The 72,089-nt window shown below is 46.4% G+C and overlaps 3 protein-coding genes and 1 pseudogene across 8 annotated transcripts; all 4 read left to right on the forward strand.

Moving 5' to 3' along the window:
* The first annotated feature begins 6,750 nt into the window (after positions 1-6,750).
* On the forward strand, positions 6,751-32,378 carry LOC144953005 (uncharacterized). 2 transcript variants are annotated; one of them, XR_013640728.1, is made up of 4 exons: positions 6,751-6,930; positions 7,668-7,752; positions 23,617-26,502; positions 30,520-32,378. XR_013640728.1 is itself a non-coding variant. In XM_078883499.1 (3 exons), the coding sequence occupies exon 3, from the start codon at positions 23,645-23,647 to the stop codon at positions 24,992-24,994; it is 1,350 nt and encodes a 449-aa protein (XP_078739625.1). In that variant the 5' UTR covers positions 6,751-6,930; positions 7,668-7,752; positions 23,617-23,644; the 3' UTR covers positions 24,995-27,776. The 2 variants fall into 2 exon arrangements, 1 of the variants encoding a protein (XP_078739625.1); XM_078883499.1 differs by lacking the exon at positions 30,520-32,378 and having other exon boundaries at positions 23,617-27,776.
* A 105-nt stretch (positions 32,379-32,483) lies between these two features.
* On the forward strand, positions 32,484-34,209 carry LOC144953024 (uncharacterized; annotated as a pseudogene).
* Positions 34,210-35,165: 956 nt separating this feature from the next.
* On the forward strand, positions 35,166-40,882 carry LOC144953015 (uncharacterized). The gene is made up of 3 exons (XM_078883525.1): positions 35,166-35,349; positions 35,785-35,865; positions 39,208-40,882. Exon 3 carries the CDS (start codon positions 39,218-39,220, stop codon positions 40,325-40,327), a length of 1,110 nt encoding a protein of 369 aa, XP_078739651.1. The 5' UTR covers positions 35,166-35,349; positions 35,785-35,865; positions 39,208-39,217; the 3' UTR covers positions 40,328-40,882.
* An 862-nt stretch (positions 40,883-41,744) lies between these two features.
* On the forward strand, positions 41,745-55,178 carry LOC144953014 (uncharacterized). 5 transcript variants are annotated; one of them, XM_078883519.1, is made up of 4 exons: positions 41,745-41,849; positions 42,604-42,688; positions 51,837-51,950; positions 53,303-55,178. In XM_078883519.1, the coding sequence occupies exon 4, from the start codon at positions 53,331-53,333 to the stop codon at positions 54,510-54,512; it is 1,182 nt and encodes a 393-aa protein (XP_078739645.1). In that variant the 5' UTR covers positions 41,745-41,849; positions 42,604-42,688; positions 51,837-51,950; positions 53,303-53,330; the 3' UTR covers positions 54,513-55,178. The 5 variants fall into 5 exon arrangements, with proteins under 5 accessions (XP_078739645.1, XP_078739650.1, XP_078739647.1 ...); XM_078883521.1 differs by lacking the exons at positions 41,745-41,849; positions 42,604-42,688 and adding an exon at positions 45,941-45,959; XM_078883522.1 differs by lacking the exons at positions 41,745-41,849; positions 42,604-42,688 and adding an exon at positions 46,194-46,551.
* The last annotated feature ends 16,911 nt before the right edge of the window (positions 55,179-72,089 follow it).

Below are 72,089 nucleotides of genomic sequence, written 5' to 3' on the forward strand. Positions count from 1 at the left end.
TGGAATCGATGTCCAGGTTGGAACATTTCAACGCGGGGCCTAGCCATGCGGGGCCTTGCCTCCTGCCCTCGCCTGATTGCATTTGCTTTAATTCTCTGCTTAAGTTTAATTTGTCTTCACCTGGCTCACTACTTTGAAACTTTTTATCTTTTAAATATTTTTACGTTTTTTTTTATTTTACCAGGCATAGCCCACTTGAGCTACACCGCTCTTTTTCAGAAGCGACCTGCCCACAACACATGGGGGCTTATCAACGTGTGGAAATGTTTATCGGTCAAATACTCTAAACGCGTGGTGATGTTGACTCTAAATGTGCAGGGAAAACCGCAGGATTCGGAGGAGAATCTAAGCGACCACGGAGAGAGAGGGACACGCAAACTCCAAATATACAGACATAATACAGGTTTGTTTGGGATTGATCGCGTGAATCGATGTCGTTAACCCCGCCACCACCCGACAGCCATTTAGTAAGTGGTTTGCCAATGCATCACTAGTACAGCACTAGTGTGTAGTGTAGTATGTAGTAATGTGTAGTGTATAGTGTAGTGTATAGTGGTGTATAGTGTAGTGTACTAGTACAGCATATCGGTGTGTTGGAGAGCCAAGCCACAACATTTACTATCTGAGTACAACGTTTTGACACTAATTCCAACCAGCTTCATCAGACGACAGCCAAATGTTGTGGCTTGGCTCTGTGGGAATAGAAATCGGCTCCCTGGGTTCATAGCGCAGCACGCTAACCGTTGCACTACCGCTTCCCACTCACAAACTTTGTCGGAAGTATAGTATTTATCCAGCAATAACTAAGTTACCCGGCTTAGCTCAGGTCTCAGTAATCAAACATTAAGAGTAATGTGTCTGCTTTTTTATGTAATTAAGGTCTATCGTACCATATCGAGGCTTGGGGCTTTGGGTTGTTCTCTGTTTTTTATGTCTCTGCCTCTGCTCACATTCATTGACGATTTTTATGATTTTGGGCAAGCCCGTCTAAAGCTGCGTGACCAGGAGTTGGAGCCATTTGCTGTTCAATTTGGCTTGTGACATAAATTCACTCTGCCCCCATGCATTACATTACATAGCATCTTCATTAATTATGTAGTTTGAGAAGCTCACAATAGCCATATAAATAATTGCATTCCTTACAGTTAAAATGATACGCGCATCGATGCCTGGTTATAGTTAAGGGATCGTTCCCTGGTCAACCATGTTATATCTGCTGATGATCTGGAAATGGCTACTTAATGAGATCGGGTTAGATAATCTCGTTCTGTGCCTGGATAATTCCATCATGAAAGGTGGCCTTGCGTATGTTCTACCAAAATAAATCACCTGCCTGGGAATTTCATGTCATACAACACTGTACCTGCTCAACTCTCCATGAGTAATCAGGCAGTTCTACAAGTAATGGAGGAGCTCCCATACCTGGTTAATGTGTTCACGACCAGCTCTGGTTTGGCAGCCAAAGTCTCACTTTAAATTTGTCTAGCAGCATTCTTTCATTAGACTGTAACACTGTGAAAGCTGCCTGGACTTTTGCTCCATACATAGCTGTGAGTGTCCATCGCCAAGGTCTAGTCTGTCTGAGATCATTCCCTCTCCCTGTCATATTGGCATCGCACCTGCCTCTCACCCTTCGTCCTGTGGATGGTGGGCGCACAGGACGGTGACACGCAGCCATTCCAGGTTGAGCCCAAATGGGTTACGTGGGTCTGCTAGCCACCAGGCATCGTTCTATGAGTGATATCAATATATAATATCTGTAAGGAGTCCCCCCAATAGACTGTCCCTGGAACTCTACCAGGCACGTCCCACTGGGGAACGTCCCAGGGGCCTGGCCCAGGACATTCTGGTGGGAATACGTCGCTTGGCTGGCTTTGGGAACGCCTGGGAATTCCCCAGGAAGAGCTCGTCTGTCGCCAGGGAAAGGGAGGTCTGGACTGCCCTACTGAATGTGCCGCCACCTCCAACCTCACCAAGACAAGATGATTTTAAAATGAATGAACGAATAAAGCTGCGAGTCTTCTTGGCCACATATATTACTCCTGTCTGTTCTGGCTTTTAATTAAGGCTGGCCTGCCTATGATCCCCTCTATTGAACCAAACAAGATTGTATTAAAACCTTACAGAGCCCTAAAATATCAGTACAGAATATAATCTGAGACTTTGGCAGGCGAGGCTGCATTGGTTGGGTCATTCCGCATAAACAGACAGCATGCTCAAGAATCTTTTGTTAGTCCAGATGTTACGGGCTTAACGGGCATGGCATTGGCTAGAGAAGAGATTGGAGGATGTGGAATTGATCAGACCTGCTGTCAAGATCGGCCTCTGGAAGAGGCCCGTGACGTATGCTGCAGGGCAGTTGGAGGTGTTTGCTCCGCAACAACAATGCGGTCGGAGTAGCAACGCTCACATGAATGGGTGGAACGCTGGGTGCCTGAAATGCAGCAAGACAGCAGGAAGCACAGCTGGTGCATCTGTTAATCATCTCAGTCATCCCTTGACACCTGGATAATTCCCATGACCTGCTGACAAGCGATCCACACTTACATGGCATTCATGTGAAATATGTTTATGTAAGAGTTTATCTGTGGGGAGCGGTGGTGCAGTTATTCCACTGTGTAACCAAAAAAACATTTGTTCCTGGGTAGTATGTGTTATTTCCTAATTGCTTTTGCCTCTAAAGTACAAAAAATGGATATTATTCCCCACAAACTTTGCTTTTGTGACCAGGACAGTGATATTTAGAAATGTATCTCTTTTCAATGAGAAAACAGGTGAATTCGTTTTTTTAGTTCTTGTATAATTCTGGTCACAAAAGCAATGTTTGTGGGGAATAAGCCATTTTCTAGACATTTTGGCATAAGCAATAAAAAAAATAACACTTAGTACCCAGGAACAAAATTTGTGTTGCATCGTGTTATCACAATTAAAGTTTGATTATCGCCGACAGCAAACGTGATTGATTGGTGAAAACTTCACTTATTGTGGGGAAGCATTATTACGGAGCATATGAAGGTGGCCAGGCATGGTTTTGAACACACCACCTTTTTACCATGCCAGTGTGTGTTACAGTGTCAAGTTTGTATTTGCTGTAAAGTATATTAACTCGATTGAACACAGAGGTTAAATCAAAACAATAGTTTATTTTAGTTTTCCTTTGGAACTTTTTACGAGAATGGAAACAGGAAATTAACACAGCACATATTCAGCTGAAATTAGATCTGTTCATCCCAGCATTCAAGGAAATCTGAGCCTGGCTTCACACCTTTAAGTTGTGATTGAACATTAATTTATGCATTTCTGCATAATACAAATAGTATTATTTTCAACACCCTTTATGACGTTAGCTGCATTTTGCTTTCATAAATATTCCTTTTGTAGCCAGACAACCGAAATTGTGTGCTTGGAGTTTTAGGTTAACATTCATTTTCAAGATACTAGGGCTTCCAGGCTGACCATTTGCCCTTTCATTGTGTGCCCATGTGATGAATTTGGGAATCTTTTTCACTCTATCATGAATATATGAATGAGTATAGACGTGCAAGTCATGTGTGACTGTGTATATATGCATTATTTTGTGCCTCGATACTGACGTAGATGGTCTGGATATAATTTTTTTCTGTCTGCAGCTGACGCTTCCTCTGACACTTCCTCTGCAGAATTGGTTTGATGGAGCAAAGGCACTCAGCGCAGCTCGGTAGAAAAAGGCAACAATGCAACCAGTGTGCATACAGCACCTGAGAACTCACACAGGAGAGAAACCCTTCAAGTGCAGTGTGTGTGGGAAGGCATTTTCACGTTCATCTGCTCTTAAAAAACACCGGAGAACTCACACAGGAGAAAACCCCTTCAAGTGCACTGTGTGTGACAAGGCATTTGCACAATCACCACATCTTCAAGCACACCAGAGAACACACACGGGAGAGAAACCCTTCAGTTGCACTCTGTGTGGGAAGGCGTTTGCACAGTCATCAATTCTTAAAAGACACGAGAGGACACACAATCATCATAAGATCCCCAAGAAATTGAGTCTGAAATCGGCTGGTGAAAGTCAAAGTGCTGCAATGAGCCCATCCCTCATGAAACCAGAAGTGAATCCCAGCCTGGACACTTTTAAAGGTATCAAGGTGAAATGTGAAGAGGCGAAGGTGAAATGTGAAGAAATGATGAAGAGCGAAGAAGTGAAGGTGAAATGTGGGAAAGTGATGGTGAAGAGAGAAAAAGTGACGGTAAACTGTGAAGATGAAGATTCAACTCCAAAATCGTACCTTCACATCGATGGAGGCAACGTGAAGCAGGAGGAGAATTCTGACTGCAAGGCAGAGCTAGGCAACTCCCAGCAGTTTGTGGAAGTGGAGGTGTGGGTGGACTTCTTAGACAATACAAAGTCAATTGGAGACCCGGTAGATGGGTAGGCTTGAGACAATGAAGCTCCAATAGATGCACCTTTGTCACAGGCCTTTAATGAAAAGAACGTGAATTTGAACACTGAATTCCTGGGTTCAACCTGCAGAGTAAGAGCGGCGAGTATTTGTTTACCTGTGGGTTGGGTAGATGAATAATCAGGAGCAAGAGCCAATAAGCTTCCAAGTATTCCACTGTTATATTTGCATTGATATGGTGCTTGCTTAATTGCCTCAGCAACTCAGTTTCATATCTCATCACAAACACTCGAAGAGCAGCTTAAAGTGGCAGCTGCCTCTGTGTCATAAGGTGACCCTGCTGTCGCCTGCATGTGGGCATGAGTCTGTCAGTAGGGGATGGTGATTGATGTGTAATCTCCGTTATGTAATTTCTGGATAATGTTTGGAATTGCCCAAATATTGACCATGACACCAACATGCAATGACCTATGCGTTTTGAATGACACGATAGTATGTTTTACATCCACTGTTAAGCAGACGGTCGCCAGACGTGCCGGTCGGATTTGAACCTTGAACCTCTGCAATAAATAGAGAATGTGCTACTACTTGGCTTCCCTCAATCTGAGTGTAGGCATGACAGCCTGAATGTTTCTAACTGGCGCAGATGTTCCATTTAGAGGGGTCCACGTTTCACATGCCTACAGAAGGGAGGGCAAAACTGGCCGAGAAGAACCGAAGCTTCTTGCGGAGCGACAGACCAGGTAGCTTCCACACAGCATAGCGCAGCCGATGAAAAGATAATGCCGCCCGACTGATTCGGACCACCCACACACTGTACACACGCAGTGTTTCCACAAGGTCTACACACACCATGTACACAGCGTACACACAGTTTACCCACAGTATACAGTCTGTACACGCACAGTGTATACACACAGTAACAACAACCGCCATTCGCCACTAAGTGGCGGTGACGTCACCACGGCGCTTTTGCCAGGCTATGTGCATGGGGCAGATCCAGGTGTCATGGGTCGACTGACAGATGACTGGCCAATGCACCACCTGTGCCCCCGACTGCGCCAACAAACAGTGTACACACACAATGTTCACGCACACAGTAATTCTAGATTTGAAGCTTTCGTGACTGCAAGGAATCATCTTCTTAGGTTCTTTCGGTAAAGCCACGCATAAAGTAAAATAAAATAAAAACAAAAATCACGACGTTTCGGAGGCAACACAAGTCTCCGTCATCAGGTGGGACCGTCACAGCCAGATTAGCTGTATCACTTGATACAGCTAAAATGCTTATTTGGGACGAGGTCAGCAGCCAAGCACCATCACCTGACATGGGCCCCTCTCATTAACATAATATATTCAGTTACCCTGCTGCTCGTTGGAGGAGGGGATTGTGTGAACCCCGCAAGTGACGTCATGTCACCTCATGCTGCAGCATGACGTCATGAGCTACCAGGTTGCTTCTGCTGCGCGCATTGCGATCCGAGGTGAGAAGTTTACATCGCGGTTGTTGTTGTTGTGGTGATTGTTGTTGTAAACCCAGGTAGAGCCTCGCTCCTTCTCCCTCGTAGGGATATCAATTGAGTAGCAACGAGTATGGAATCGATGTCCAGGTTGGAACATTACAACGCGGGGCCTAGCCATGCGGGGCCTTGCCTCCTGCCCTCGCCTGATTGCATTTGCTTTATTTCTCTGCTTAAGTTTAATTTGTCTTCACCTGGCTCACTACTTTGAAACTTTGTTTTACTTTAAATATTTCTACTTTTTATTTTATTTTACCAGGCATAGCCCACTTGAGCTACACCGCTCTTTTTCAGACGCGACCTGCCCACAACACAGTGGGCTTATCAACGTGTGAAAATCGTATAGGTTATTTCGGTAAAGTCACGTAGAAGGGAAGTAATAAAATAATAAAAATGAATCAATAAAATAATTCTCACGACGTATCACTTGATACAGCTAATCTGGCTGTGACGGTCCCACCTGATGACGGAGACTTGTGTTGCCTCCGAAACGTCGTGATTTTTGTTTTTATTTTATTTTACTTTCTGCGTGGCTTTACCGAAAGAACCTAAGAAGATGAGCACACAGTAATGTTCACGTTGTTGTTGAGCTCACGCACCCAAGGGTCTCTGTTCAAGAGAGGGAGCCATAGAAATGGAATCTAAATAAATTTAAACTCTAATCCTGATCTCGCTCTCTGACGTCACCACTCATTAATTTGGCGTGATGCGCGAGGGGGAGGTGGCCCCCACTAGTGACGTCATGTCACGGAGGTATTTACCCCCCCACCGGGATTTTGAGCGTGACGTCACGTCTACCGATTTCCGTTCCAGTAAAATGCTTATTTGAGACGAGGTCAGCAGCCAAGCACCATCACCTGACATGGGCCCCTCTCATTAACATAATATATTCAGTTACCCTGCTGCTCGTTGGAGGAGGGGATTGTGTGAACCCCGCAAGTGACGTCATGTCACCTCATGCTGCAGCATGACGTCATAATCTACCAGGTTGCTTCTGCTGCGCGCACGCTCGCTCACTGCGATCCGAGGTGAGAAGTTTACATCGTGGTTGTTGTTGTTGTGGTGATTGTTGTTGTAAACCCAGGTAGAGCCTCGCTCCTTCTCCCTCGTAGGGATATCAATTGAGTAGCAACGAGTATGGAATCGATGTCCAGGTTGGAACATTACAACGCGGGGCCTAGCCATGCGGGGCCTTGCCTCCTGCCCTCGCCTGATTGCATTTGCTTTATTTCTCTGCTTAAGTTTAATTTGTCTTCACCTGGCTCACTACTTTGAAACTTTGTTTTACTTTAAATATTTCTACTTTTTATTTTACCAGGCATAGCCCACTTGAGCTACACCGCTCTTTTTCAGACGCGACCTGCCCACAACACAGTGGGCTTATCAACGTGTGAAAATCGTATAGGTTCTTTCGGTAAAGTCACGTAGAAGGGAAGTAATAAAATAATAAAAATAAATCAATAAAATAATTCTCACGACGTTTCGGCCACAACGCAAGCAGCCGTCCGCAGATGAAATTCCAGGTCTGTCGCACCTGGTTTTCACCTGAGGACGGCTGCTTGCGTTGTGTCCGAAACGTCGTGAGAATGATTTTATTATGTTTTATTTGTATTATTTTATTACTTCCCTTCTACGTGACTTTACCGAAAGAACCAAGAAGATTAATCCCTGCAGTCACGAAAGCTTTAAATCGAAATTTTACGTGTGGAAATGTTTATCGGTCAAATACTCTAAACGCGTGGTGATGTTGACTCTAAATGTGCAGGGAAAACCGCAGGATCCGGAGGAGAATCCACGCGACCACGGAGAGAGAGGGACACGCGAACTCCAAATATACAGCCATAATACAGGTTTGTTTGTGTGAGATCGCGTAAATAAATAAATGCGTCGTTCACCCCGCCACCACCCGACAGCCAATTAGTAAGGGGTTTGTCACGTAAACAGAACGTGGCCAATGCGTCACTAGTACAGCACTAGTGTGTAGTTTATAGTGTAGTGTATAGTAGTGTATAGTGTAGTGTACTAGTACAGCACATCGGTGTGTTGAAGAGCCAAGCCACAACATTTACAATCTGAGTACAACGTTTTGACACTAATTCCAACCAGCTTCATCAGACGACAGCCAAATGTTGTGGCTTGGCTCTGTGGGAATATAAATCGGCTCGTTGGGTTAATAGCGCAGCACGCTAACCATTGCACTACCACTCCCCACTCACGCACAAACTTTATCGGAAGTATAGTATCCAGTAATAACTAAGTTTCCCGGCTAAGCTCAGGTCTCGGTAATCAAACATTAAAAGTAATGTCTTGCCATGCTGGCTTTATTAGAATAATTTAATTCTGCCAAAGAAAGCTGTAAATGTGTATATTGTCACGGTTTTGTGGTTGTGTTATAAAATAGCGGGGCTTGTTTGTTTCATGAGGACAGCTTTTAAATACGTTGCCCTTGGAGAGCTTCAGGATAGACAATGTTGGATTTTTGCCATCTGGTGGTGTTGGCACAATTTGGTTCCCAAAAAAACGTTCATGTGCACAAAGTTTGCTTTATTTATATAGATTTTTCCCATATTTTGTCTTGTGTATGGTTTCTCAATGTTCATTTTAATTGTTTAGTTTTTTTATTTTCCTTTTACCTCATGCCATTATTTAGGTAAGGCTTAAGTATTGAATATCGCACTTTTGGCTTTGCGAGGCACTTTCCCAGATCGTAACCTCTATATTCAAGGGGCTGAGGAGTGCCGATTTTCAGCAGAAACTATATCTCTGCTTTATTGATGCAATTAAGGCATATAGTACCATATAGAGGCTTGGGGCTTTGGGTTCTTTGTTTTTTACGTCTCTGCCTCTGCTCACATTCTTTGATGATTTTTATGATTTTGGGAAAGCCCGTCTAAAGCTGCGTGACCAGGAGTCGGAGTCATTTCCTGTTCAACTTGGCTTGTGACAAAAATTCACTCTGGCCCCATGCATTACATTAAATAATTGTCGTTTGAGAAGCTCTCAATGGCCATAGAAATAAATAGCATTTGTTACGGTTAAAATGATACGCGCATCGATGCCTGGTTATAGTTAAGGGATCGTTCCTTGGTCAACCATGTTATATCTGCTGATGATCTGGAAATGGCTACTTAATGAGATGGGGTTAGATAATCTTGTTCTGTGCCTGGATAATTCCATCATGAAAGGTGGCCTTGCGTATGTTCCACCAAAATAAATCACCTGCCTGGGAATTTCATGTCATACAACACTGTACCTGCTCAACTCTCCATGAGTAATCAGGCATTTCTACAAGTGGTGGAGGAGTTCCCATGCTTGGTTAATGTGTTCACGACCAGCTCTGGTTTGGCAGCCAAAGTCTCACTTTAAATTTGTCTAGCAGCATTCTTTCATTAGACTGTGTAAAACTGTGTGGAAGCTGCCTGGACTTTTGCGCCATACAAAGCTGTGAGTTTCGATTTAAAGCTTTCGTGACTGCAGGGATTCATCTTCTTGGTTCTTTCGGTAAAGTCACGTAGAAGGGAAGTAATAAAATAATAAAAATAAAACATAATAAAACAATTCTCATGACGTTTCGGCCACAACGCAAGCAGCCGTCCTCAGGCGAAGAATGAAACACCACCAAGCTTGGAGCGTATATTTAAGCTGGGTTAGAGGGGGGAGGTGGGAAGAAGAGCGCCTAAACAAAATAATTTGCATATCAAGAGGAATTCAGCATATGGAAAATGCGTAGGAGGTGGGCGGGGGGGGTTCCAAATCAATACTATGCCCGTGCATTATGCAGGATTAGCAGCATCAAAAGGGGGGGGGGAGGGGGGTAGCATTAACAAAGGAAAGGAATGTTAATAGTATGTAGCTGCAGTTACTAAACAACCACGTAAAAAACTGTTAAAGTATAAACTGCATAACAAACTAAAGTATATACTTTAGTCTGCATAACAAACTAAAGTATATACTTTAGTTTGTTATGCAGTTTATACTTTAGTTTTTTACGTGGTTGTTTAGTAACTGCAGCTACATACTATTAACATTCCTTTCCTTTGTTAATGCTACCCCCCTCCCCCCCCCCCCTTTTGATGCTGCTAATCCTGCATAATGCATGGGCATAGTATTGATTTGGAACCCCCCCCGCCCACCTCCTACGCATTTTCCATATGCTGAATTCCTCTTGATATGCAAATTATTTTGTTTAGGCGCTCTTCTTCCCACCTCCCCCCCTCTAACCCAGCTTAAATATACGCTCCAAGCTTGGTGGTGTTTCATTCTTCGCCTGAGGACGGCTGCTTGCGTTGTGGCCGAAACGTCGTGAGAATTGTTTTATTATGTTTTATTTTTATTATTTTATTACTTCCCTTCTACGTGACTTTACCGAAAGAACCAAGAAAAAGCTGTGAGTGTCCATCACCAAGGTCTAGTCTGTCTGAGACCATCCCTCTCCCTGCCATACTGGCATCGCACCCGCCTCTCACTTGTCGTACTGTGGATGGTGGGCGCACAGGACGGTGCCACGCAGCCATTCCAGGCTGGGTCCAAATGGGTTATGTGGGTCACCGAGCCACCAGGCCTCATTCCACGAGTGATATCAATATACAATATCTGTAACGAGGCCCCCCAATAGACTGCCCCTGGAACTCTATCGGGCACGTCCCACTGAGGGAAGTCCTCAGGGCCCAGGCAAGTACATGCTGGTGGGAATATGTCGCTAGGCTGATTTGGGAATGCCTGGGAATTCCCCAGGAAGATCCAGAGTCTGTCGCCAGGGAAAGGGAAGTCTGGACTGCCCTACTAAATGTGCTGCCGCTACAACCCTCACCAAGACAATAGGATTTAGAAATGAACGAACAAACAAAGCTGTGAGTCTTCTTGGCCACAGATATTACTCCTTTCTCTGTGGATGCAAAATATTAACTTACTTAAAGGACCGTCTGTTCTGGCTTATAATTAAGACTGGCCAGCCTATGATTCCCTCTATTGAACCAAACAAGATTGTATTAGAACCTTACAGATCCCTAAAATATCAGTACAGAACATAATCAGCGAGTTTCTTTGGGAGGCCAAGCTGCATTGGTTGGGTCATGAATCCCGCATAAACAGACAGCATGCTCAAGCATCTTCTGTTAGTCCAGGTGTTACGAGCTAAACAGGAATGGCATTGGCTTGAGAAGAGATTGGAGGATGTGAAGTTGATCACACCTGCTGATGACTGGTACCAGGAGTGTCATGATCAGCCTCTGTGGAGGAGGCCCGTGATATATGCTGCGGGGCAGTTGGAGATATTTGCTCTGCAACAACAGTGAGATCGGAGGAGCAACGCTCACATGAATGGGTGGAACGCCGGGTGCCTAAAATGCAGCAAGACAGTGTGAAGCACAGCTGGTGCATCTGTCAAACATCTCAGTCATTCATCCCTTGACACCTGGATCATTCCAATGACCTGCTGACAAGTGATCCACACTTACATGGCATTCATGTGAAATGTATGTGTAGTGAGTTCAACTGAGTCGCAGACGTACACTTGGAGGCAACAAATTTATTTAACACCAACACACGGGGTAACTGCCCCTTAACAGAATAACAACCTGTGGTGGTGACCACCAGGCTAACTGCACTAATTACAACGTAACGAGCTTCTACGGACCGGGACCACAGCTCGGGTCCAGTTCCACATGTTGTAGACTTGATGGAACGTAGACGAACGTTTCTTCAGGTTGAACAACAACGCCGGTTCCTCTGGGGGACCCGGCTTATATTTTTTGTGGTGTGGCTGGCTCCGCCCTTGGCCACGACCACCTTTCAGAATCCTCGAGCAGGATCTGGAACCCGACCACGTGACCACCCCTAGCCCCCACTTTGGGCCCCTTTGTAGACTTAACTGGTCACGTGCCCTCTCGGGTCAACCAGAGTGCCATGGCCTTTAGTAACCTCATTCCTACGGCTGGCACTCCCACACCCTATCCTGTAGGGCCGGCACTACACGCCAAGCGTGGTGCCATCTGGCGATATCAATCAGCGCTCACCGAGCCCCTCTAGGGCCAGTACTACACTCACCATAATGGTATTCGCGATGTCGTTACACCGCACGCCGTGCCTCTCTAGAGCCGGCACTACACAGTGACATCCCGCAATGTCACTACATCTGTAAGAGTTTATTTATGTGGGGAGCGGTAGCGTAGTTATTACACTGTGTAACAAAAAAACATTTTTGTTCCTGGGTAGTGTTATTTCCTAATTGCATATACCTCAAAAGTACAGGAAATGCTATTATTCCCCACAAACTTTGCTTTTGTGACTAGGACAGTGATATTTTGAAATTTACCTATTTTCAATGATAAATTTGTGTCTTTTCGTTCACATAAAGTCCTGGTCACAAAAGCAAAGTTTGTGGGGAATAATAGCGATTTTCTATACTTTTTAGGCATAAGCAATAAAAAAAATAACACTTTGTACGCAGGAACAAAAATTGTGTTACATAGTATTATCATTGTACTAGCGGTTAGTACCCGGCATTGCCCGGGCAAAAAAGGCAGACACATGTAGTTACACACGCAAATCGACTCACACACACAGAGTTACAGGCACAAATCGACTCGCACATACATACATAGACTGAACAAAAACCGCCATTCACCACTAAGTGGCGGTGACGTCACGACAATGCTTGTGCCAGGCTATGTGCACCTTGAGGCCACATGAAGTGTCGAACGCCCGCTGGCAGGAGGTCAGGGGGCAAACCCAGATGGCACAGATCGACTGACTGAGACGACTGGCTGATGCATCACCTGTGGCCCCTACTGTGGCAACTTTCTGTGCTTTAGCCACCCGGCGCTCCGCTCGTTGTTGTGAGCGTTACTCCTCCGCCCTCCGTTGTTGTTGGAGGGTGACTGATTCCAACTGCCCAGTAGCGTCCTTCAGGAGCCTGCTCCAGAGGCCGATCTTGACACCGTTGGTACCAGTCATCCGCAAGTGGACTCAGCTCCAAGTCATCCTGTACCAGATCACTCCATGTCTTCTCCAGCCCGTGCCGCGCCCGTTTAGCCCCCTCGATCCGGTCGAACAAAAGCTGTTTAGGCATGCGGTGGCTGGCCATGCGGGCTACATGACTCGGGCAACGCAGCCTTGCCTGCTGGAGGTCACCGATGGGACTTTGTCCACATCTTTCAAGGATTTGTGAGCTCCTCACACAATGCAGCCTGGTTAAACCCAGGATGGATCGTAGGCAGGCCATCCTAAATGTTTATAATCGGCAAAGATGTTCCATTAGGGGGTCCAAGTTTCGCAAGCATCGAGAAGGGAAGGAATAACCGTGGCCGAGAAGACCTGAAGCTTCGTACGGAGTGATAGACCAGGTAGCTTCCACACAGTGTTACGCAGCCAATGAAAAGATAATGCAGCTCGACTGATTCGGAGTGAGACCTTTGCTGTTAAACCGGAGCCGGTCATTAGCACACTGGCAAGGTATGGGAAATTCTCCACTGTCTCCACAACTGCCCCATCACCAATTGGGAGTTGTGGGGGTGGAGTGTCCAATGGTACAAAATAGCCAGGCAGGTGCTTCGTTTTGGTGGGGCTGATGGTAAGGCCCCCACCTCTTGGTGGCAAGCTCCAGGTTCAGCAGCAGCACCTCGAACTCCTCCTCCGAGTGAGTTGCAATTAGCAGATCATCGGCATACATAACGTGGTTGAACAATAGAGTGCCATCCTTTGACCGCACCCGGGTATCGATCAGCCTCCCATTGTTTCTGTAGCAGATGGGAATTCTTCCGGTACAGGCATTGAAGGCTTGACGAACTACGTGGTCCAAATATATGTAAAATAATGTGGTAGCCAGAGGACATCCCTGTTGCACCCCAAGGTGGAAAGGGAATGGCTCTGACTCACGGCCACGTATTTAGACGTGGGGCGGCTCGCCATCATGAAGGTCCTTAAGGATGGTGATTAGTGGGTCAGGGACTCGGAAAGCACAAAGAGCAACCCAGAGGCCAGGCCTACTGATGGTATCATAGTCCTTGAGCAGGTCAATAAAGCACACGCATGGACTAAGATGCACACATGGACCTACAGACACGCAAAGAAATGGAGTTACACCGACTAACACGCACATATCGACTCACACAAACACATCGACTTACAGACACACACATATGGACTCACACACACATAGACATGCACTTAAGATACACACACATATATGGATGTACACACATACAGCGACTCACACACACACCGACTCACACAGCAATACGTGGACTCACACACACATTGACGTAAACACACATGTACTTACACACACACATATGGACTAAGACGCACACACATGGACTTACACACACACACAGCGACTGATACGCACACAAATGGACTGACACGCACCCTTGGACTGACACACACACATAACCACTTTGACATACACACACACATGGGGCGTTGTCCGTTAGAAAAAGACAGACACACACATGGAGTTAAAGACACGCATGGCTCTACACGCACACACATATGGACTCAAAGACACACACATCGACGGGCACAGCAATCCCCGATGATGGCACATCTATCAGTATGGCAGTACTACGTATGAGGAAATAGCGTGACGTGAGCGATGGAAACAATATAAATTTATTGAAGAAATAATCAAATCACAGACTGGCAGTAGACCGTGGCAGCGTCATAAAAGACAGCAAAAAAGGGAAAAATGAGCAACCTAAAAATCCAAAAAGAGTTTGTGTACACAAACATAATTATTGTAACATGTCAACTTGTTTCATAATGGTAAACAATGAACCTGAGTTCTTATCTGCACACAAACATTATTATAGTAATGTTTGTCAACTAATGTGTTTAACAATAGTAAACAATGGACTTGAGTTGTTAGCGTAAGAAGCAATGGACTTTGTACTTACCATAGCCATGTTGAGGCCTTGTGCCATGCGTAGCCCCCGTCCTGGCCTACATTGGCGAGGCAGCAGAGTTGGCACATTGCCAGGCTAGGGGCTGGGCCACTACCCCTCCCCCCAGCATCCCCCGGGCGTGCAAGAATAATGGTATGCAAGCACTGAAATATGATCTACGGGGTCTGCAGTATAAACTGGACGCATCGTGTTGGGGGGGGCAAGAGGACATGACACTGTGAATAAATATCTGCAGCGTTATGTGTGTATGTATTGCCTGTAAAACACGTAAAAGGAAATGTCCCCCGTGAGCTGGAGCGAACGCGCAGCACTTGGTAGGGTCCGCCCCCCCACGCAATTGGCGTCAGTTGGTATGGTCGATGTCGTGCAATAAGTAAATAATGAATAATAGAAACGGCACAAATGTGTTAATTAAACTACTTTAACGTTTACCGATGGGAAAACGGAATAGCCTATTCCCACCGCGGGGCTTAGTGTGTGTCGCTCGGCAAATTTTTTTCTACGTGAAGCCCACCGTCCGAGAGCCAAATCCCCCGCAAGCGCGAGCGCGCGGAGACTTTTTATATATAAGACTAGCTTCACTACCCAGCTTCGCCCGGGACTTGGATTCTTGTCTTGGATTAATTTCATATTCCCTTATTTCACTGAAAAACCCTGAAGAAAAATTATGCTTGCAAGAAAGAAAAAAGTCGAAACAAATCAATTTACCTAAATCGGATGTTTTCACTCCAGGAAATTCAACCTCATCCCACTTCTACGCAAGGTCGATTTTGGCCACTCAGGAAGGGAATGACGTGGCGAGCCTAAAATAGTCGCATTCACTTACAAATTCCAGACAGCATAAGTTGTGACGCCAGAGCTCAGCATTGTAGAGTTTTTGCTGCTTCACACAAACAAACAGATGTATTTACTGCTTTATATTTAAGAAGATAGCTGTTGTACCCGTTCTTCGCACAAGTATGTATTGAAACTCCGAGAAGCCAATGGCTTCATTGGCTAGGAGCGAAGCGCCACCTAAACTCTCCCGGCACGCTGTTAACAGCTCTACGTATTGCAGAGCGCTTAAATCAGGTGTGTTGCGGGTTGACGCCACACACTTCATGGTCATTCCCCCTCCCCCGCCAAAATACAAAAGTCTATTTTATATCTAGATTTGAAGTTTTAGTGACTAGACAGACACATGTATCCACACATTTCCCTTTTATATAGATAAATCGACATTTTGCGACCCCCGCTGTTGTATGTGTTGGAGTTATGAAATTTTGATGAAAATAATAAAATTAATAATTTCCGAAAAATGCGCAAATCGCAATAATTATGTTAATGTGTGTATTAATATGCATAAATTATGATAATGCGTGTAATGATATGCATAAATTATGATGGTGTGAGTAATCGTATGCATAAATTATGATAATCGCGGAGATAATCGTAGTAATTTATGCGGATGCTTGCGATGATGTTAATGTGAGCAGTTGTGGTAATTAGGCTCAGCTTCGTTTATCCAGAGTTATGTCAATCAGGATAACACGATGATCAACGATTAAACGTTTACCGATTATCCTAGTGTGTGTTATGATATTTAGGTATCCATTTTCATATCTCATCACAGGATACAGTTATCAAGAATAAGATGGTTTTGCATGGACTTGGAAAGAAGCACTCGAACAGTTGGTGTTAAGCAATTTATTCTAACAAGCATGTGACATTCTATCATGCAGGTCGAACATGCGTCAATAATTCATGAATAACCAAACCCCTATGCATTTGCGATATCATGCGTTCGATTAATATGAATAACTAAAATTCTTATGCAATTACGAGATTAAGCATTGACTAAAATGAATGAATAAACACTTATGCATTTACTAAATTGAATAACTCAAAACTCTTATGCATTTTCGATATTGTGCATTCGACTAATATGGATAACTAAAATTCTTATGCAATTACGAGATTAAGCATTGACTAAAATGAATGAATAAACACTTATGCATTTACTAAATTGAATAACTCAAAACTCTTATGCATTTTCGATATTGTGCATTCGACTAATATGGATAACTAAAATTCTGATGCAATTACGAGATTAAGCATTGACTAAAATGAATGAATAAACACTTATGGATTTACTAAATTGAATAACTCAAAAACTCTTATGCATTTAACGAACTGAATGACTAAAGAAAAAAAAAACCTCCTAACAACCAGGCATCTCATTAGTTCGTTTTGGTATCGATCACAATCGGCGACTGGCCGAGTTTGAAACCAAGCATGACACACTTCATTTTGCGGTAAGAAAAAGCACTTATTGTATCCCAGAGGCGAAAGTATATGTCAATAGATTCGTCGGCAAGTGTGAAATCCTTTTAACGGAAGGTTGGAGTCAATGGTGGGTGCGGCGTGTTGCGGGAGAGCGAAATCGGCTCGGTTTAATTAATTCTTCCGCGAGACTCTAAGACAAAGAAAACTGGTTTGACAAGATTTCCTCTCTTTGTGCACGGTCGATTCGCAATGAGGATTTCGAGGGTTTTAGTTAGCATCGACGAATCTATTGGTCGTTTATGCGATAAGAGAAACAAAAAAAAAGGCAAGAAAAAAAAACTTCACCCTCTTATAACCGACGGATTCTTAATTACTCAGAGGGCCACGATTCCTTACGGCCAGCTGGTGTTCAAACTTTATAATTAGTCTTCTGATGATTGTCTAGGGTTGGTCCCATTGTGAGAGAGGTGGATTGTCTCTTGGATAAATTCTTGCATGCCCGCGGGAAGTAGGTGTGTGCGTGTGTGTGTATGTGCTTCCTGGAGGTTGTGAGTGGGGGAGGTGATACGACCCTGGTTCGCAGATTCCTTTTGCCCGTGTGGGTTGCAGCCGCGACTTTCTCCGCAGGGAGGTGAGCGGCGGCGCTTGGCGGCGCTTGGCGGCCCTCGGTAGCTGACGGCGCGGTGGCGCGCTCTTGTAGCTGACGGCGCGGTGGCGCGCTCTCGTAGCTGACGGCGCGGTGGCGCGCTATCGGTAGCTGACGGCGCGGTGGCACGCTCTTGTAGCTGACGGCGCGGTGGCGCGATCTCGGTAGCTGACGGCGCGGTGGCGCGCTCTCGTAGCTGACGGCGCGGTGGCGCGCTCTCGTAGCTGACGGCGCGGTGGCGCGCTATCGGTAGCTGACGGCGCGGTGGCACGCTCTTGTAGCTGACGGCGCGGTGGCGCGATCTCGGTAGCTGACGGCGCGGTGGCGCGCTCTCGTAGCTGACGGCGCGGTGGCTCGCTCTTTCTCTCCACTGCTGGATGACGAGTCGGTTCTCGTTGGTTGTCGCTCTGGCGATGAACGATGCTTTCGTTCGTTGCTGGTATTGACGTTGGGTTGAAGTTGTTGGCTCGAGAGTGATAGCTGGAATCTCCGTCCGTTTCACTCGCAGCTCGGCGGCTCAGTGTAGTAATTCTTCTTAGGTGGTGCAGACCTCAGCTTGTCAATGCACGTCGCTACCCCGCGAACATCGTCATTCTGGATGACGGGAGAGCTCCTTCGTTGTTGGCGACGAGATGAGATGGGGGGCCTGAGCTCCGGTGAGAGAGATGGAGGCCGGAGCCCCGGTGAGGATCTGTTTGGTGGGGCCCGTGGCCCGGACGAAGTGTGATGGGGCCAGAGGCCCTGACGATCTCTGGTGGTGGGGCCCGTGGCCCAGACGATCTTAGTTGAATGGATTTTTTTCCGGCTTATATTGAGAAAAATCCCCTCCGTTTCCCGAGTTGTTCAAAGTCTGTCATAAAACCTTCCTGTGTGTGACCATCTGCATCCGTGTGTGTGTCCGTCCGTGTGTTTCGCGTGCGTGTTTGTCCGTGTGTTTATTAGCTTTGAAGACACAGCTGTTGTCGTTCTGGAAGGGGGGGGGGGGGCTCGTGACGGCGCCAACGAAGTTATACATTAGCCAGACCGATGATTTGCGTCGAGTTATATATATATAGAGATATTCGAATCCATGTTTTTGTTACTGAATAATATTTGTCGCGAAAACCTACGCGTTAAGCGAGCTTAATTATTTCCTCCCTCGCTCGGGGATCATATCTTTTGTCTCACATAGCTTAAGTTGTTTTGGTTTGGAAGTTGAAATGCGACTTATTCCATTATGCCCCAGTTATGCCGAAAGCGTGTTCCCGATGTTTCATCGTGACCCGATCTCTCATGGAGATGTTATTCCTTGCGTGTGCAATTTTTGCTGTCCGTGTTGTGGGAAGACAAAGACGGTTGTTTCCAGTGTGGAAGCACCCGGCGCATGCTTTTATTTATTTATTTTCTGAGAACGTGTTAATTTCCTTTGAGCCATTGCCCGGGAGTTTTATTGGTGTCATTCCCCGGCTTTGTGCCTGTGTGTGGAGATCCTCTCGGAAAGACAAAGATGGCCGTGATTACCCTCTTTCATGCCCTCTTTCCTTTGAAATGAGGTGTGCGCACATCTGTGTTAGTGTGTGGGGGCGTGTCCGTTCTCACGTTGCCCCGTGTCTATTAAAAAAAACGATATTATCTATGTTGGCAGAATAATTCTTAAAAAAAATATTAATTTTAAAATTAAAAAGGGGGGCATATACACAACACCACTACCACCGTGTGGCATATTATTACGTGCCAGAGACTCTGTTGAGAGATTAACAGTCCGAGTCCATAACTGGCAATAAGTAATGGCAAAGCAGTTACAAGCGACTCACAGAATTGTGCGCAGTTGCTTATACAGTACACGACTTCCCTGAAGGCAAACACCTTCAGCGAGCGCAATGCCGATCACACGCGTCGAATAACTCCGAGAAGCCAATGGCTTCATTGGCTAGGAGCGAAGCGCCACCTAAACTCTCCCGGCACGCTGTTAACAGTCCTTACAAGTGTTGTATGTCTTGGAGTTATGAAATTTTGATGAAAATTAATGAAAATTAATAATTTTCCGAAAAATGCGCAAATCGCATTAATTATGTTAATGTGTGTATTAATATGCATAAATTATGATAATGCATGCGATTATATGCATAAATTATGATAATCACGGAGATATTTTATGCGGATGCTTGCGATGATGTTAGTGTGTGCAGTTATGATAATTTGGCTCAGCTTCGTCTATCCAGAGTTGTCAATCAGGATAACACGATTATCATCGATTAAATATTTACCGATTATCCTAGCGTGTGTTATGATATTTAAGGTCACAGTTTCAGATCTCGTCACAGGTACAGCTCTTATGGATAAGAGAGTTTTGCATGGACTTGGAAAGAAGCACTCGAACAGTTGGTGTGAAGCAATTTTATTCTAACAAGCATGTGACATTCTATCATGCAGGTCAAACATGCGTCAATAATTCATGAATAACCAAACCCCTATGCATTTGCGATATCATGCGTTCGATTAATATGAATAACTAAAATTCTTATGCAATTACGAGACTATGCGTTTGACTAAAATGAATGAATAACTCAAAACTCTTATGCATTTAACGAACTGAATGACTAAAAAACCCTCCTAACAACCAGGCATCTCATTAGTTCATTTTTGTATCGATCACAATCGGCGACTGGCCGAGTTTGAAAACAAGCATGACACACTTTATTTTGCGGTAATAAAAATCACTTATTATACCCAAGAGGCGAAAGTATATGTCAATAGATTCATCGGCAAGTGTGAAATCCTTTGAACGGAAGGTTGGAGTCAATGGTGGGTGAGGCGTGTTGCGGGAGAGCGAATTTGGCTCGGTTTTAATTAATTCTTCCGCGAGACTCTAAGACAAAGGAAACTGGTTTGACAAGATTTCCTCTGTGTTTCCTTGAGTCTGTGTGTGGGAAGCGATACGACCTCTCTGCTGTCTGTGCGAGCGTCAGCTGACACTTTCTCCGCTGTGAGGTGAGCGGCGGCGCTCGTCCAGAAGGCTTTGACTCTTTTCCTCCACGGCGGGATGACGAGTCGGTTTTGGTTGATGCGGGTCGATCTGGGTGTCGCTCGTTGTTGCTCGGTGGCGCGCGGTGGCGCTCGCTTGGCGCTCGCTTGGCGCAAGGTGGCGCAAGGTGGCGCAAGGTGGCGCAAGGTGGCGCAAGGTGGCGCTCGTTCAGCGATCTCCGCCTTTCCTGCGGGTTGTTCGCTGGTCGTCACTCTGACGAGGAGCGATGCTTCGTTCGTGGCAGGGTGGATGTTAGCGTCTTTGTTGGCTTCACTCGCAGCTCTGCGACTCAGGGTAGCGATTCTTCTCAGTTGGTGCAGACCTCGGCTTGTAGCGGCGCGTCGCTACCTCGCGAACCTCGTCCTGCTGGATGACGAAAACTTCTTCGTTGTCGGCGTTGAGATGAGATGGGGCCCGTGGCCCGGACGATGTGGTGGGGCCAGAGGCCCTGACGATCTGAGTTGGGGCCCGTGGCCCGGATGATCTGCCTTGAATGGATTTTTCCCCGGCTTATATTGAGAAATCCATTCCGTTTCCCGAGTTGTTCAAAGTCTGTCATAAAACCTTCCTGTGTGTGTGACCATCTGCATCCGTGTGTGTGTGTCCGTCCGTGTGTTTCGCGTGCGTGTTTGTCCGTGTGTTTATTAGCTTTGAAGACACAGCTGTTGTCGTTCTGGAAGGGGGGGGGGGGGGCTCGTGACGGCGCCAACAAAGTTATCCATTAGCCAGACCGATGATTCGCGTCGAGTTATATATATAAGAGAGATATTCGAATCCATGTTTTTGTTACTGAATAATATTTGTCGCGAAAACCTACGCGTTAAGCGAGCTTAATTATTTCCTCCCTCGCTCGGGGATCATATCTTTTGTCTCACATAGCTTAAGTTGTTTTGGTTTGGAAGTTGAAATGCGACTTATTCCATTATGCCCCAGTTATGCCGAAACCGTGTTCCCGATGTTTCATCGTGACCCGATCTCTCATGGAAATGTTATTTCCTTGCGTGTGTAATTTTTGCTGTACGTGTTGTGGGAAGACAAAGACGGTTGTTTCCAGTGTGGAAGCACCCGGCGCATGCGCTTATTTTATTTATTTTCTGAGAACGTTTTAATTTCCTTTGAGCCATTGCCCGGGAGTTTTATTGGTGTCATTTCCCGGCTTTGTGCCTGCGTGTGGAGATCCTCTCGGAAAGACAAAGACGGCCGTGTTGCTTGCTTCCCATGGGGTTTTGTCTTTGGTTAATTTTGAGAGCCTTCTCCGCCTTTCCTCTTCTACTTTAATTCCGTACTTATTATTTGACTTCTTGTGATTATTTAATCTGTTATCTCGGCTAGGAATTTTGTTTTGGACCCCCAAGCCATAATTATTCTTTGATGCTTCGGCCCGGATGTGTAGGAATTATTTAAAGTAAATAATGTCCGTATTTAATTAACAATTTATGAATCGCGACTCTGGTTTTCAATTGGAGTGAGGATGGATACTGTTTGCTTACTTCATGGCTAAGTTGTACTGGTTTGTCTAACATGGTTCAAAACCCGTTTGTGGTTTTTTTTAATCGTTAATGTTGTTCCTTTGTTAAGAATATAATTATATATTTCGTGGCCTGGTTTTGTACTTATCAAAGGGTTTTTTTTTTCTTTACGAAAGGATGTTTCTTCCAGAACCCCCCGCTTGCAATTCCCTCCCTTGTCCTCTTGTGTGAAATTCGGGGAGTTTTATGATCTTGATTACCCTCTTTCATGCCCTCTTTCCTTTGAAATGAGGTGTGCGCACATCTGTGTTAGTGTGTGGGGGCCTCTGTGGGAGTGTGGGGGCGTGTTCGTTCCCACGTTGCCCCGTGTCTATTAAAAACTATATTTTATATGTTGGCAGAATAATTCTTAAAAATTAATTTTAAAAATTAAAAAGGGGGGCATATATCCAACACAAGTCCTTACTTAATAACAACTCCTTACTTACTAACAACTCCTATTATTTTTCATTGCTGAAGAGGTTGCCCCCCCCCCGACCTGAAAATCCTGGCTCCGCCTCTGAGTGTGTGACAGTGTCAAGTTTGTATTTGCAGTAAAGTCTATTAACTCTATTGAGCATGGAGGTTATATCAATACGGTAGTTTATTTTTGTTTTCCTCTGGTAACATTTGTAAGAATGGAGTCAGGATGATATCACAGCACATGTGCAGCTGAAGTCAGAACTGTTCATCCCAGCATTCAAGGACATCTGTGCCTGGCTTCACACCTCTAAGTTGCAATTCAACATTAATTTATTGATTTCTGCATAACACAAATAGTATTCATATTCTTGGTTCTTTCGGTAAAGTCACGTAGAAGGGAAACAATAAAGTAATAAAAAATATAAAACAATTAAATTATCACGACGTTTCGACTTCAAAACAAGCAGTCATCATCAGGTGTTTTTTTCCACACCTGATAAAGATTGCTTGTGTTGCAGTTGAAACATCGTGAGAATTTTATTGTTTTATATTTTTTATTATTTTATTGTTTCCCTTCTACGTGACTTTACCGAAAGAACCAAGAATATGAATCCCTGCAGTCACGAAAGCTTTAAATCAAAACAAATAGTATTATTTTCAACAGCCTTTGCTTTGTCAGCTGAATTTAGCTTTCATAAATATTACTTTTGTAGCCAGACAGCCGTTTTGTGTGCTCGGAGTATTGGGTTAACATTCATTTTGAAGATACGAGGGCTTCTAGGCATGTTTGTGACCATTTGCCTTCTCATTGTGTGCCATAACAGCCCGTGTGATGAATTTGGGACACTTTTTCACTATATCATGAATATATGAATAGGTATAGACGTTTGTCTGTGTAAATATGCATTCCTCTGTGTATCGATACTGACGTGTAGATGGTGTTGATATTTTTTTTCTGTCTGCAGCTGTCACTTCCTCTGCAGAATTAGTCTAATGGAGCAAAGGCACTCTGCGCGGCTCAGTGCATACAGCATGGATCGTACTGGAAATTTGACACGGCACCAGAGAACTCGCACAGGAGAGAAACCCTTCAAGTGCAGTGTGTGTGAGAAGGCGTTTGCACTTTCATCTCATCTTGTAGCACACCAGAGAACACACACGGGAGAGAAACCCTTCAAATGCAGTGTGTGTGGGAAGGCATTTGCACGTTCATCTTGTCTTGTAATACACCAGAGAACACACACGGGAGAGAAACCCTTCAAGTGCAGTGTGTGTGGGAAGGCGTTTGCACAGTCATCTACTCTTGCAATGCACCAGAGAACACACACGGGAGAGAAACCCTTCAAGTGCAGTGTGTGTGGGAAGGCATTTGCACATTCATTTTCTCTTGTAGCACACCAGAGAACGCACACAGGAGAGAAACCCTTCAAATGCAGTGTGTGTGGGAAGGCGTTTGCACAGTCAACTACTCTTGTAGAACACCAGAGAACACACACAGGAGAGAAACCTCTCAAGTGCAGTGTGTGTGGGAAGGCATTTGCACAGTCATCTACTCTTGCAAAACACCAGATAATACACACGGCAAAGAAACCCTTCAAGTGCAGTGTGTGTGGGAAGGGGTTTGCACGCTCATCTACTCTTGTAGACCACCAGAGAACACACACAGGAGAGAAACCCTTCAAGTGCAGTGTTTGTGGGAGGGCGTTTGCACTTTCATCTCCGCTTGTAGCACACCAAAGAACACACACAGGAGAGAAACCCTTCATATGCAGTGTTTGTGGGAAGACGTTTGCACAGTCATCTACTCTTGGAATACACCAGAGAACACACACGGGAGAGAAACCCTTCAAGTGCAGTGTGTGTGGGAAGGCGTTTTCACGTTCATCTCCTCTTGTAGCACACCAGAGAACACACACGGGAGCGAACCCCTTCAGGTGCACTCCTTGCGGGAAGACATTTGCACTTTCATCAAATCTTCATGCACACCAGAGAACACACAAGCATCAGAAGATCCAGAAGGAGTGGAGTCTGAAATCGGCTTGTGAAAGTCAAAGTGCCACAATGAGCCCATCCCTCATTAAACAAGAACCGGAAGAAAATCCCAGCTTAGACACTTTTAAAGGTATCAAGGTGAAATATGAAGAGGTGAAGGTGAAATGTGAAGAAGTGATGGTCAAGAGCGAAGAAGTGAAGGTAAAATGTGAAGATGAAGATTCAACTCCAAAATCAGACCTTCACATCGATAGAGGCAACGTGAAGCAGGAGGAGAATTCTGACTGTGAGGCAGAGCAAGGAAACTCCCAGCAGTTTGTGGAAGTTGAGGTGTGGGTGGACTTCCTCTGAAACAATACAAAGTCAAATGGAGACCCGGTAGATGTGTAGCTTGAGATGATGTCGCTCCAATAGACGCACCTTTGTCACAGGCCTTTAATGACAAGAATGTGAAGTTGAACGCTCAATTCCTAGGTTCAACCTGCAGGGCAAGAGCGGCCAGTCTTTGTGGACCTGTGGGTTGCGTAGATCTCTAACCAGGAGTGAGAGCCAATAAGCTCTCAAGCATTCGATATGTAATCATAATTGCATTTACATGGTGCTTGCTTAATTGCCTCAGCAACTTGGAGTTTTTTATCGTATCTTGTCTCAAACACTCGAAGAGCATCCCCAAGTAGCAGCTGCCCCTGTGTGGCACAAGGAGGTGGCCCTGCACCGGCCTGCATGTGGACAAGAGCCTGTCAGTAGGGGGCGGTGGTTGATGTGGCATCTTAGTTGTGGAGTTTGTCGGTAATGTTTTAGAATTTAATCAATTTTGACCCAGACGTCAGAATGCAATGGCCTACTCGTTTTGAATTACACTATTATGTTGTACATTCACTTCGATTTAAAGCTTTCGTGACTGCAGGGATTCATCTTCTTGGTTCTTTCGGTAAAGTCACGTAGAAGGGAAATAATTAAGTAATAAAAATACAACAATAAAATAATTCTCACGACGTTTCGGCTACAACGCAAGCAGCCGTCCTCAGGTGAAGAATGAAACACCACCAAGCTTGGAGCGTATATTTAAGCTGGGTTGGAGGGGGAAGAAGAGCGCCTTGACAAATTAATTTGTATCTCAAGAGGAATTTAACATTCCTTCCCTTTGTTAATTCTACCCCCTGTCCCCTCCCTTTGATGCTGCTAATCCTGCATAATGCACGGGCATAATATGAAACCCCCCGCCCACCTCCTACGCATTTCCCATAAATATGCTAAATTCCTCTTAATATGCAAATTATTTTGTCAAGGCGCTCTTCTTCCCCCGCCAACCCAGCTTAAATATTCGCTCCAAGCTTGGTGGTGTTTCATTCTTCACCTGAGGACGGCTGCTTGCAATGTAGCCGAAACTTTGTGAGAATTATTTTATTATGTTTTATTTTTATTATTTTCCCTTCTACGTGACTTTACCGAAAGAACCAAGAAGATGTACATACACTTAAGCAGACGGTGCGCATTTTTAAAAATAACTTATTGTTAATACGATTTAACCTGATGCAGCATAATTAGGTGCAGTAATTAATAAAATGACTCAATAATTTAGAATTAATACTTGTATGATTGTGTGTGTACATGTAACATTTTGTCTATAAGGGTTAAACATTGATTAAGTGATGTTAGGACAAAGTGTGTGTTTTGGAAGTAACCTGGACAGATCACTCTGGTGAGACCCGTTGTTTTTGTGATACAGGTCAAAGGGTACTTCTGTGTTTTCAGGAAGCATCTCTCTTTGGAGCAACTCATTGTCTTTGAAATAGGGAGCGCATTCGGATCATTCATCAGTTACAAGGCAGACCACTCAAAAGTTACACGGATAGGAGGTACATTCTCTACAACACGAATTCTAATTTTGTATTACGTGTTGACGTAGATTTTGTCGAACTAGGACTAGAAATTATTCTTGCTGATTAACGTCTGAATGTTCACAACCATGGGTTGAAGCAAGCCCCTCAGAACCATTTACGGCCTTGGGCCAGGAAAGTCATGAAAAAAACTGCGCACGAACGACGCATCCACGCAAGCTCCTGATGGTCCGTTTTAAAGTTTGAAAATGAAACAATGTTGAATTGTATTATGTTTTGAATTAGATAATTGTATTTTTTCATTAAAAGCTTATATCATTTTACATCTGGTAGACTTAATTGAAAACGACATTTCGTGTAAATTTCCTTTCGTCGTTAAGTAGATGGCCTTGCCGGGGATTTGGTTCCATGCGGAGTTTCACCTTTTCGGGATTGCGGGATCGAAATAAGGCGGCACAGAGCTGGCTGTGCGAGAAGACCGCCGTCCGTAGATCGATTCCAACATGATCGAACGTCTGTCCATGCGCCTCCGTCGTTCATACAGGGGGTGCGTATGTTTGCAGCGCCCCCTGCATGAAAACGACGGAAAGTGCAGCGTTCGTCATAGGTAGATGAAGTTGTGTGCTTATATAAGAGTATAGCCAGTGGGTTTCAAAGTACCTTTGTCTTACAGAAATCAATTTCGCGTGAACCCACCGCATTAAAACAATGCTCAGCTGAGCGGGGCAAGTCACAGTGGGGGGGGGGGGGCACCTTATATATGTCACGTGCCGTAGCTCACGTGACTTCTGCCGCGAAAATGTCGAGATGTTTTCGCCTGAGGATGACCGCTTGTTGTGATCGAAACCTCGCGATTTATTTTATTTTTTCTACCTACGTGACTTTACCGAAAGAACCAATGAGTATGAAAGACGTCTCGTCTGCTGATCTTGTTCATATCTGTGTACATCGATATCCCACATTGCTTACATGTACACGCCACTCTGAAATAAATATAAACTAGAACGACTTCCGGGGATGGGCAAAGATCGAGGAAACTCTTTCCATGGAGCGAGTTAAGTGTGTTCGATTCAACATCTCTGTCCGCCTCTGTGTGTCTCTCTCTGTCTTTGTCATCTCTATCTTTCTCTGTCTCTGTGTTCCTCTTGTCTGTGTCCGCCTGTCTTGTCTGTGTGTGTCTTGTCTATCAGCGTCTGTCCAAGCATAGTCAATGACTGTAGCGGCACGCACCCGTTTAACTCCCATGGCTACACGCCACTCAAACTTGCTCCGAACACACAAAGACAAAGATCTCCCGTATAGCCTGGACAGAATGTTGGGGCAAGTGCCCAAGCCTTGTCCCTAGTTTTCATGAGCTTAGTAATCAAAGGATCAAACCATGGTGGGCGGTTGCCTTTAGTTTTAAATCTAACCAACGGAGCATGTTTGTCAAGAATTTGGAGAAACGTGTACCTGAAGGTCTCCCAAGCCGTAGTCAGGTTAGGGATTTCAGAGACCTTGTCAATATCCAAGTGAAGCACATCATTAGTAAATGCCTGAATGCTCAAGTATCTCGTGGAGTGCTTCTCAACCAATTTAGGGGGGCTTTGGGTCTGGCTGATGATCTCACCCCAAATATGAAGGAGTGATCACTAAGGTTATTATCCAGAACACCAGTCAGTGCGAAATTGTGAGGGGCATTTGTCAATAGGACGTCAAACAGACATGACTGTCCCGGATTTTTTAGGTTGGGTCTTGTGGGGACATTTATTCATTGAAATAGGTTAAATTCATCTGCAAAATTTGTGGCCACGGCCGGCAATTTTAGCCAATTCCAATTTAGATCACCTACTAAAACTATTTCACCTTTAGGGAGGCCCCCAAGAAGCTCTCTCAGTGCAGACGCAGCTTCAACATCCTTCCCACTAGGCGGTCTATAGCAGCACACTACCAATATATGTTGATTATTTGGGAGAGTTATTCTGAGAGCAAGACCTTCAATACAATTTTTTTAAAACAAGGAGTGAGCTGGTGAACATGCAATAGTATTACAAACATAGATGGCAATTCCACCTCCTTTAGATCCTCGGTCAAGCTCAAAAAGGTTGTAGTTGTCAATCGTAATCTGCAAGTCATTTACAGCAGGAGTGAGAAATGTTTCTGTTAGGCAAAAAATGTCCGGGTCCAGGCTTGCCACTTCTAATTTTAGTTGACTTAATTTAATCACAAGCCCTCTGATGTTGACGTGTAGAACACCAACACCTTTTCTGCCAGAAAAATCTACATAATTATACGATTTCTTTACATTTGGGCCAGGATGAAGCGCAATACCACCCACAGGTATTTTCTGTGAAAGGATGAAGAGCGGCGAACCTTGGATGAATATCAGCAGCTCGCAGGTGGTGATATTCTTAAGAGCAGAATGAAGTTTGGAAGGAGTGCTGGTGAAGTAATGGGGCAAAGATAAGGTTGAAAAGGTTTCAATGATGGAGTGTAGAATTGTCTATAAGCTGTTTAATTAGCAGGTGTAGTGGCAAATTGAGCAACAAGTATGGATGCGAAGTAACGAGGGTAGCCGTTTGTAGAGTTGAGTGTGGCACTAGATATGGCCGGGAGGGACAGCAGTAGAATATACAGCAGGACGATTGCCATCTTTCAAATATCAGGGATACACATAGTTTAACACATGAGCGAAAAATATATATACTTGTAGGCCAAGCGCGAGAAACGTCTTGCCACACTCGCCACACATGCACGGCTTCTCACCCGTGTGCACTATTGGTCACAGCATTGGAGGTGACGCAGAAGAGGTTGGCGCACTCATTTATGGCCTTGAGCTTCTCGCTGCACTCGGGCGGCAGCTGAAGGTTTTCCAGGTCGTTGAGCGAGCGCTGGAGGGCGGCTCCGTGCTTGCCGATCAGGTCGTTGCATGTGCTCATATCCTCGAGCTTGGAGGACAGCGAGCGGAGCGTGGTCTGCAGTTCCCTCTGCCGGCCTGTGCGCCTGATTTTTCATCGCCCGAGTCATAAGCTTGCAGCACGCTTGTAGAGCCAGCCCTCCTTCACCACCGTCACCTCCGCTATGGCGTCGTAGTCCTGCCTTGGCTCTCTCGGTCTGCTCAAGCACTCCGCCACAGACTCTCCGTGCACTTCACACGAGCATGAGCGACGCGTCACTCCTCACCACCACGACCACGGCGGTCCGCATGGCCCTGGGTGCTGCTCCCTGTGACTTCGGGTGACAAAGGCGGCCGGGCCTGGTTCTACCCACACACCTCCTCCTGTGCCATGCCGGCCCCCATTTATACTGCTCGGGAACAGCACGTTAAGGCTAAATGTGGGTCTTCGTCTGAGTGTGGTTGTGTGCAAGTCAACCCGTGGCACCTGGGTCGTGCACATAGCCTGGCACAAGCGTCGTGGTGACGTCACCGCCACTTAGTGGCAAATTGCGGTTGTCACCATTTGTGTGTGGGTGTTTGTGAGTGTTGAGTTGAATATCTGTGCTTTTTGTTACGTCCTGGGAGTCCTGCCTACGACCCGTCCTGGGTGTCACCAGGCCGCCTCGTGTGAGCAGCTCACAACTCTACGTTGAACTTCTTTCGCACCGTACACAGCTGACCGCGATAATCGGAGATGCGGGGGAAGGACAACAAACTAAGTACGCAAACAAACTGTTCTAGAGAAAATAGTTTTCAATCTGCCCCAGTGGCTTCCTCATTCATTCATAAACCGTAAAGGATAATAAATACACAATACGAAAAGCTTATAGCCTAGGGCTTTAGACAATGCGCTGGCGAACTAGCTGTTTTAGACAAATTTCAGGGTGCTGATTCCAAATCTGATCTCAGATTTGCTCTATCACATCTCATTTTTATGCTATCGGCATACCCCATTTTCATTGATTTTACCCGAAATTAGCTCTGTCACTTATGATTTCAAGTTGTTGCGAGTTAGTGACTGCTTTAGTGCAAAATATGGTGCTGTATTTTTAGGATAGTGTGTTTATAATATCATTTTATGTAGATATCCACATTTATTTAATATTTTTCTTCTGCAGGGCGTGATCTAACAATGGCTACAACATCCGAAAGAAGGAAATGCAGTAATGGCCCAGATATCTTCTGCTACATCTGTGGCAGCTTCACTTTTCAAGATCAAAGGCGCAACATCAATACCTTTGTCAAGAAGGTTTATCTTGCCTACTTTAAAGTACGAATTGGAGACCAAGACAAAAATTGGGCTCCTCACAAAGTGTGTAAAACCTGTGTTGAAACTTTGCGATCATGGTCTAAAGGAAAGAATGTTAAGCTGAAGTTTGGTGTGCGAATGGTTTGGAGAGAACCTACACACCATTTGGATAACTGCTACTTCTGCCTTGTGAATGTAAAAGGTTTCAATAAGAAAAACAAACAACACTTACAATACCCAGATATCCCATCTGCCAGACGACCAGTTGAGCACTGAGGAAATACCTGTGCCTGTATTTACTGAGCTACCAGAGATTGATGTTGAATCCCTCAGTTTACCTGCTTCTACAGATGATGATGCTCAGATCGAATTTACGCCATCTGATGCAGATTGTGATAACATGTATCTGTTTAGTCAGCCTGAATTGAATGATCTTGTAAGATATTTGGATTTGCCAAAGCAGTCTGATGAATTGTTGGCTTCCAGGCTGCAAGAGAAAGGACTACTCAGACCTGGCACTACTGTCCCCTTTTATCGTAACAGAGAAGCAGTACTTCCATTCAGATGGTCAACTTGTTTATTGTAATGATGTTGAAGAGCTTCTTCTCAATATGGGACTGCCCGCATATGATTCAAGTGAATTGAGACTTTTTATTGACAGTAGTAAAAGGAGTTTGAAATGTGTGTTACTTCACAACAGAAATATATATGGTTCAATCCCAATAGGACACTCTGTAAAAATGAATGAAGAGTATGCCAACATCAAGATTGTTCTGGATAGATTGGAATACCATGTTCATGGATGGCTAATTTGTGTTGCTTTGAAAATGGTTAATTTTCTGCTGGGTCAGCAAGGAGGTCACACCAAATACCATTGTTTCCTGTGCTACTGAGACAGTAGGGCTACATTCGAACACTGGGTTAAAAAGAACTGGCCACCAAGAATGAGTTTGACGCCTGGTGACAAGAACATCAAGAATGAGCCTCTGGTTGATAGGAAATTTTTTTTATTTCCCCCACTGCACATAAAACTTGGGTTAATGAAGCAATTCGTCAAAGCTCTTGATCACACTGGAGACTGCTTCAGCTATATATGTTCAACCTTTTCAAGTCTCAGTGCCGAGAAGAAAAGGCAGGAATATTTGATGGCCCTCAAATAAGAACACTCATCAGGGATCCACACTTTGTTATAACAATGACTGCGGCAGAGGCTAGAGCTTGGAATGCATTATCTGATGTGGTGCGGAATTTCCTTGAACAGGAAAGCGGACAACTATCGCGAGATTGTGGAGGAGCTGCTCTTGAGTTTCCAAGCACTTGGATGTAGAATGAGCATCAAGGTTCACTACTTACATAGTCACTTGGCCCAGTTTCCAGAGAACATGGGTCACGTGAGCGAAGAGCAAGGTGAACGCTTTCGTCAAGACATTAAAGTTATGGAAGAACGTTACCAAGGCCGATGGGACTCAAACATGATGGCAGATTACTGCTGGTCCTTGATGAGAGACATTCCACAATCTGTACATCGGAGATCATCAAAGAAGAGGTCGTTTATGCAGATGTAACATCACTATTGTGAATGACCTTTTTGTACATATTTTTCTTATCTTCACAATTCAATTCTTACATGGTAATATGCATTCACTCACATTGATATGCAGTCACTCTCACAACTTTGTGCTACGGCTCATTAAATGTTTGTTTCATTATTATTGTATCTTATCTTATTCTTGTATGGATGTCTGTTTAGCTATTCGTATATGAGCATACATTTGCTGTTTTTATTGAAAATGCAATATTTGATATCTCAATTTCATGAGATACTAGGGCTTCCAGGCTGACCATTTGCTCTCTCATTGTGTGCCCATGTGATGAATTTGGGAATCTTTTTCACTCTTATGAATATATGAATGAGTATAGACGTGCAAGTCATGTGTGACTGTGTATATATGCATTCTTTTGTGCCTCGATATTGACGTAGATGGTCTGGATATAATTTTTTTCTGTCTGCAGCTGACGGTTCCTCTGACACTTCCTCTGCAGAATTGGTTTGATGGAGCATAGGCACTCAGCGCAGCTCGGTACAAAAAGGCAACAATGCAACCAGTGTGCATACAGCACGGATCATGTTGGACATCTGATACAGCACCAGAGAACTCACACAGGAGAGAAACCCTTCAAGTGCAGTGTGTGTGGGAAGGCATTTTCATATTCATCTGCTCTTAAAACACACCGAAGAACACACACAGGAGAAAAACCCTTCAAGTGCAGTCTGTGCGCGAAGGTGTTTTCACGGTCATCTTCTCTTGTATTACATCAGAGAACACACACGGGAGAGAAACCCTTCAGTTGCACTCTGTGTGGGAAGGCGTTTGCAAATTCACAACATCTTAAATTACACCAGAGAACACACGGGAGAGAAACCCTTCAAGTGCACTGTGTGTGACAAGGAATTTGCATGGTCATCATGTCTTCATAGACACCAGAGAACACACACAAGAGAGAAACCCTTCAGTTGCCCTCTGTGTGTGAAGGCGTTTGCAAATTCACAACATCTTAAATTACACCAGAGAACACACACGGGAGAGAAACCCTTCAAGTGCACTGTGTGTGACAAGGCATTTGCACAATCACCAACTCTTCAATCACACCAGAGAACACACACGGGAGAGAAACCCTTCAGTTGCACTCTGTGTGGGAAGGCGTTTGCACAGTCATCAATTCTTAAACATCACCAGAGGACACACAAGCATCAAAAGATCCCCAAGAAATGGAGTCTGAAATAGGCTTGTGAAAGTCAAAGTGCTGCAGTGAGCCCATCCATCATGAAACCAGAAGTGAATCCCAGCTTGGACACTTCTAAAGGTATCAAGGTGAAATGTGAAGAAAGGATGAAGAGCGAAGAGATGAAGGTGAAATGTGAGAAAGTGATGGTGAAAAGCGATAAAGTGACGGTAAACTGGGAAGATGAAGATTCAACTAAAAAATCGTACCTTTACATCAATGGAGGCAACGTGAAGCAGGAGTAGAATTCTGACAGCGAGGCAGAGCTAGGCAACTCCCAGCAGTTTGTGGAAGTGGAGGTGTGGGTGGACTTCTTAGACAATACAAAGTCAAATGGAGACCCGTTGGATGGGTAGGCTTGAGATAATGAAGCTCCAATAGATGCACCTTTGTCACAGGCCTTTAATGAAAAGAACGTGAATTTGAACACTGAATTCCTGGGTTCAACCTGCAGAGTAAGAGCGGCGAGTATTTGTTGACCTGTGGGTTGGGTAGATCAATACTCAGGAGCAAGAGCCAATAAGCTTCCAAGTATTCCACTGTTATATTTATATTTGCATTGATATGGTGCTTGCTTAATTGCCTCAGCAACTCAGTTTCATATCTCATCACAAACACTCGAAGAGCACCTTCAAGTGGCAGCTGCCTCTGTGTCATAAGGTGACACTGCTGTCACCTGCATGTGGGCATGAGTCTGTCAGTCGGGGGTGATGATTGATGTGTAATCTTCATTATGTAATTTCTGGATCATGTTTGAAATTGCCCAAATATTGACCATGACACCAACATGCATAGACATATGCGTTTTGAATGACACAATCGTATGTTTTACATCCACTGTTAAGCAGACGGTGCATATTTTGTTAAATGTTACTGGAGTAGCCAGACGTGCCTGTCGGATTTGAACCTTGAACCTCTGCAATAAATAGAGAATGTGCTTCTACTTGGATTCCCTCAATCTGAGTGTAGGCATGACAGCCTGAATGTTTCTAACTGGCGCAGATGTTCCATTTAGAGGGGTCCACGTTTCACATGCCTACAGAAGGGAGGGCAAAACTGGCCGAGAAGAACCGAAGCTTCATGCGGAGCGACAGACCAGGTAGCTTCCACACAGCATAGCGTAGCCGATGAAAAGAATGCCGCCCGACTGATTCTGACCACCCACACACTGTACACACGCAGTGTACCCACGCAGTGTACCCACAAGGTCTACACACACCATGTACACAGCGTACACACAGTTTATCCACACAGTATACAGTCTGTACACGCACAGTGTATACACACAGTAACAACCGCCATTCGCCACTAAGTGGCGGTGACGTCACCACGGTGCTTGTGCCAGGCTATGTGCACGGGGCAGATCCAGGTGTCATGGGTCGACTGACTTAAATGACTGGCCAATGCGCCACCTGTGCCCCCGACTGCGCCAACAAACAGTGTCCACACACAATGTTCACGTTGTTGTTGAGCTCACGCACCCAATGGGTTTCTGTTCAAGAGAGGGAGCCACAGAAATGGAATCTAAATAAACTTGAACTCTAACCCTGATCTCGCTCTCTGACGTCACCCCTCATTAACTCGGCATGATATGCGAGGGGGAGGTGTCCCCTACTAGTGGCGTCATGTCACCGAGGTATTTACCCCCCCCCCCCACCGGGATTTTGAGCGTGACGTCACGTCTACCGATTTCCGTTCCAGTACAATGCTTATATGGGACGGGGTCAGCAGCCAAGCACCATCACCTAACATGGGTCCTTCTCATTAACATAATTTATTCAGTTACCCTGCTGCTCCTTGGGGTGAGAGAATTGTGAACCCCGCAAATGACGTCATGTCACCTCCTGCTGCCGCATGACGTCACGAGTTACCGGGTAGCTGCTGCTCCGCGCACACTAGCTCACTGAGATCCGAGGTGAGAAGTTTACATCGTGGTGGTCGTTGTTGTTGTTGTGGTGATTGTTGTTGTTGTTGTGAACCCAGGTAGAGCCTCGCTCCTTCTCCCTCGTAGGGATATCAATTGAGTAGCAGCGAGTATGGAATCGATGTCCAGGTTGGAACATTACAAAGCGGGGCCTAGCCATGCGGGGCCTTGCCTCCTGCCCTCGCCTGATTGCATTTGCTTTAATTCTCTGCTTAAGTTTAATTTGTCTTCACCTGGCTCACTACTTTGAAACTTTGTTTTACTTTAAATATTTCTACTATTTTATTTTACCAGGCATAGCCCACTTGAGCTACACCGCTCGTTTTCAGAAGCGAGCTGCCCACAACACAGTGGGCTTATCAACTTGTGGAATGTTTATCGGTCAAATACTCTAAACGCGTGGTGATGTTGACTCTAAATGTGCAGGGAAAACCGCAGGATCCAGAGGAGAATCCACGCGACCACGGAGAGGGACACGCAAACTCCAAATATACAGCCATAATACAGGTTTGTTTGTGTGAGATCGCGTAAATAATGTGCCGTTAACCCCGCCACCACCCGACACAGCCAATTAGTAAGAGGTTTGTCACGTAAACAGAACGTGGCCAATGCGTCACTAGTACAGCACTAGTGTGTAGTGTAGTGTGTAGTAATGTATAGTGTAGTGTATGGTAGTGTATAGTGTAGTGTATAGTGGTGTATAGTGTAGTGTACTAGTACAGCATATCGGTGTGTTGGAGAGCCAAGCCACAACATTTACTATCTGAGTACAAGGTTTTGACACTAATTCCAACCAGCTTCATCAGACGACAGCCAAATGTTGTGGCTTGGCTCTGTGGGAATAGAAATCGGCTCGCTGGGTTCATAGCGCAGCTCGCTAACCGTTGCACTACTGCTCCCCACTCACGCACAAACTTCATCGGAAGTATAGTATTTATCCAGCAATAACTAAGTTACCCTGCTTAGCTCAGGTCTCAATAATCAAACATTAAGAGTAATGTCTCTGCTTTTTTATGTAATTAAGGTCTATCGTACCATATCGAGGCTTGGGGCTTTGGGTTGTTCTTTGTTTTTTATGTCTCTGACTCTGCTCACATTCATTGACGATTTTTATGATTTTGGGCAAGCCCGTCTAAAGCTGCGTGACCCGGAGTTGGAGCCATTTTCTGTTCAATTTGGCTTGTGACAGAAATTCACTCTGCCCCCATGCATTACATTACATAGCATCTTCATTAATTATGTAGTTTGAGAAGCTCACAATAGCCATATAAATAATTGCATTCGTTACAGTTAAAATGATACGCGCATCGATGCCTGGTTATAGTTAAGGGATCGTTCCCTGGTCAACCATGTTATATCTGCTGATGATCTGGAAATGGCGACTCAATGAGATCGGGTTAGATAATCTTGTTCTGTGCCTGGATAATTCCATCATGAAAGGTGACCTTGCGTATGTTCCACCAAAATAAATCACCTGTCGGGGAATTTCATGTCATACAACACTGTACCTGCTCAACTCTCCATGAGTAATCAGGCAGTTCTGCAAGTGGTGGAGGAGCTCCCATGCATGGTTAATGTGTTCACGACCAGCTCTGGTTTGACAGCCAAAATCTCACTTTCAATTTGTCTAGCAGCATTCTTTCATTAGACTGTGTAACACTGTGAAAGCTGCCTGGACTTTTGCTCCATACAAAGCTGTGAGTGTCCATCGCCAAGGTCTAGTCTGTCTGAGACCATCCCCTCTCCCTGTCATGTTGGCATCACACCCGCCTCTCACCCTTCGTCCTGTGGATGGTGGGTGCACAGGACGGTGCCACGCAGCCTTTCCAGGTTGAGCCCAAATGGGTAACGTGGGTCACCTAGCCACCAGGCATCGTTCCATGAGTGATATCAATATATAATATCTGTAAGGATGCCCCCTAATAGACTGTCCCTGGAACTCTACCAGGCACGTCCCACTGGGGGACGTCCCAGGAGCCTGGCCCCAGACAATCTGGTGGGAATACGTCGCTTGGTTGGCTTTGGGAACGCCTGGGAATTCCCCAGGAAGAGCTCGTCCGTCGCAAGGGAAAGGGAGGTCTGGACTGCCCTACTGAATGTGCTGCCACCACAAACCTCACCAAGACAAGAGGATTTAGAAATAAATGAACGAATAAAGCTGTGAGTCTTCTTGGCCACAGACATTACTCCTTTCTCTGTGGATGCAAAATATGAACTTATTTTAAGGACTGTCTGTGCTGGCTTTTAATTAAGGCTGGCCTGCCTATGATCCCCTCTATTGAACCAAACAAGAGTGTATTACAACTTTATCGATCCCTAAAATATCAGTACAGAATATAATCTGAGACTTTGGCAGGGGAGGCTGCATTGGTTGGGTCATGAATTTCGCATGAACAGACAGCATGCACAATCATCTTTTGTTAGTCCAGATGTTACAGGCTAAACGGGCATGGCATTGGCTAGAGAAGAGATTGGAGGATGTGGAGTTGATCAGACCTGCTGTCAAGATCGGCCTCTCGAAGAGGCCCGTGACGTATGCTGCAGGGCAGTTGGAGATATTTGCTCTGCAACAACAATGAGGTTGGAGTAACAACGCTCACATGAATGGGTGGAACGCTGGGTGCCTGAAATGCAGCAAGACAGCAGGAAGCCCAGCTGGTGCGTCTGTTAATCATCTCAGTCAGTCATCCCTTGACACCTGGATCATTCCCATGACCATGCTGACAAGTGATCCACACTTACATGGCATTCATGTGAAATATATGTGTATGTAAAAGGTTATCTATGTGGGGAGCGTTGGCGCAGTTATTCCACTGTGTAACAATAAATATGTTTTGTTCCTGGTTAGTATGTGTTATTTCCTAATTGCTTTTGCCTCTAAAGTACAAAAAATGGCTATTATTCCCCACAAACTTTGCTTTTGTGACCAGGACATTGATATTTAGAAATGTACCTCTTTTCAATGAGAAAACAGGTGAATTTGTTATTTTCGTTCACGTACAATTCTGGTCACAAAAGCAAAGTTTGTGGGGAATAATAGCCATTTTCTAGACTCTTAGGCATAACAATAAAAAAAATAACACTTAGTACCCAGGAACAAATATTGTGTTACATAGTGTTATTACAATTAAAGTTTGATTATCGCCGACAACAAACGTGATTGATTCGTGACTTATTGTGGGGAAGCATTAATACGGAGCATATGAAGGTGGCCAGGCATGGTTCTGAACACACCACCTTTTTACCATGCCAGTGTGTGTTACAGTGTCAAGTTTGTATTTGCAGTAAAGTATATTAACTCGATTGAACTCTGAGGTTAAATCAAAACAATAGTTTATTTTTGTTTTCCTCCGGAACTTTTTACGAGAATGGAAACAGGAAATTAACACAGCACATGCAGCTGATGTTAGATCTGTTCATCCCAGCATTCAAGGAAATCTGAGCCTGGCTTCACACCTTTAAGTTGTGATTGAACATTAATTTATGCATTTCTGCATAATACAAATAGTATTATTTTCAACACCCTTTGCTACGTTAGCTGCATTTTGCTTTCATAAATATTCCTTTTGTAGCCAGACAACCGAAATTGTGTGCTTGGAGTTTTAGGTTAACAGTCATTTTCAAGATACTAGGGCTTCCAGGCTGACCATTTGCCGTCTCATTGTGTGCCCATGTGATGAATTTGGGAATCTTTTTCACTCTTATCATGAATATATGAATGAGTATAGACGTGCAAGTCATGTGTGACTGTATATATGCATTCTTTTGTGCCTCGATATTGACGTAGATGGTCTGGATATAATTTTTTTCTGTCTGCAGCTGACGCTTCCTCTGACACTTCCTCTGCAGAATTGGTTTGATGGAGCAAAGGCACTCAGCGCAGCTCGGTACAAAAAGGCAACAATGCAACCAGTGTGCATACAGCATGGATCATGTTGGACATCTGATACAGCACCAGAGAACTCACACAGGAGAGAAACCCTTCAAGTGCAGTGTGTGTGGGAAGGCATTTTCATATTCATCTGCTCTTAAAACACACCGGAGAACACACACAGGAGAAAAACCCTTCAAGTGCAGTCTGTGCGCGAAGGTGTTTTCACGGTCATCTTCTCTTGTATTACATCAGAGAACACACACGGGAGAGAAACCCTTCAGTTGCACTCTGTGTGGGAATGCGTTTGCAAATTCACAACATCTTAAATTACACCAGAGAACACACACGGGAGAGAAACCCTTCAAGTGCACTGTGTGTGACAAGGAATTTGCACGGTCATCATGTCTTCATAGACACCAGAGAACACACACAAGAGAGAAACCCTTCAGTTGCACTCTGTGTGTGAAGGCGTTTGCAAATTCACAACATCTTAAATTACACCAGAGAACACACACGGGAGAGAAACCCTTCAAGTGCACTGTGTGTGACAAGGCATTTGCACAATCACCAACTCTTCAATCACACCAGAGAACACACACGGGAGAGAAACCCTTCAGTTGCACTCTGTGTGGGAAGGCGTTTGCACAGTCATCAATTCTTAAACATCACCAGAGGACACACAAGCATCAAAAGATCCCCAAGAAATGGAGTCTGAAATCGGCTTGTGAAAGTCAAAGTGCTGCAGTGAGCCCATCCCTCATGAAACCAGAAGTGAATCCCAGCTTGGACACTTCTAAAGGTATCAAGGTGAAATGTGAAGAGGCGAAGGTGAAATGTGAAGAAAGGATGAAGAGCGAAGAGATGAAGGTGAAATGTGAGAAAGTGATGGTGAAAAGCGAAGAAGTGACGGTAAATTGGGAAGATGAAGATTCAACTCAAAAATCGTACCTTTACATCGATGGAGGCAACGTGAAGCAGGAGGAGAATTCTGACTGCGCGGCAGAGCTAGGCAACTCCCAGCAGTTTGTGGAAGTGGAGGTGTGGGTGGACTTCTTAGACAATACAAAGTCAAATGGAGACCCGTTGGATGGGTAGGCTTGAGACAATGAAGCTCCAATAGACGCACCTTTGTCACAGGCCTTTAATGAAAAGAACGTGAATTTGAACACTGAATTCCTGGGTTCAACCTGCAGAGTAAGAACGGCGAGTTTTTGTTGACCTGTGGGTTGGGTAGATCAATAATCAGGAGCAAGAGCCAATAAGCTTCCAAGTATTCCACTGTTATATTTATATTTGCATTGATATGGTGCTTGCTTAATTGCCTCAGCAACTCAGTTTCATATCTCATCACAAACACTCGAAGAGCACCTTCAAGTGGCAGCTGCCTCTGTCATAAGGTGACACTGCTGTCACCTGCATGTGGGCATGAGTCTGTCAGTAGGGGGTGATGATTGATGCGTAATCTTCATTATGTAATTTCTGGATCATGTTTGAAATTGCCCAAATATTGACCATGACACCAACATGCAATGACCTATGCGTTTTGAATGACACAATCGTATGTTTTACATCCACTGTTAAGCAGACGGTGCATATTTTGTTAAATGTTACTGGAGTAGCCAGACGTACCTGTCGGATTTGAACCTTGAACCTCTGAAATAAATAGAGAATGTGCTACCACTTGGCTTCCCTCAATCTGAGTGTAGCCATGACAGCCTGAATGTTACTAACTGGCGCAGATGTTCCATTTAGAGGGGTCCACGTTTCACATGCCTACAGAAGGGAGGGCAAAACTGGCCGAGAAGAACCGAAGCTTCATGCGGAGCGACAGACCAGGTAGCTTCCACACAGCATAGCGCAGCCGATGAAAAGATAATGCCGCCCGACTGATCCAGACAACCCACACACTGTACACACGCAGTGTTCCCACAAGGTCTACACACACCATATACACAGCGTACACACAGTTTACCCGCACAGTATACAAACAGTCTGTACACGCACAGTGTATACACACTAACAACAACCGCCATTCGCCGCTAAGTGGCGGTGACGTCACCACGGCGCTTGTGCCAGGCTATGTGCACGGGGCACATCCAGGTGTTATGGGTCGACTGACTTAGATGACTGGCCAATGCACCACCTGTGCCCCCGACTGCGCCAACAAACAGTGTCCACACACAATGTTCACGTTGTTGTTGAGCTCACGCACCCAATGGGTCTCTGTTCAAGAGAGGGAGCCATAGAACCAGATGACACCAGAAGGCGTACTACTCAAACACTGCAGTATCACAGAAAGGCGTCACGGGTGTGGACCAATCAACTTCAAGGACGGTGCATATTATCATTATCAGAGTTGCTTTTTTTGTTTGCATTTTTGACTACTTGTGTTGTGGTTATTGCAAACATGATGCCTTGTATAAAGGTGTCAGTTTTGTACCAGTTTAAAAGGGTAAAAACCTATTACTATAATATACTGTATTCAGTTGCCCTGCTGCTCGTTGGGGGAGGAGATTGTGTGAACCCCGCAAGTGACGTCATGTCACCTGCTGCCGCATGACGTCACGAGTTACCAGGTCGCTTCTGCTTCGCGCACGCCCGCTCACTGAGATCCGAGGTGAGAAGTTTACATCGTGGTGGTTGTTGTGGTGGTGGTGGTTGTTGTTGTGAACCCAGGTAGAGCCTCGCTCCTTCTCCCTCGTAGGGATATCAATTGAGTAGCAGCGAGTATGGAATCGATGTCCAGGTTGGAACATTACAAAGCGGGGCCTAGCCATGCGGGGCCTTGCCTCCTGCCCTCGCCTGATTGCATTTGCTTTAATTCTCTGCTTAAGTTGAATTTGTCTTCACCTGGCTCACTACTTTGAAACTTTGTTTTTACTTTCAAAATTTCTACGTTTTTTTTTTATTTTACCAGGCATAGGCCACTTGAGCTACACCGCTCGTTTTCAGTAGCGACCTGCCCACAACACTGTGGGCTTATCAACGTGTGGAAATCGTCTTGGTTCTTTCGGTAAAGTCACGTATAAGGGAAGTAATACAATAATAAAAATAAAACTTAAGAAAATAATTCTCACGACGTTTCGGCCACAACGCAAGCAGCCGTCCTCAGGTGAAAACCAGGTGTCGACAGACCTGGTTTTCACCTGAGGGACGGGTGCTTGCGTTGTGGTCGAAACGTCGTGAGAATTATTATAATTATTATGTTTTATTTTGATTATTTTATTACTTCCCTTCTACGTGACTTTACCGAAAGAACCAAGAAGATGAATCCCTGCAGTCACGAAAGCTTTAAATCGAAATTTAACGTGTGGAAATGTTTATCGGTCAAATACTCTAAACGCGTGGTGATGTTGACTCTAAATGTGCAGGGAAAACCGCAGGATCCAGAGGGTAATCCACGCGACCACGGAGAGAGAGGGACACGCAAACTCCAAATATACAGCCATAATACAGGTTTGTTTGTGTTAGATCGCGTAAATAAATTAATGCGTCGTGCACCCCGCCACCACCCGACACAGCCAATTAGTAAGGGGTTTGTCACGTAAACAGAACGTGGCCAGTGCGTCACTAGTACAGCACTAATGTGTAGTGTATAATACTGTAGTGTATAGTGTAGTGTATAGTAGTGTGTAGTGTATAGTAGTGTATAGTGTAGTGTACTAGTACAGCACATCGGTGTGTTGAAGAGCCAAGCCACAACATTTACAATCTTGAGTACAACGTTTTGAAACTATTTCCAACCAGCTTCATCAGACGACAGCCACATGTTGTGGCTTGGCTCTGTGGGAATAGAAATCGGCTCGTTGGGTTAATAGCGCAGCACGCTAACCGTTGCACTACCGCTCCCCACTCAGGCACAAACTTTATCGGAAGTATAGTATCCAGTAATAACTACGTTTCCCGACTTAGCTCAGGTCTCGGTAATCAAACATTAAAAGTAATGTCTTGCCATGCTGGCTTTATTAGAATAATTTAATTCTGCCAAAGAAAGCTGTAAATGTGTATATTGTCACGGTTTTGTGGTTGTGTTATACAATAGCGGGGCTTGTTTGTTTCATGAGGACAGCTTTTAAATACGTTTCCCTTGGAGAGCTTCAGGATGGACAATGTTGGATTTTTGCCATCTGGTGGTGTTGGCACAATTTGGTTCCCAAAAAAACGTTCATATGCACAAAGTTTGCTTTATTTATATAGATTTTTCCCATATTTTGTCTTGTGTATGGTTTCTCAATGTTCATTTTAATTGTTTAGTTTTTTTATTTTCCTTTTACCTCATGCCATTATTTAGGTAAGGCTTAAGTATTGAATATCGCACTTTTGGCTTTGTGAGGCACTTTCCCAGATCGTAACCTCTATATTCAAGGGGCTGAGGAGTGCCGATTTTCAGCAGAAACTATATCTCTGCTTTATTGATGTAATTAAGGCATATAGTACCATATATAGGCTTGGGGCTTTGGGTTCTTTGTTTTTTACATCTCTGCCTCTACTCACATTCTTTGATGATTTTTATGATTTTGGGAAAGCCCGTCTAAAGCTGCGTGACCAGGAGTCGGAATCATTTCCTGTTCAACTTGGCTTGTGACAAAAATTCACTCTGGCCCCATGCATTACATTACAGAGCATCTTAAATAATTATGTTGTTTGAGAAGCTCTCAATGGCCATAGAAATAAATAGCATTGGTTACGGTTAAAATGATATGCGCATCGATGCCTGGTTATAGTTAAGGGATCGTTCCTTGGTCAACCATGTTATATCTGCTGATCATCTGGAAATGGCTACTTAATGAGATGGGGTTAGATAATCTTGTTTTGTGCCTGGATAATTCCATCATGAAAGGTGGCCTTGCGTATGTTCCACCAAAATAAATCACCTGCATGGGAATTTCATGTCATACAACACTGTACCTGCTCAACTCTCCATGAGTAATCAGGCAATCTTAATTTTGGAGCTTTCGTGACTGCAGGAATTATTCTTTGGTTCTTTCGGTTAAGTCACGTCTAAAGATAAAATAATAAATTAAATAATAGCATATTACGACGTTTCGATTGCAACACAAGCAATCATCATCAGGCATAAAAGAAAGAGCAACAAAAATCTAACTAGAAAACTATAGACAGACATACAAGCAGACAGACATCACAAGGACACACAGAGAGAGAACACATATCGGCACAAAGAGAGAGGTCGTTTCTGTGACGGGGCCTTAAATATAGAGAGGGGGGCGGGGGCGGAGAGAGGGAGGGGGCAGAGAAAAATTAGCATATCAATGAGTGGACGACAACGTGATGCTGCAAGTAAGATGACGACGCGGCACGGCACGCAAGCTTGAAAATCAGGAGAAAGACACACTAAAATTAAATAACCTAGTAAAATATCGAAATGTAATGTAATGCAACACAGAGTCGGTCAACACACAATTAACGCATAGCCCGGTTGATTACGTATTTCAAAGATTGCTAAGTTCGAATTTAAGTGTGAAAATTCCAAAGAGAGGACACAGGCAGAGAGAACAAATAGCCAGAGAGAGAGAAAAAAGATAAGCTTTAAACTTCCCCGTAGAAGTGGTTTAATCTTATATTTGGAGCTTGCGTACCGTACCACGTCGTCATCTTGCTTACCGCTGTCTGTTCTACGGGGAAGTTTTAAGCTTATCTTTTTTCTCTCTCTGGCTATTTGTTCTCTCTGCCTGTGTCCTCTCTTTGGAATTTTCATACTTAAATTCGAACTTAGCAATCTTTGAAATACGTAATCAACCGGGCTATGCGTTAATTGTGTGTTGACCGACTCTGTGTTGCATTACATTACATTTCGATATTTTACTAGGTTATTTAATTTTAGTGTGCCGTTCTCCTAATTTTCAAGCTTGCGTACCGTACCACGTCGTCATCTTGCTTACCGCTGTCTGTTCTCTCTGCCTGGGTCCTCTCTTTGGAATTTTCACACTTAAATTCTAACTTAGCAATCTTTGAAATATGTAATCAACCGGGCTATGCGTTAATTGTGTGTTGACCGACTCTCTGTGTTGCATTACATTACATTTCGATATTTTACTAGGTTATTTAATTTTAGTGTGCCTTTCTCCTAATTTTCAAGCTTGCGTACCGTACCACGTCGTCATCTTGCTTACCGCTGTCTGTTCTCTCTGCCTGGGTCCTCTCTTTGGAATTTTCACACTTAAATTCTAACTTAGCAATCTTTGAAATACGTAATCAACCGGGCTATGCGTTAATTGTGTGTTGACCGACTCTCTGTGTTGCATTACATTACATTTCGATATTTTACTAGGTTATTTAATTTTAGTGTGTCTTTCTCCTGATTTTCAAGCTTGCGTGTCGTGCCGCGTCGTCATCTTACTTGCAGCATCACGTTGTCGTCCACTCATTGACATGCTAATTTTTTCTCTGCCCCCTCCCTCTCTCCGCCCCCGCCCCCCTCTCTATATTTAAGGCCCTGTCACAGAAACGACCTCTCTCTTTGTGCCGATATGTGTTCTCTCTCTGTGTGTCCTTGTGATGTCTGTCTGCATGTATGTCTGTCTATAGTTTTCTAGTTAGATTTTTGTTGCTATTTCTTTTATGCCTGATGATGATTGCTTGTGTTGCAATCGAAACGTCGTAATATGCTATTATTTAATTTATTATTTTATCTTTAGACGTGACTTAACCGAAAGAACCAAAGAGTAATCCGGCAGTTCTACATGTGGTGGAGGATCTCCCATGCCTGGTTAATGTGTTCACGACCAGCTCTGGTTTGGCAGCCAAAGTCTCACTTTAAATTTGTCTAGCAGCATTCTTTCATTAGACTGTGTAACACTGTGTGGAAGCTGCCTGGACTTTTGCGCCATACAAAGCTGTGAGTGTCCATCACCAAGGTCTAGTCTGTCTGAGACCATCCCTCTCCCTGCCATACTGGCAACGCACCCGCCTCTCACTCTTCGTACTGTGGATGGTGGGCGCACAGGACGGTGCCACGTAGCCATTCCAGGCTGGGTCCAAATGGGTTACGTGGGTCACCGAGCCACCAGGCCTCATTCCACGAGTGATATCAATATACAATATCTGTAACGAGGCCCCCCAATAGACTGCCCCTGGAACTCTATCGGGCACGTCCCACTGAGGGAAGTCCCCGGGGCCCAGGCAAGTACACGCTGGTGGGAATATGTCTCTTGGCTGATTTGTGAATGCCTGGGAATTCCCCAGGAAGATCCAGAGTCTGTCGCCAGGGAAAGGGAAGTCTGGACTGCCCTACTAAATGTGCTGCCGCTACAACCCTCACCAAGACAAGAGGATTTAGAAATAAACGAACGAACAAAGCTGTGAGTCTTCTTGGCCACAGATATTACTCCTTTCTCTGTGGATGCAAAATATTAACTTACTTAAAGGACCGTCTGTTCTGGCTTATAATTAAGACTGGCCAGCCTATGATCCCCTCTATTGAACCAAACAAGATTGTATTAGAACCTTACAGATCCCTAAAATATCAGTACAGAACATAATCAGCGAGTTTCTTTGGGAGGCCAAGCTGCATTGGTTGGGTCATGAATCCCGCATAAACAGACAGCATGCTCAAGCATCTTCTGTTAGTCCAGGTGTTACGAGCTGAACAGGCATGGCATTGGCTTGAGAAGAGATTGGAGGATGTGAAGTTGGTCACACCCGCTGATGACTGGTACCAGGAGTGTCATGATCAGCCTCTGTGGAGGAGGCCCGTGATATATGCTGCGTGGCAGTTGGAGATATTTGCTCTGCAACAACAGTGAGATCGGAGGAGCAACGCTCACATGAATGGGTGGAACGCCGGGTGCCTAAAATGCAGCAAGACAGTGTGAAGCACTGCTGGTGCATCTGTCAAACATCTCAGTCATTCATCCCTTGACACCTGGATCATTCCAATGACCTGCTGACAAGTGATCCACACTTACATGGCATTCATGTGAAATGTATGTGTAGTGAGTTCAACTGAGTCGCAGACGTACACTTGGAGGCAACACATTTATTTAACACCAACACACGGGGTAACTGCCCCTTAACAGAATAACAACCTGTGGTGGTGACCACCAGACTAACTGCACTAATTACAACGTAACGAGCTACTACGGACCGGGACCACAGCTCGGGTCCAGTTCCACATGTTGTAGACTTGGTGGAACATAGACGAACGTTTCTTCAGGTTGAACAACAACGCCGGTTCCTCTGGGGGACCCGGCTTATATTTTTTGTGGTGTGGCTGGCTCCGCCCTTGGCCACGACCACCTTTCAGAATCCTCGAGCAGGATCTGGACCCCGACCACGTGACCACCCCTAGCCCCCACTTTGGGCCCCTTTGTAGACTTAACTGGTCACGTGTCCTCTAGGTCAACAAGAGTGCCATGGCCTTTAGTAACCTCATTCCTACGGCTGGCACTCCCACACCCTATCCTGTAGGGCCGGCACTACACGCCAAGCGTGGTGCCATCCGGCGATATCAATCAGCGCTCACCAAGCCTCTCTAGGGCCAGTACTACACTCACCATAATGGTATCCGCGATGTCGTTACACCGCACGCCGTGCCTCTCTAGAGCCGGCACTACACAGTGACATCCCGCAATGTCACTACATCTGTAAGAGTTTATTTATGTGGGGAGCGGTGGCGTAGTTATTACACTGTGTAACAAAAAAACATTTTTGTTCCTGGGTAGTGTTATTTCCAAATTGCATATACCTCAAAAGTACAGGAAATGCTATTATTCTCCACAAACTTTGCTTTTGTGACGAGGACAGTGATATTTTGAAATTTACCTATTTTCAATGATAAATTTGTGTCTTTTCGTTCACATAAAGTCCTGGTCACAAAAGCAAAGTTTGTGGGGAATAATAGCGATTTTCTATACTTTTTAGGCATAAGCAATAAAAAAAATAACACTTTGTACGCAGGAACAAAAATTGTGTTACATAGTATTATCATTGTACTCGCGGTTAGTACCCGGCGTTGCCCGGGCGAAAAAGGCAGACACATGTAGTTACACACGCAAATCGACTCACACACAGAGTTACACGCACAAATCGACTCACACATACATACATAGACTGAACAAAAACCGCCATTCACCACTAAGTGGCGGTGACGTCACGACAATGCTTGTGCCAGGCTATGTGCATAAAGTGTCGAACGCCCGCTGGCAGGAGGTCAGGGGGCAAACCCAGATGGCACAGATCGACTGACTGAGACGACTGGCTGATGCACCACCTGTGGCCCCTACTGTGGCAACTTTCTGTGCTTTGGCCACCCGGCGCTCCGCTCGTTGTTGTGAGCGTCACTCCTCCGCCCTCCGTTGTTGTTGGAGGGTGACTGATTCCAACTGCCCAGTAGCGTCCTTCAGGAGCCTGCTCCAGAGGCCGATCTTGACACCGTTGGTACCAGTCATCCGCAAGTGGACTCAGCTCCAAGTCATCCTGTACCAGATCACTCCATGTCTTCTCCAGCCCGTGCCGCGCCCGTTTAGCCCCCTCGATCCGGTCGAACAAAAGCTGTTTAGGCATGCGGTGGCTGGCCATACGGGCTACATGACTCGGGCAACGCAGCCTTGCCTGCTGGAGGTCACCGATGGGACTTTGTCCACATCTTTCAAGGATTTGTGAGCTCCTCACACAATGCAGCCTGGTTAAACCCAGGATGGATCGTAGGCAGGCCATCCTAAATGTGTATAATCGGCGAAGATGTTCCATTAGGGGGTCCAAGTTTCGCAAGCATCGAGAAGGGAAGGAATGACCGTGGCCGAGAAGACCTGAAGCTTCGTACGGAGGGATAGACCAGGTAGCTTCCACACAGTGTTACGCAGCCAATGAAAAGATAATGCAGCTCGACTGATTCAGAGTGAGACCTTTGCTGTTAAACCGGATCCGGTCATTAGCACACTGGCAAGATATGGGAAATTCTCCACTGTCTCCACAACTGCCCCATCACCAATTGGGAGTTGTGGGGGTGGAGTGTCCAATGGTACAAAATAGCCAGGCAGGTGCTTAGTTTTGGTGGGGCTGATGGTAAGGCCCCCACCTCTTGGTGGCAAGCTCCAGGTTCAGCAGCAGCACCTCGAACTCCTCCTCCGAGTGAGTTGCAATTAGCAGATCATCGGCATACATAACGTGGTTGAACAATAGAGTGCCATCCCTTGACCGCACCCGGGCATCGATCAGCCTCCCATTGTTTCTGTAGCAGATGGGAATTCTTCCGGTACAGGCATTGAAGGCTTGACGAACTACGTGGTCCAAATATATGTAAAATAATGTGGGAGCCAGAGGACATCCCTGTTGCACCCCAAGGTGGAAAGGGAATGGCTCTGACTCACGACCACGTATTTAGACGTGGGGCGGCTCGCCATCATGAAGGTCCTTAAGGATGGTGATTAGTGGGTCAGGGACTCGGAAAGCACAAAGAGCAACCCAGAGGCCAGGCCTACTGATGGTATCATAGGCCTTGAGCAGGTCAATAAAGCACACGCATGGACTAAGATGCACACATGGACCTACAGACATGCAAAGAAATGGAGTTACACCGACTAACATGCACATGGACTGAGACACACACATATCGACTCACACAAACACATCGACTTACAGACACACACATATGGACTCACACACACATAGACATGCACTTAAGATACACACACACATATATGGATGTACACACATACAGTGACTCACACACACACCGACTCACACAGCAATACGTGGACTCACACGCACATTGACGTAAACACACATGTACTTACACACATATGGACTAAGACGCACACACATGGACTTACACACACACACACAGCGACTGATACGCACACAAATGGACTGACACGCACACTTGGACTGACACACACACATAACCACTTTGACATACACACACACATGGGGCGTTGTCCGTTAGAAAAAGACAGACACACACATGGAGTTAAAGACACGCATGGCTCTACACGCACACACATATGGACTCAAAGACACACACATCGACGGGCACAGCAATCCCCGATGATGGCACAGCTATCAGTATGGCAGTACTACGTATGAGGAAATAGCGTGACGTGAGCGATGGAAACAATATAAATTTATTGAAGAAATAATCAAATCACAGACTAGCAGTAGACCGTGGCAGCGTCATAAAAGACAGCAAAAAATGGAAAAATGAGCAACCTAAAAATCCAAAATGAGTTTTGTGTACACAAACATAATTATTGTAACATGTCAACTTGTTTCATGATGGTAAACAATGAACCTGAGTTGTTATCTGCACACAATATCTGGCAACGTATTGTTTAAATAATAATAAGCAATCAACGTGAGTTCTTATCTGCACACAAACATTATTATAGTAATGTTTGTCAACTAATGTGTTTAACAATAGTAAACAATGGACTTGAGTTGTTAGCGTAAGAAGCAATGGACTTTGTACTTACCATAGCCATGTTGAGGCCTTGTGCCATGCGTAGCCCCCGTCCTGGCCTACATTGGCGAGGCAGCAGAGTTGGCACATTGCCAGGCTAGGGGCTGGGCCACTACCCCTCCCCCCAGCATTCCCCGGGCGTGCAAGAATAATGGTATGCAAGCACTGAAATATGATCTACGGAGTCTGCAGTATAAACTGGACGCATCGTGTTGGGGGGGGCAAGAGGACATGACACTGTGAATAAATATCCGCAGCGTTATGTGTGTATGTATTGCCTGTAAAACGCGTAAAAGGAAATGTCCCCCGTGAGCTGGAGCGAACGCGCAGCACTTGGTAGGGTCCGCCCCCCCACGCAATTGGCGTCAGTTGGTACGGTCGATGTCGTGCAATAAGTAAATAATGAATAATAGAAACGGCACAAATGTGTTAATTAAACTACTTTAACGTTTACGGATGGGAAAACGGAATAGCCTATTCCCACCGCGGGACTTAGGGCGTGTCGCTCGTCAAATTTTTTTCTACGTAAAGGCCACCGTCCGAGAGCCAAATCCCCCGCAAGCGCGAGCGCGCGGAGACTTTTTACATATAAGACTAGCTTCACTACCCAGCTTCGCCCGGGACTTGGATTCTTGTCTTGGATTAATTTCATATTCCCTTATTTCACTGAAAACCCTGACGAAAAATTATGCTTGCAAGAAATAAAAAAGTCGAAACAAATCAATTTACCTAAATCGGATGTTTTCACTCCAGGAAATTCAACCTCAACCCACTTCTACGTAAGGTCGATTTTGGCCACTCAGGAAGGGAATGACGTGGCGAGCCTAAAATAGTCGCATTCACTTAGAAATTCCAGACAGCATAAGTTGTGACGCCAGAGCTCAGCATTGTAGAGTTTTTGCTGCTTCACACAAACAAACAGATGTATTTACTGCTTTATATTTAAGACTAGCGGAAGTACCCGGCTTTGCCCGGGTGAAAAATATATTTCTTAAAAACCTTACATATATATACACAGATACTAAGGTATTGTCAAAGCCCGGTGGGCTGTTTGTACATTTCTCCACCAACAAATATATAAGAGGCTTTCACAAGTCCAAAAAGTTGTAGAAAGTGTGGGGTAAATAGTTGATGTCAAAAGGTTTCCGAAAATTGTGGTCTAAGCTGTTGTACCCGTTCTTCGCACAGGTATGTATTGAAACTCCGAGAAGCCAATGGCTTCATTGGCCAGGAGCGAAGCGCCACCTAAAATCTCCCGGCACGCTGTTAACAGCTCTACGTATTGCAGAGCGCTTAAATCAGGTGTGTTGCGGGTTGACGCCACACACTTCATGGTCATCCCCCCCCCCCCCCCGCCAAAATACAAAAGTCTATTTTATATCTAGATTTGAAGTTTTAGTGACTAGACAGACACACGTATCCACACATTTCCCTTTTATATAGATAAATCGACATTTTGCGACCCCCACTGCCACCGTGTGGCATATTATTACGTGCCAGAGACTCTGTTGAGAGGACAACAGTCCGAGTCCATAACTGGCAATAAGTAACGGCAAAGCAGTTACAAGCGACTCACAGAATTGTGCGCAGTTGCTTATACAGTACACGACTTCCCTGAAGGCAAACACCTTCAGCGAGCGCAATGCCGATCACACGCGTCGAATAAAAAGCAAGGGACAAGTCCTTACTTAATAACAACTCCTTACTTACTAACAACTCCTATTATTTTTCATTGCTGAAGGGGTTGCCCCCGCCCCCCCCACCTGAAAATCCTGGCTCCGCCTCTGAGTGTGTGACAGTGAGAAGTTTGTATTTGCAGTAAAGTCTATTAACGCTATTGAGCATGGAGGTTATATCAAAACGGTAGTTTATTTTTGTTTTCCTCTGGAAACATTTGTAAGAATGGAGTCAGGATGATATCACAGCACATGTGCAGCTGAAGTCAGAACTGTTCATCCCAGCATTCAAGGACATCTGTGCCTGGCTTCACACCTCTAAGTTGCAATTCAACATTAATTTATTGATTTCTGCATAACACAAATAGTATTCATATTCTTGGTTCTTTCGGTAAAGTCACGTAGAAGGGAAACAATAAAGTAATAAAAAATATAAAACAATTACATTATCACGACGTTTCGACTTCAAAACAAGCAATCATCATCAGGTGTGTTTTTTTCCACACCTGATAAAGATTGCTTGTGTTGCAGTTGAAACATCGTGAGAATTTTATTGTTTTATTTTTTTTATTATTTTATTGTTTCCCTTCTACGTGACTTTACCGAAAGAACCAATAATATGAATCCCTGCAGTCACGAAAGCTTTAAATCAAAACAAATAGTATTATTTTCAACAGCCTTTGCTTTGTCAGCTGAATTTAGCTTTCATAAATATTACTTTTGTAGCCAGACAGCCGTTTTGTGTGCACGGAGTATTGGGTTAACATTCATTTTGAAGATACGAGGGCTTCTAGGCATGTTTGTGACCATTTGCCTTCTCATTGTGTGCCATAACAGCCCGTGTGATGAATTTGGGACACTTTTTCACTATATCATGAATATATGAATAGGTATAGATGTTTGTCTGTGTAAATATGCATTCCTCTGTGTATCGATACTGACGTGTAGATGGTGTTGATATTTTTTTTCTGTCTGCAGCTGTCACTTTCTCTGCAGAATTAGTCTAATGGAGCAAAGGCACTCTGCGCGGCTCGGTGCATACAGCATGGATCGTACTGGAAATTTGACACGGCACCAGAGAACTCGCACAGGAGAGAAACCCTTCAAGTGCAGTGTGTGTGAGAAGGCGTTTGCACTTTCATCTCATCTTGTAGCACACCAGAGAACACACACGGGAGAGAAACCCTTCAAATGCAGTGTGTGTGGGAAGGCATTTGCACGTTCATCTCGTCTTGTAATACACCAGAGAACACACACGGGAGAGAAACCCTTCAAGTGCAGTGTGTGTGGGAAGGCGTTTGCACAGTCATCTACTCTTGCAATACACCAGAGAACACACACGGGAGAGAAACCCTTCAAGTGCAGTGTGTGTGGGAAGGCATTTGCACATTCATTTGCTCTTGTAGCACACCAGAGAACGCACACAGGAGAGAAACCCTTCAAATGCAGTGTGTGTGGGAAGGCGTTTGCACAGTCAACTACTCTTGTAGAACACCAGAGAACACACACAGGAGAGAAACCTCTCAAGTGCAGTGTGTGTGGGAAGGCGTTTGCACAGTCATCTACTCTTGCAAAACACCAGATAATACACACAGCAAAGAAACCCTTCAAGTGCAGTGTGTGTGGGAAGGGGTTTGCACGCTCATCTACTCTTGTAGACCACCAGAGAACACACACAGGAGAGAAACCCTTCAAGTGCAGTGTTTGTGGGAGGGCGTTTGCACTTTCATCTCCTCTTGTAGCACACCAAAGAACACACACGGGAGAGAAACCCTTCAGGTGCACTCCTTGCGGGAAGACATTTGCACTTTCATCAAATCTTCATGCACACCAGAGAACACACAAGCATCAGAAGATCCAGAAGGAGTGGAGTCTGAAATCGGCTTGTGAAAGTCAAAGTGCCGTAATGAGCCCATCCCTCATTAAACAAGAACCGGAAGAAAATCCCAGCTTAGACACTTTTAAAGGTATCAAGGTGAAATATGAAGAGGTGAAGGTGAAATGTGAAGAAGTGATGGTCAAGAGCGAAGAAGTGAAGGTAAAATGTGAATATGAAGATTCAACTCCAAAATCAGACCTTCACATTGATAGAGGCAACGTGAAGCAGGAGGAGAATTCTGACTGTGAGGCAGAGCGAGGCAACTCCCAGCAGTTTGTGGAAGTTGAGGTGTGGGTGGACTTCCTCTGAAACAATACAAAGTCAAATGGAGACCCGGTAGATGTGTAGCTTGAGATTATGTCGCTCCAATAGACGCACCTTTGTCACAGGCCTTTAATGACAAGAATGTGAAGTTGAACGCTCAATTCCTAGGTTCAACCTGCAGGGCAAGAGCGGCCAGTCTTTGTGGACCTGTGGGTTGCGTAGATCTCTAACCAGGAGTGAGAGCCAATAAGTTCCCAAGCATTCGATATGTAATCATATTTGCATTTACATGGTGCTTGCTTAATTGCCTCAGCAACTTGGAGTTTTGTATCGTATCTTGTCTCAAACACTCGAAGAGCATCCCCAAGTAGCAGCTGCCCCTGTGTGGCACAAGGAGGTGGCCCTGCACCGGCCTGCATGTGGACAAGAGCCTGTCAGTAGGGGGCGGTGGTTGATGTGGCATCTTAGTTGTGGAGTTTGTCGGTAATGTTTTAGAATTTGATCAATTTTGACCCAGACGTCAGAATGCAATGGCCTACTCGTTTTGAATTACACTATTATGTTGTACATTCACTTCGATTTAAAGCTTTCGTGACTGCAGGGATTCATCTTCTTGGTTCTTTCGGTAAAGTCACGTAGAAGGGAAATAATAAAATAATAAAGATACAACATAATAAGATAATTCTCACGACGTTTCGGCTACAACGCAAGCAGCCGTCCTCAGGTAAAGAATGAAACACCACCAAGCTTGGAGCGTATATTTAAGCTGGGTTGGAGGGGGAAGAAGAGCGCCTTGACAAATTAATTTGCATATCAAGAGGAATTTAACATTCCTTCCCTTTGTTAATTCTACCCCCTGTCCCCTCCCTTTGATGCTGCTAATCCTGCATAATGCACGGGCATAATATGACTTTGAAACCCCCCGCCCACCTCCTACACATTTCCCATACATATGCTAAATTCCTCTTGATATGCAAATTATTTTGTCAAGGCGCTCTTCTTCCCCCGCCAACCCAGCTTAAATATTCGCTCCAAGCTTATTGGTGTTTCATTCTTCACCTGAGGACGGCTGCTTGCGTTGTAGCCAAAACTTTGTGAGAATTATTTTATTATGTTTTATTTTTATTATTTTCCCTTCTACGTGACTTTACCGAAAGAACCAAGAAGATGTACATACACTTAAGCAGACGATGCGTATTTTTTAAAATAACTTATTGTTAATACGATGTAACCTGATGCAGCATAATTAGGTGCAGTAATTAAATTTTGTTAAAATGACTCAATAATTTAGAATTAATACTTGTATGATTGTGTGTGTACATGTAACATTTTGTCTATAAGGGTTAAACATTGATTAAGTGATGTTAGGACAAAGTGTGTGTTTTGGAAGTAACCTGGACAGATCACTCTGGTGAGACCCGTTGTTTTTGTGATACAGGTCAAAGGGTACTTCTGTGTTTTCAGGAAGCATCTCTCTTTGGAGCAACTCATTGTCTTTGAAATAGGGAGCGCATTCGGATCATTCATCAGTTACAAGGCAGACCACTCAAAAGTTACACGGATAGGAGGTACATTCTCTACAACACGAATTATAATTTTGTATTACGTGTTGACGTAGATTTTGTCGAACTAGGACTAGAAATTATCCTTGCTGATTAGCGTCTGAATGTTCACAACCATGGGTTGAAGCAAGCCCCTCAGAACCATTTACGGCCTTGGGCCAGGAAAGTCATGAAAAAAAGCTGCGCACGAACGACGCATCCACGCAAGCTCCTGATGGTCCCATTTTAAAGTTTGAAAATGAAACAATGTTGAATTGTATTATGTTTTGAATTAGATAATTGTATTTCTTCATTAAAAGCTTATATCATTTTACATCTGGTAGACTTAATTGAAAACGACATTTCGTGTAAATTTCCTTTCGTCGTTAAGTAGATGGCCTTGCCGGGGATTTGGTTCCATGCGGAGTTTCACCTTTTCGGGATTGCGGGATCGAAATAAAGCGGCATAGAGCTGGCTGTGCGAGAAGACCGCCGTCCGTAGATCGATTCCAACATGATCGAACGTCTGTCCCTGCGCCTCCGTCGTTCATACAGGGGGTGCGTATGTTTGCAGTGCCCCCTGCATGAAAACGACGCAAAGTGCAGCTTTCGTCATAGGTAGATGAAGTTGTGTGCTTATATAAGAGTATAGCCAGTGGGTTTCAAAGTACCTTTGTCTTACAGAAATCAATTTCGCGTGAGCCCACCGCATTAAAACAATGCTCAGCTGAGCGGGGCAAGTCACAGTGGGGGGGGGGGCACCTTATATATGTCACGTGCCGTAGCTCACGTGACTTCTGCCGCGAAAATGTCTAGATGTTTTCGCCTGAGGACGACCGCTTGTTGTGATCGAAACGTCGCGATTTATTTTATTTTTTCTACCTACGTGACTTTACCGAAAGAACCAATGAGTATGAAAGACGTCTCGTCTGCTGATCTTGTTCATATCTGTGTACATCGATATCCCACATTGCTTACATGTACACGCCACATTGAAATAAATATAAACTAGAACGACTTCCGGGGATGGGCAAAGATCGAGGAAACTCTTTCCATGGAGCGAGTTAAGTGTGTTCGATTCAACATCTCTGTCCGCCTCTGTGTGTCTCTCTCTGTCTCTGTCGTCTCTATCTTTCTCTGTCTCTGTGTTCCTCTTGTCTGTGTCTGTCCGCCTGTCTTGTCTGTCTGTGTGTGTCTTGTCTATCGGCGTCTGTCCAACCATAGTCAATGACTGTAGCGGCACGCACCGAACACACAAAGACAAAGATCCCCCGTATAGCCTGGACAGAATGTTGGGGCAAGTGCCCAAGCCTTGTCCCTAGTTTTCATGAGCTTAGTAATCAAAGGATCAAACCATGGTGGGCGGTTGCCTTTAGTTTTAAATCTAACCAACGGAGCATGTTTGTCAAGAATTTGGAGAAACGTGTACCTGAAGGTCTCCCAAGCCGTAGTCAGGTTAGGGATTTCAGAGACCTTGTCAATATCCAAGTGAAGCACATCATTAGTAAATGCCTGAATGCTCAAGTATCTCATGGAGTGCTTCTCAACCAATTTAGGGGGGGGCTTTGGGTCTGGCTGATGATCTCACCCCAAATATGAAGGAGTGATCACTAAGGTTATTATCCAGAACACAAGTCAGTGCGAAATTGTGAGGGGCATTTGTCAATAGGACGTCAAGCAGACATGACTGTCCCTGATTTTTTAGGTTGGGTCTTGTGGGGACATTTATTCATTGAAACAGGTTAAATCTATCTGCAAAATTTGTGGCCACGGCCGGCAATTTTAGCCAATTCCAATTTAGATCACCTACTAAAACGATTTCACCTTTAGGGAGGCCCCCAAGAAGCTCTCTCAGTGCAGACGCAGCTTCAACATCCTTCCCACTAGGCGGTCTATAGCAGCACACTACCAATATCTGTTGATTATTTGGGAGAGTTATTTTGAGAACAAGACCTTCAATACAATTTTTTTAAACAAGGAGTGAGCTGGTGAACATGCAATAGTATTATAAACATAGATGGCAATTCCACCTCCTTTAGATCCTCGGTCAAGCTCAAAAAGGTTGTAGTTGTCAATCGTAATCTGCAAGTCATTTACAGCAGGAGTGAGAAATGTTTCTGTTAGGCAAAAAATGTCCGGGTCCAGGCTTGCCACTTCTAATTTTAGTTAACTTAATTTAATCACAAGCCCTCTGATGTTGACGTGTAGAACACCAACACCTTTTCTGCCAGAAAAATCTATAGAATTATACGATTTCTTTACATTTCTTTACATTTGGGCCAGGATGAAGCGCAATACCACCCAGAAATAAGAAAAGTAGAATTAATAGTTTGCACAGGTATTTTCTGTGAAAGGATGAAGAGCGGCGAACCTTGGATGAATATCAGCAGCTCGCAGGTGGTGATATTCTTAAGAGCAGAATGAAGTTTGGAAGGAGTGCTGGTGAAGTAATGGGACAAAGATAGGGTTGAAAAGGATTCAATGATGGAGTGTAGAATTGTCTATAAGCTGTTTAATTAGCAGGTGTAGTGGCAAATTGAGCAACAAGTATGGATGCGAAGTAACGAGGGTAGCCGTTTGTAGAGTTGAGTGTGCCACTAGATATAGCCGGGAGGGACAGCAGTAGAATATACAGCAGGAGAATTGCCATCTTTAAAATATCAGGGGTACACACAGTTTAACACATGAGCGAAAAATATATATACTTGTAGGCCGAGCGCGAGAAACGTCTTGCCACACTCGCCACACATGCACGGCTTCTCACCCGTGTGCACTATTGGTCACAGCATTGGAGGTGACGCAGAAGAGGTTGGCGCGCTCATTTATGGCCTTGAGCTTCTCGCTGCACTCGGGCGGCAGCTGAAGGTTTTCCAGGTCGTTGAGCGAGCGCTGGAGGGCGGCTCCGTGCTTGCCGATCAGGTCGTTGCATGTGCTCATATTCTCGAGCTTGGAGGACAGCGAGCGGAGCGTGGTCTGCAGTTCCCTCTGCCGGCCTGTGTGCCTGATTTTTCATCGCCCGAGTCATACGCTTGCAGCACGCTTGTAGAGCCAGCCCTCCACCTCTGCCATGGCGTCGTAGTCCTGCCTTGGCTCTCTCGGTCTGCTCAAGCACTCCGCCACAGACTCTCCGTGCACTTCACACGAGCATGAGCGACGCGTCACTCCTCACCACCACGGCCACGGCGGTCCGCATGGCCCTGGGTGCTGCTCCCTGTGACTTCGGGTGACAAAGGCGGCCGGGCCTGGTTCTACCCACACCTCCTCCTGTGCCATGCCGGCCCCCATTTATACTGCTCGGGAACAGCACGTTAAGGCTAAATGTGGGTCTTCGTCTGAGTGTGGTTGTGTGCAAGTCAACCCGTGGCACCTGGGTCGTGCACATAGCCTGGCACAAGCGTCGTGGTGACGTCACCGCCACTTAGCGGCAAATTGCGGTTGTCACCATTTGTGTGTGGGTGTTTGTGAGTGTTGAGTTGAATATCTGCGCTTTTTGTTACGTCCTGGGAGTCCTGCCTACGACCCGTCCTGGGTGTCACCAGGCCGCCTCGTGTGAGCAGCTCACAAACCTACGTTGAACTTCTTTTGCACCGTACACAGCTGACCGCGATAATCGGAGGTGCGGGGGAAGGACAACAAACTAAGCACGCAAACAAACTGTTCGAGAGAAAATAGTTTTCAATCTACCCAGTGGCTTCCTCATGTTCATTCATAAACCGTAAAGGATAATAAATACACAATACGAAAAGCTTGTAGCCTAGGGCTTTAGACAATGCGCTGGCGAACTAGCTGTTTTAGACTAATTTCAGGGTGCTGATTCCAAATCTGATCTTAGATTTGCTCTATCACATTTCATTTTGAAATCCTTTATATTAAGTTCACTTGCTTGCTTAGGACCGTGCAAATTTTTCGGTCGTTTTTTAACCCACTTCCCGTGATCCAATCGAGCTGACATTTTCCACACAGACTCGTTGTGTGTGTCAATTAATGTTCGTGAAAAAAATTTTCCCAAAATTTTACACTCTTTAGGACAAAAATATATGTAATCACCAATTGCTTAATGGTGCAATGCAATCATCTGACCCATAGGTGGCAGCCATCTCAAGCCAGAGGACGAGAGGACGCTAGCCGCCACGCATATAAAGGTTTTATAGTGAAAAACTTTGTTTTTACGGGTTATATTATGCTATCGGCATACCCCATTTTCATTGATTTTACCCGAAATTAGCTCTGTCACTTATGATTTCAAGTTGTTGCGAGTTAGTGACTGCTTTAGTGTAAAAATATGGTGCTGTATTTTTAGGATAGTGTGTTTATAATATCATTTTATGTAGATATCCACATTTATTTAATATTTTTCTTCTGCAGGGCGTGATCTAACAATGGCTACAATATCCGAAAGAAGGAAATGCAGTAATGGCCCAGATATCTTCTGCTACATCTGTGGCAGCTTCACTTTTCAGGATCAAAGGCGCAACATCAATACCTTTGTCAAGAAGGTTTATCTTGCCTACTTTAAAGTACGACTTGGAGACCAAGACAAAAATTGGGCTCCTCACAAAGTGTGTAAAACCTGTGTTGAAACTTTGCGATCATGGTCTAAAGGAAAGAATGCTAAGCTGAAGTTTGGTGTGCCAATGGTTTGGAGAGAACCTACAAACCATTTGGATAACTGCTACTTCTGCCTTGTGAATGTAAAATGTTTCAATAAGAAAAACAAACAACACTTACAATACCCAGATATCCCATCTGCCAGACGACCAGTTGAGCACTGAGGAAATACCTGTGCCTGTATTTACTGAGCTACCAGAGATTGATGTTGAATCCCTCAGTTTACCTGCTTCTACAGATGATGATGATGATGCTCAGATCGAATATACGCCATCTGATGCAGATTGTGATAAAATTTATCTGTTTAGTCAGCCTGAATTGAATGATCTTGTAAGATATTTGTATTTGTCTGCTGAATTGTTGGCTTCCAGGCTACAAGAGAAAGGACTACTCAGACCTGGCACTACTGTCCCCTTTAATCGTAACAGAGAAGCAGTACTTCCATTCAGATGGTCAACTTGTTTATTGTAATGATATAGAACGGCTTCTTCTCAATATGGGACTGCCCGCATATGATTCAAGTGAATGGAGACTTTTTATTGACAGTAGTGTAGTAGGTTCAAATTAGGTGCACACACACGCAGCTTGGAAGCAACACTATTTATTAAACGGTAAGTAACATAACGCTGTACATGAGGTGGTGACCACCTTCCTCAACTCACTAACACTCTGGAACGCGACACAGACTGGACCAGGCAGGCAACAGCCTGCCTGGCCCAGGACGACGACCCATGATGTCTTCACTTCGGAGTACAGTACCAACCGCCTCGCTCAGCGTTCACACCACGCTTATATCTGGTTTGGCGTGGCTGGCTCCGCCCCGGCGTGTCTGGCTCTCTTCAGGCCACGCCTCCCTTCCCAGGACACGCCTCACTTCCCCCACCTCTGGGAGGGTCCGGATCCCTCCACCACGTGACCCCCCAGGCACCCCCTTGGGGCCCCCAGCCTTCGTACGGGCTGACACAGTAGTGACCTTTCTCTGTCACTACATCACCCCCCCCTGTATAAACACACAGCCGTTCCCGGCTGTAACACAACTGTGAAACATCGAAAAGGTGTGCCTCCGAACCAACAACATCAATAAATGACCGGCGACCGATAAGAAATACAATCACGTAATATATACAGAATCGACGAGGGTAAAAGGGAACCGCATAGAAAACGGGGAATTAACAACAAATATACATGAAAACTGGCTAACCCACTTACGCTCCAGCACAGCCCCCCCCCCCCCCCCCCCCGTTAGAATCACGCATGCAATGACAGTCACCCGTTAGCACCCCCCCGCCTTTCCGACGTGGCGTCACAACTAGTAGCACGCGTCGGCCATATCGGGGGGGGGGAATTTCCATGTTACCACCCCACCGCCTTTCCGACACGGCGTCACAACCAGTAGCACACGTCGGCCATATCGGTGGGATTTTAACCCAGTCTCTCTCCAAGACTCGCATCGCAGCATATAGCTGTACCGACCGAGCTGAGACCCAGTCTCTCTCCAAGACTCGCATCGCAGCATATAGCTGTACCGACCGAGCTGAGACGACCCAGTCTCTCTCCAAGACTCGCATCGCAGCATATAGCTGTACCGACCGAGCTGAGACGACCCAGTCTCTCTCCAAGACTCGCATCGCAGCATATAGCTGTACCGACCGAGCTGAGACGACCCATCGTTCACTCATTGCACAACATGCACCCTAACAACTGAGGGATACAGTCCCAACGTAACAGGACAACTCCACCTGAACCTTACGAATCTCCAGCCCACTGTTTCAACGCACCTCCGAGTGTCTCACTCTCCGGGCCGTCAGGTCAAGCCATCAGACACAGCATGATGGGACCACACTCCCCGAGCCATGTGAGCGCACAGCCCACTAGGCTAGACAAGCCACGGAGTGTCTCGATCTCCGGGCTGTCAGGTCAAGCCGTCAGCCATTGCATGACGGGACCACACTCTCCGAGCCATGTGAGCGCACAGCCCACTAGGCTAGACATACCACGGAGTGTTTCAATCTCCGGGCTGTCAGGTCAAGCCATCAGCCATTGCATGACGGGACCACACTCTGAGCCCTGTGAGCGCACAGCCCACTAGGCTAGACATACCACGGAGTGTTTCAATCTCCGGGCTGTCAGGTCAAGCCGTCAGCCATTGCATGACGGGACCACACTCTCCGAGCCCTGTGAGCGCACAGCCCACTAGGCTAGACATACCACGGAGTGTTTCAATCTCCGGGCTGTCAGGTCAAGCCGTCAGCCATTGCATGACGGGACCACACTCTCCGAGCCATGTGAGCGCACATCCCACTAGGCTAGACATGCCACGGAGTGTTTCAATCTCCGGGCTGTCAGGTCAAGCCGTCAGCCATTGCATGACGGGACCACAACGTTCATGTTAGACACGCAACACTCACTGGGCCATCCTGGTCAGGACCTGCGCCCCAAGATAGGTGACAGCCAGCAGCACAATTCCAAATCCCTGGCAGCATGTCACCATCGCAATTTAACACCATCACAACACATACAATTTGAATTATGATCCCCCACAGAACTGATCCAATGCCAAACAGGTACGCACAATTTGTGACGATCCCGAATATTCAATGGTCACAACAATACACCTCACGTCCCGTATCCGTACACATCTCCGAGACTCGCATTGCAGCATGCAGCTGTACCAACCGAGTGGAGAGAGCAACGCAATTTGACGGCAATTAACGGAAACGCACCCCCGATCCATATAGAACACAAGGAGCATTCCCGCACAAAAGACATCATCTGTGCAACAACGGACAGGAACCAACCAGCGAGTTTGAAACAAACCGAACCTGTCATTTCTAAATCCCCTTCAACATTAACCATGGGACTCAGGGCATTCGAATTTTGAGAGCAAAAAACTATACACAAACCCCAAGAATCGCCGAATTGATTAATACAGTATATGCAGTATACGAAGTTCGTACAGTAAATCGTTTGGCGCAATGCTCCATCCAGTCCCCACATGGCAACACACACAATCAATACTCCAGACAATCCGTACATAGTAAATAATCACAAGCAAGTACCCAACAGTGCATACACTGTTAACAATTCCAAGCAAAGCTCCATACGGTCTGTACCTTGGCAAAAATGACGATCAAAGTTTCTTACAGTTACACGTGACAATCACGAGCGAAACTCCATACAGTATACACAATAACAACGGCGATTTCGCAACAAAACGATGTAACAACACGAGTCATTAACACGGCAACATACAGGATATCAACGGAGCTCGGGACACCAACACGAATTAATCATTAACTACACCCAGAAGATACCGATCTCGACGCCGTATTTAACAACAACACTTGTTACAAGCAGAAACCCCCCATGGTCGCCGCGTCAATTTATCACGCACACAACCGGACGAACACGCTCCGCAACCCAGCGAGTAAAAAAAAAACACCCGCGATCGCAACCCGGCGCACGCAAGATGGGTGAAGTTATTATTTTTCTTGGGGACGGGTGCTTGTCATGTGACGACTCGCCTGGCAACCTTTAAATAGCGGAGCGCGGCAAGGTGGAGCACGGGGACGCCCCAAAGAATCTTGCATGATGAATACGGCCTGCTCTTGCGAACCCATCCACCCTCTCGTGCTCGAGCAGAAGACGGGGGCGCCACCCGAACGTGTGGAACTCCCCCTTCGCAGGCGTTGATGTTGGCGGGAGCGGCATTTCAGCAGCAGGAGCGGCGTTTCCGCCGCCGAAATGGTGGGAGCGGCGCTTTGGCGGGAACCGCGCCCCGACCAGCCGCCGAAATGGCGGGAACCGCGTGGCCCGCATGGCCGGGCCTCCCCTGCCAGCCCCCGCAGCGACGATGGTGTCCTCTCCCCGCGGCTCCGTCGCTCCATTCCCGATGGCGGCGAAGCAGCAGTGTGGTGCCAGTCCCGCCGCTCCGCGTGCAGCGCCATCTCTCTCTCTCTCTGTCACCGGGGCTGCCATCCCCGGGGCTGTCCGAAGGATGGTCGTCACACCGTCCCCGTTGTACGAAGGCGTCCAGGTGAGTTGTATATTTGTTTTTCGTGTGCCCATTTTACTTCCCTAGGATAACACCTAGCAATATTTATTTTTCCAACTTCTGACGCCAAATGTAGTAGGTTCAAATTAGGTGCACACACACGCAGCTTGGAGGCAACACTATGTATTAAACGGTAAGTAACATAACGCTGTACATGAGGTGGTGACCACCTTCCTCAACTCACTAACACTCTGGAACGCGACACAGACTGGACCAGGCAGGCAACAGCCTGCCTGGCCCAGGACGACGACCCATGATGTCTTCACTTCGGAGTACAGTACCAACCGCCTCGCTCAGCATTCATACCACGCTTATATCTGGTTTGGCGTGGCTGGCTCCGCCCCGGCGTGGCTGGCTCTCTTCAGGCCACGCCTCCCTTCCCAGGACACGCCTCACTTCCCCCACCTCTGGGAGGGTCCGGATCCCTCCACCACGTGACCCCCCAGGCACCCCCTTGGGGCCTTCAGCCTTCGTACGGGCCGACACAGTAGTGACCTTTCTCTGTCACTACAGTAGTAAAAGGAGTTTGAAATGTGTGTTACTTCACAACAGAAATATATATGGTTCAATCCCAATAGGACACTGTAAAAATGAATGAAGAGTATGCCAACATCAAGATTGTTCTGGATAGATTGGAATACCATGTTCATGGATGGCTAATTTGTGTTGATTTGAAAATGGTTAATTTTCTGCTGGGTCAGCAAGGAGGTCACACCAAATACCCTTGTTTCCTGTGCTACTGAGACAGTAGGGCTACATTAGAACACTGGGTTAAAAAGAACTGGCCACAAAGAATGAGTTTGACGCCTGGTGACAAGAACATCAAGAATGAGCCTCTGGTTGATAGGAAAAAAAATGTATTTCCCCCACTGCACATACAACTTGGGTTAATGAAGCAATTCGTCAAAGCTCTTGATCACACTGCAGACTGCTTCAGCTATATATGTTCAACCTTTTCAAGTCTTAGTTCCGAGAAGAAAAGGCAGGAATATTTGATGGCCCTCAAATAAGAACACTCATCAGGGATCCACACTTTGTTATAACAATGACTGCGGCAGAGGCTAGAGTTTGGAATGCATTATCTGATGTGGTGCGGAATTTCCTTGAGAACAGGAAAGCGGACAACTATCGGGAGATTGTGGAGGAGCTGCTCTTGAGTTTCCAAGCACTTGGATGCAGAATGAGCATCAAGGTTCACTACTTACATAGTCACTTGGCCCAGTTTCCAGAGAAAATGTGTCACGTGAGCGAAGAGCAAGGTGAACGCTTTCATCAGGACATTAAAGTTATGGAAGAACGTTACCAATGCCGATGGGACTCGAACATGATGGCAGATTACTGCTGGTCCTTGATGAGAGACATTCCACAAGCTGTACATCGGAGATCATCAAAGAAGAGGTCGTTTATGCAGATGTAACATCACTATTGTGAATGACCTTTTTGTACATATTTTTATTATCTTCACAATTCAATTCTTACATGGTAATATGCATTCACTCACATTGATATGCAGTTGTCGGGGTCGCTGGCCCCCGAGATCCCTCCCTCGATAATGCTAACATCATTACTCGCCCCCCCGCTGCTAGGCGAACCGCTGCTGGGTTCCTCACCCATGGGGTGGGAGCCGTCGCTCGAGGATTCCCCTCCACCGCGGGTCCGCGTAGTAGGCATGGTTAGTTACCGAGTAGTATTATGCCCCCCTTCACGCTACCACGATACCTCCCTTTCCTAATCGCGCACCTGTAACCCACACACGGCTCCACACGCGACACCCTCTCCACACCCACACACAGCTCCACACGCGACACACCTCTCAACGAGATCACACGAGGCCACGATCAGCTATTAATGATTTATTGTCTGCTACCTGGGACTTGTTGATAAATCAGTACGTATCGGCAAGGCTGGCCTACCCTACTACCCCTTGACCTATTACCTATTTATCGGCTTACGATACCCTTTCACCTTGCTACTCACGGTTCATCGTATTCGGCGTCCTGTGGCTTTTCCTCTATGCTCGTCTGGACACGTCTCGCGGACGTCCGGAGGGCAGAGCTGGGAGCCGTCTTGAACGCGGGCCTCTTGAAGTGAAGTCAGAACGCTCTACCTCGCTACGCTCCCTTTTATTTTAATTCCCGGACTCAGGCCCCCCCCCCCTCCTTCCCACGTACTCTTCGCTCCCCCTCCTGCCATGTGTGGGGCATGCGCCGTTCAATCGCTTTCTTATGCAGGGTGCCTTAGTTATGCACATTATGCGGCGGCGTCCATCACAAAGGCTCACCGTGGGAACTTGTGTACGGACTCCCCGCGTGCCTCCGCTATCCCGATTATTCATACTTTCAGCTCCATCCTTTAACTTCCCTAACAATGGTGCCTGCGCGCTCAAGCATAATTATCCCAATCATCAGCGACTATGCGCAAGAGCCCCTGCGGTCATGCTAATCACGCCGTCCCTCCCCTGCCTGTGCGGGGTGCCTTGGTTATGCAACTCAGATGCGCTGCGTGTTTTCTAATGATGCTCCATCACAATGCTTATGCGCGGCGCTCACTCCAACTATGCTCCTCCATCACAATGCTTATGCCCCTCTTCTTGCCCCGTCAATACTTGCGTGTGTGGGGTGTGTGTGGTGCGTTTCACCCGCAGTGGCCGAATGGCCCCTCGCTGCGACCTTGCAATCTTAATGCCGGTCGCAGCGCCGCGAAGTAGCATCGGGGGAGGTCGTCCAATTCCCTGGTCACCGGAAACCGTGAAAAGTTTTCCCGATAAGGGTTTTCCGGATTAAAACTGGTCGGCCAGGTGAAAGGAACGTTTGGACGAAAACAGGATGAGGTTCAACATCAAAAAGACGGAGTATATGGAGTGTGGCCCCCAAACCGACGGCACCATCAGCATTGACGGAGAAGATCTGAAGAAAGTGACGGACTTTAAGTACCTGGGCTCCACCATCAGCTCAGATGGTAGCATCACGACTGATGTGAGGTCACGAGTCAATGCGGCGTGGATGAAATGGAGGCAAGTCACCGGAGTCCTCTGTGATCGGAAAATGCCGGATAGGCTGAAGGGAAAAATATACAAGACCATCGTCCGACCGGTGGCACTCTATGGATCCGAGTGCTGGCCAGCCACAACTGTACACGAACAAGCTCTCCACACCATGGAGATGAGGATGCTCAGATGGAGCCTCGGGCTCACTCGATGGGATCGTGTCAGGAACGAAGACGTTCGGAAGCGACTTGGTGTGGCCCCCATTGCGGACAAGATGCTTGAGGCAAGGCTTCGGTGGTACGGCCATCTGATGCGAAGTGAGGAGTCATCAGTGGCCAAGACTGCCGTGCGTGTTGAGCCAGAGGGCCGCCGTCCACGCGGACGTCCGAAGAAGTGATGGATGGATTGAATAAAGGAAGACATGAAGACGGTCAACGCATCCCCTGAAGATGCCCTGGACCGAGCCAAATGGAGAAGACAATGTCGAAAAGCGGACCCTGCGCTACAGCGGGAACAACGCTAGGAAGAAGAAGAAGAAGAAGGCCAGGTGACTTCCCCTCGGAGCTCTATGGGGGGGGGGGGGGGGAAATGCGTGCGGGTGTGTTCATGTGAGGTGAGGTGAGGGGGACGCGGGGTTGGCTCCGTCACTTGGTGGTGGCGAGGTCGTAGCTAGGGCGCCTGTTGAACGGCTTCGTGGCGGCGGCATCACATAGCCCCCCGAGGTGCTGGTCCCCGTCTCGGGTTGACTGGAGCACCTTGCTTGGGCCGCGCCCACGAGGAAACGCTGCGGGGTCCGGGGGATCCGTCCGGACCTCGTGGCTGGTCTCGGGGCGGGTGGCTCCGTCCTCGGTAGCTCCTGCGGCGGCCTCCTCCTCCACTCCAGCGGCTCTCCCTGTCCCTCGGTACCTGCGGGCTGGGGTACAAACTCAGAAGCAGAAGGGTTTAGGGGCCGTCGTCCGCGCCGTCTCCTGACTGGATCGGGGCGTTTCGGGGTTGGGGCCCCGGCGGGGCCCATGTATGGTGCGAGGCCCCCAACCACGGGGGGTGCGGGTACCCCGGGGTTTCGCTGGGGCCGCTTTCCATGGTTTTAAGCGGCGGACGTTGACCACCGTCTCCCGACCCCTCTCCCCGCCATAGATTAGTACCGTCCAGGGGGAGATCTGCCGCACCACAGTCCAGGGTCCTCGCCAGTAGGTCGTCAGTTTCCCCACCTGCCCGGCCCCGACACGAGGGGTGTGTAGCCATACCTTAGCGCCTGTCAGGAATAAGGGGAGTTCCATGCGGGGTCAGGCGCCCTGTTCCTGCCGCCGATGCGCGGCTTCCCCTTGCGGGTATGCTCGACCTCGGGCTTCTCGCAGGGTCTCCATCAGGTGTTCCACGGGGCGGCTTCCCTCCTCCGGCTGGGGGGAAGCAACGCCGAATAGCAGATCTGCGGGTAAACGAGACTCATGGCCGAACATCATTAAAAACTGGGTTTGTCCCGTCGACGTGGTGGCGTAGGCGAAAAGGCGTAGGGGAGGTGTTCGTCCCAATCCCGTTGATTTGCGGCCGCCATACGTTCTCACGACGTTTCGGCTACAACGCAAGCAGCTGTCTTCAGGTGAAGAATGAGACACTGCCAAGCTAGGAGCTTATATATAAGCTAAGTTGGAGGTGGAAGAAGAACGCCTTAACAAAAGAATGTGCATATCAAGAGGAATTTAGCATATTCATGGGAAATGCGTAGGAGGTGGGTGGGGGGGTTTCAAAGTCATATTATGCCCATGAATTATGCAGGATCAGCAGCACCAAAGGGAGGGGGCAGGGGGTAGCATTAACAAAGGGAGGGAATGTTAATAGTATGTAGAAGCAATGAAACATGTGAATGGGAGAACGGTGGCAGGAGACCCGCAGCGGAGCAAATAATGCATTCCCTGTGGAGAACACAAGATGCACAGTTAATGCCAGTGAGTGGACTGCGGTCTGAAAGTCACCGTAAACGTGAACAACAATCAGTTAAGATCCGAAATGGTTTATTATGTCCTTCCAATGATTGCTGAGCCAGAATCCATCTTCTCGGTTGAAATTGTCTCTGTGGTTGTATATGTGGATCGCCTCATGAACGAATCTCTCATGGTAGCCAGATGGCTTGCAGAGAACCTCTGTCTTGGAGAAGTCAATGTCATGTGAGCCCACTGAATTGTAACAGTGATCTGCCACGGCTGAGGTGTTTGTCCTACCGTGTTTCAGGTCTGCTTTATGTTCACGGATGCGGTCCGAGACATGTCATTTGGTTTCTCCAATGTAACTGCTACCACAGAGGCAACTTTGTTTGTAGACGCCAGGGTACTGTATGTCTGGAACCACGTCTTTTACAGACGGGACCAGATCACTGATTTTATGTACTGTGTTGAATCGGACCTGAATCTTGTGTTTAATCAGGATTTTGGAGATCTTTTTTGTGACCCCAGCAATGTAGGGTAAGCTGAGGACTCGTTCTGGGATCCCGTGCTTAAGTACGTAATGCTCCACGATTGCCCGGGCCACCACCAGGGCCATTTTATCAGGGATGGCCACTGCCACGGGGTAGCGGGTGAAATACTCTACTGCGACTAGGATATACCGGTTGCCTCGATGGGACCGCGGGAATGGCCCCTGTAGGTCGATCCCGACCAGCTGGTTCGTGCGGCTGACGCAGAATGGCCTTAGGGGTACCTGATATCGTGCCGGCTGCGGCCCGCACTGCTGACAGGCGCGGCAGCCCTGTACCCAGGCGGCCACGTCTTGTGCCAATTTGGGCCAGAGATACTGGCGACGCAGGGTCTCTCGAGTGCGTCGTTCCCCATCGTGGCCCCCGAGTGGGTGGTCATGCACCAGCCGTAGCAGCTGGGGTCGCACCTGGGCAGGGACACAGATGCACCCCGGCTGGCCGGCCTCGGTTAACTCCCGTACCACCCCGTTCTGCACACACAACCGGCCATACAAACCGCTCCAGGGTCCTGGTAGGGCGCTCTTTTTCTCCCGTAGTGCCGCCTCCACCGCCGCCAGATCCGGATCCCGCTGCTGGGTCTGTCTCAGCTGCTCTTCGTTCAGGCCCGGGAAGGCGCAGCCGACGTCCTCCTGGATCAGTCCGATCGGGGCGGGGTGATCCGCCGGGTCCCGAGCCGTGGGTCCCGCGCTTGCCGGGCCGTCGACGGGATCCTCGGTGCCACCTGTGAGGGTCTCTGTGGCGCACACTGCACTCTCTCTCGCTGAGGGGGGGGGGGGGGTCAGTGGCCGCGGCCTCTCGGGGTCCGTTGCCTGCCGGCAGCGTCCCCCCGTGAAACACGGGCAGGCCTCCTCCGCCCTTGTCTCGGCGTACACCGTGGGCCGCCTCGACAAGGCGTCCGCGTTTGCATGCGTCCGGCCAGCCCGATACTCGATTTGCAGGTTGTACTCCTGCAACTGCGCCAGCCACCGGGCCATCTGCCCCCGCGGCTCCTTGAATGTAAGAAGAAACTGCAGAGCATAATGGCCAGTGCGTACGCGACATTTCCTGCCGTACAAATACGGCCGGAACTGCTTACATGCGAAAATCACGGCGTATAACTCTTGGCGGGTCACGCAATAGTTCAGCTCGGCCTCACTCAAGGTCCGGCTGGCGTACGCGATGACTCGTTCCGTCCCATCCTGTACCTGTGACAACACCGCGCCCAGCCCGCTGCTGCATGCGTCAGTGTCCAAAATAAAATCGGTGGTAAAATCGGGGAAAGCGAGGGTGGGGGCGTGGGTGAGGTGGTCTTTGAGAGTGGTGAAGGCCGTCTGGCAGGCCCCCGTCCACTGATTGGGGTGCTTAGGGGAGGTGAGTTGGGTGAGGGGGCGTGCAATCTCGCTGAATCCCTTTACAAATCGACGATAATAGGTGGCGAGCCCCAAAAATGATCTGATCTCCGTCAGATTCCTTGGCCGTGGCCACTCCACTACGGCGCGTACCTTCTCCGGATCGGTGCGCACGCCTGCCTCGCTGACGCGATGCCCGAGGTATCCCACCTCGCGTTGTGTGATGTAACACTTACGTGTCTTGAGCTTGAGATGAGCCGCTCGCAGTCGCTGAAACACCTCTCGTAACCTGGACCAGTGCTCAGACAAAGATCTACTGAACACGATCACGTCATCCAAGTAAATCAGGCACTGTTCCCATTGCAAGCCCCGCATCACCAACTCCATCAGCCGCTGGAACGTCGCGGGCGCATTGGTGAGTCCAAACGGGAGTACTCGAAACTCGAATAGTCCCATCGGGGTGGTGAATGCGGTTTTTGGCCGATCCTCCTCCGCCATCTCCACCTGCCAGTACCCGGACGCGAGATCGAGGGTGGAAAAATATCGCGCTCCGGCGAGGCTGTCAAAAGTGTCGTCGATGCGGGGTATGGGGAAGGCGTCGCCGAGCGTGATTGCGTTCAGTTTACGGTAATCGA

The sequence above is a fragment of the Lampetra fluviatilis genome, chromosome 71 (genome assembly GCF_964198595.1).
Source record: "Lampetra fluviatilis chromosome 71, kcLamFluv1.1, whole genome shotgun sequence".
Taxonomy (NCBI): Eukaryota; Metazoa; Chordata; class Hyperoartia; order Petromyzontiformes; family Petromyzontidae; genus Lampetra; species Lampetra fluviatilis.

Excerpts from the sequence above, each read along its gene's own strand:
- LOC144953015 (XM_078883525.1), top strand. The coding sequence starts at position 39,218 with ATGGAGCAAAGGCACTCAGCGCAGCTCGGTACAAAAAGGCAACAATGC.
- LOC144953005 (XM_078883499.1), top strand. The coding sequence starts at position 23,645 with ATGGAGCAAAGGCACTCTGCGCGGCTCAGTGCATACAGCATGGATCGT.
- LOC144953014 (XM_078883519.1), top strand. The coding sequence starts at position 53,331 with ATGGAGCAAAGGCACTCTGCGCGGCTCGGTGCATACAGCATGGATCGT.